This window comes from Antechinus flavipes, chromosome 4, assembly GCF_016432865.1.
Source record: "Antechinus flavipes isolate AdamAnt ecotype Samford, QLD, Australia chromosome 4, AdamAnt_v2, whole genome shotgun sequence".
NCBI classification, from domain to species: domain Eukaryota; kingdom Metazoa; phylum Chordata; class Mammalia; order Dasyuromorphia; family Dasyuridae; genus Antechinus; species Antechinus flavipes.
The window spans coordinates 430,941,562-431,013,650 of record NC_067401.1 but is presented as its reverse complement, the minus strand read 5'-3'; the positions used below and the strand labels follow the sequence as shown (position 1 = coordinate 431,013,650).

Sequence of the window (72,089 nt, the reverse complement as noted above, 5' to 3'; positions counted from 1 at the left end):
TTCCCCCAATATATTCCCCAATAAGGGTCATGCCTTACACAAACACTTCCAATGAAGAGAGACTCATTCTTCCTCCAAAAGGCAATAATCACTAAAAGACAATCTTCCTTCCTTCCTTCCTCCCTTCCTTCCCTCCTTTCTTCTTCCTTTCTTCCTTCCTTCTTTCCTTCCTTCCTTCCTTCTTTCCTTCCTTCCTTCTTTCCTTCCTTCCTTCCTTCCTTCCTTCCTTCCTTCCTTCCTTCCTTCTTTCCTTCCTTCTTTTTTGATCTAGATATTTTGTTATGCAAATGCAGCAGAGAAAGATTTTGGGGAGAAGAGAAAGATAGACAAAGGCAGAGACAGAGAGAACCAAAGTCAGAGAAAAACAGAGATAAAGAGACTAAAAGAGGAGAGAGAATGAGAATGATAAAGGAAGAGTCGGGAAAGGGGGAAAGGGAAAGAGAGAGGAAAAAAGGAGAAAAGGGATATACATCACAGCTATGATTATCTATCTATCTATCTATCTATCTATTTATCTATCTATTTATCATTGCAATTTTCCCAGATGGGAACTCAAGTTGAACAAAGGGAATTATTGATGCATTTTTCATAATCTATCAGAGGAGGTTAAAAAAAAATTAGACTGTGATTTTCTGAGGAAATGAGTTAACATAAATCTTGTCTGGAGAAGACTGTGACAAACTGAGTTCTGGTATAAAATGTGGCACTTTGACCATACTTCTCATTGCCTTTTTTCAGCTGATTTGAAAGGAAAACTGTTCCTTCAGATGAGAGAGCTGAGGAATTGACCAGAGAAAAAGTCATGCCCAAAGGGTGAAGCTAGAAAGGAATAATGCCATCCATGAGAATGGGGGGGGAGGGTTGGAGCTGTCACTGGGGCATAATAACACATGCCAACCTAACTGCCAGATGAGCATAACAGTAGTTTAACCACAGCAGAAATGAGAGAACTAGACTAAATGACTAGACATCCTTTTCAGTATAACATTCTATGGTTCTCCAATTTAATAAGAATTGCTAGGACTATGTGATCAAGTGGAAGGCATACTGGTCTGGTAATCAGAGGAGCTGGGGAACATTCTTGACTCCATAAAAACTATGGACTTGGAATCAAAAAGGCCAGGGTGCAAATTAGTTCCATGAACACGTAGCTCGAATTCTTTTAGGCTCAGCTTCCTAAATTATAAAACAAGAATAAAAAGAATATTTTTACTATCCAGCTCAAGGGGATAGGATCAGATTGAGGACATTGGGCAAATCACTTATCCCCTGTCTCACATGATTATTGTGAAAAAAAAAATCTATTGCAAAATGTAAAGTATGACTAAGTATGATGGTATATACACAGGAAAACCAATTAAGCAGCCTTGGCATTTCAGGGAGTGAGAAGGCAGAAGAAGAAAAACTGGTTTTAGGTGGAGACTTTCTATTTGTTCACAATTAATAAAAAAGGGGCCTCTCTAAAATGTTTGCTTAAGGAAGAAGAATTTCAGTTTTCAACACTGACTTATAATGGAGCCATAATTTCTTAGAAAGAATGTCCCAGGGGCAGCTAGATGATAGAGGACTGGTCTTGAAGTCTGGAAGATCTGAGTTCAAATCTAGCCTTAGATACTTAACATTTCCTAGCTGTGTGACTTTGGGCAATTCACTTAACCCCAACTGTAAAGGAAGGAAGGAAGGAAGGAAGGAAAGAAGGAAGGAAGGAAGGAAGGAAGGAAGGAAGGAAGGAAGGAAGGAAGGAAGGAAGGAAGGAAGGAAGGAAGGAAGGAAAGAGGGAAAATTGTCTCTTAGTGATACTTGCCTCTTGGAGGAAGAGTGAATCTCTCTTCATTGTAAGTATTTGTGTAGAGAAGGCATGACCCTTATTGAGGAACATATAGGGGCCATGATTGGGCAATTATGAATAGATAAGATTCGTATTTTGGGCAGAGGTTAATCCCTCTGGTCCCTGCTAATGCTGCAAGTCCAATTCTGAGAGCTTCCTTGATTAATAAACAAAATTCCCCAAACCCAGAGAAATGAAGTTATTTATTTAAGAAGGCAAAATTTAGGGACAGACAGTAGAGGAGTGTCTGGATATTCTGATTCCAAGTATAATGTGCTTCCCATTCACTGTACTAAGCTCAATAGGTCTTCAGAATCCCAATTCAGTAGGCTTTTGATTAGGCTGAGTAATAGATCATCAGTCCATTGTTGTGATAGATTTGTGAATTGAGCCAGGGAAGTAGATTTCACTTTTTAAGAAGTCAGAGAAATTTAGTTATATCTGAGTTCTGGGGATTAGTGCTGCTATCTATCAGGAGGTCTTTAAATTGCTTTGAGGATTGACATAATAGGACTTTGTATTATTCTGCAATCCTCTGGGTGTTTTTCCAACTTTATTGTGCTTCAATAAATCCTTCCAATATCTGCTGAAATAGTCAGAGGGCAAGTTTTATTATCTCTGTTTTATTGAAGGAGATGATAAGATTTGTCATTAAATGATGTGCCTTAAATTACTCACTGAGGCTTCTTTGGAACCAGCACAACAAAGAACCTTGCTTTCTGTACTGACAAGCTCGTGGTTTATCAGCTATATCTTGCTGGTAATGTGCTTAAGGTAAATGCTCTCAGACATGGAGAACTGCCAAAAAATATAATAATAATAATCTTTTAATTCCAGCCAGCAATCATGGTCAATTTGGTACATGCATGCCTCAGTGATTGTGTATGTATTTGTGTACATATGAACATATGTGTATGTATTATAGGGTTGAACCTGGGGGTTATAGAAAAGTTGTCTAATGTCCTGCAGGCTGAGGACTACGGCAGAGAGAATTTCTGGGTTATGATAAGGTGCCCCTGAATCTATACAAACACCAAATATTGCCATTATACTATTGATTTAGCTCTTCCTCCTTCATGAAAAAATAAATCAAAGCTTCATTCCTCTGTAAATGAAACATGTCACACAAATATATATATATATATATAATTATTTTTTCAAATATATATGTATTTGCACTATTGTCATGAATAAAATATAAATTCATTTTTTAAATTACTGAAATTCTTCTATTTGTCATAATGTGTTTTCTTACCAAAAGTATTTCCCACGGTCTTGAAAGATGTCCAACACAAAAGAAAGAAGAATTTTCTAATAAGTTCTAGAATTCTCTAGATGCTCCTTTTTTGTGGATAGCATTGTGCTGATTGCATCCAACACTAGAACGATGCAGAATCTCCTAAATGAGATCTATAATTGCTAAAATAAGTTGGACTATATATATATGTATATATATATATATACACACACATATGTGTGTGTGTGTATATATGTATACATATGTGTATACATATGTATATGTGTGTATATATATATATATATATATATATATATATATAGAACCGAGTAAAGACTGATTATTACCAGAATGTGATATATAATTTAATGGACACCCATAGAGCTCATTCATTGGTATACATGGCTATGAAAAACCCTGGGCTGGGCCCCAGAACTGAACAGGAGGAAGCCAGACTAAGCTTTTGGAAAATTGCAGAATTCTTTTAATGGCCTCAAATCCCATTTGCTTCCATTTAAAACAAACACTTAATCTTTAACAGAAATATTCTTCTAGTAAAATTGTATAGCTTCAAATCACGAACTACCACAAACATCAAGGAACTGAAGTTGAGAATCACCAGAAGGACAAAGATGGTGCAGTGTGTAGAGAGTGAGCCTAAACGCCAAGTTCAGATCTGACCTCAGACACTTATTAGCTGTGTGTCTCTGGACAAGTCGCTTTATCTTGTCTGCCTCAATTTGCTCATCTGTACAACAGGCTGATGAAAGAAATGGCAAACCATTTTAATATTTTTGCCAAGAAAACCTCCAACAGGGTCATGAAGAGTCAAATGTGATTACAAAAACAACCAAACTAAATCTATACAATATCAAGAGATTAGGAAGGCCCCAAGCATGTGGGGTAGTCCAGCTTTGACCCCATAGATTATGTAATAGGCTTGGGACAAGAGTCATATAGCATGGATAGACATGAGCTGGCTGTAATCTGTATTACAGATTACACAAGCGAGTACTACATTAATAAGGATTGGAGGGTCATTTGAGTATCACTATACTAGAGTATTATCTTAATTAACTGCTTCTGCTAATAATAATAATAACTACATTATCTGTGAGACCAAAAAGTGTTGGTGTTCTAAAGATGCTCAAAGAGATTGGGAACCACTTATATAAATGAAACAAACACTCCCGGTGTTGGCTGAGAAGCAGTTATGATGCAACTCTTAAGAGTTGAAGAGGATGAATTTGAAGGTCAGAATATTTGAGGGGGAAATCAATATTGGATAAGGATGAGATACTGAGTGGGGGAGAGGGGGGGAAACTGTTAAGCCAGCATTGAACTGACTGAAAAGGAAAGTGACCTGAAAGCTAGTGGATAAAATTATCATAAGATAAGATGGGTGAAGTGAACCTTAATGGAAGAAAAGTTAATGAGCGATGGTGGCAGGGCAATAGGAATTGGAAAGTGGTGGTGAGCACCTATTTCTCTGGGTCTAGTATGTCAGGAGGCATGAGTGAGAGGGCATCCAAGACTGGAGAGGATAGGTATTCATTCAAGGTTACATTGTCTTCAGAGACTAACTATATTTAGTTTCTGTGAACACCATAAAATGGAAGGATTATGAGAGCTGAAAGGTTATAAGATTAGGGAAAGTTTAATTATAGAATTGGGGTTCCAGAGAACACAATAGGAGAGGGTTGAATTCAGGGCTATATTGGTAAATGTTTAACAACATTTCTTTGGTGGAAAAAATTGAGCTCAAGGTACAGTTTTAATTTAATATGTATTATTAACATTTTCTCCATGGTTTTCTTAAATATAGACAATCAACAATAAATCAAACCCTTGTTTGTAGTATCTGTCAGTATCTGAAGTGTAAACTATTTTAAAAAATTTAATAACTGTCTCTGAGTCCATTTCAGCTGGCTCCAGCATACCTCTGACTCAACTGAGAAGGGTACCTGAGAAGAGTAGGACTCAGGTAGATAGGGTTTAAAAGAGAGACAGAGAGACAGAGAGAGAGAGAGACAGAGAGAGAGACAGAGAGAAAGAGAGAGAGAGAGAGAGAGAGAGAGAGAGAGAGAGAGAGAGAGAGAGAGAGAGAGAGAGAGAGAGAAGAGAGAGAGAGAGAGAGAGAGAGAGAGAGAGAGAGAGAGAGAGAGAGAGAGAGAGAGAGAGAGATTAGCAACAAGGGGAACAGATGATTATTCTCATAATCAACCATCTATTCTGCATCACTGGAACGTGGAAGAAAGGAGGAAGAAGTTCAGTGGCCATAAGACCATTGATTCTTATCACCTTACTTGACTGATAAACAACTATAGTTCAGCTATAAAATTCTAGTTACAAGTTGGGTTCACGCAGCTAAAAGCCTGGTGTCTGGGCAATCAGTGGTTATAAAACCACAAAAATTTGTTTATTCACAGCATAAAATGGATTAAGATATGGAGGTTAGACTAAGTTCAGCATATAGTACACACTCAATAATGTTGACTGCCTGAAAGCCATAAAGATAACATCAATGATCCAGCTAGATAGTGTATGGAGTCCTGGTCTGGAATCAAGAAGACCTGAGTTCAAATTTGATCTCAGACATTTATTAGTTGGCTGTTTGATCCTGGGCAAGACATTAAACTGCTATGTGCTTCAGTTTTCTTAACTGTGGATAGTGATAGCATTTATCTTTCTGGCTTGATTTGAGAATCAGATCAGATATTTGTAAACATTTATATAATATTTATATTAATTCTATTATCATTATTTTAATTTATTATTTTTAAAGATCAATTATTGGATCCACTAAGTGATCCTTTCTAATGAATACCAAATAGATGGATTTTCTTTTTTTTATCTACATAGTATTTTATTTTTATAATTTTATATAAGTATATATTTCATATACATAATTTTATAATTATTTTTCAAAACACATGTAAAGCATAATTGTGGAAAAATGTATAGAAGAATTGCACATGTTTAACATATATTGAATTACTTGCTGTCTTGGAGAGGGGATGGGGAAAGGGAGGGAGAAAAAATTTGGAACACAAGGTTTTGCAAGGGTGAATGTTGAAAACTATCTTTGCTTATATTTTGAAAAAAAAAGCTATTTTAAAAAATAATAGTTTTTTGTTTTCAAAATATAGGCAAAAATAGTTTTCAACATTCACCCTTGCAAAACCTTGTGTTCCAAATTTTTCTCCCTTTCTTCCCACCTGCCCCCTCCCCTAGACAGCAAGTAATGCACTATAGATTAAACGTGTAATTCTTCTATATGTATTTCCATATTTATCATATTGTACAAGAAAGATCAGACCAAAAGAGGGGGGAAATTGAGAAAGGAAAAAACAAACAACAATTTTTTTTAAAGTGAAAATATTATGCTTTTGATCCACATTCAGTGTTCATAGTTCTCTCTCTAGAGGTGAATGCACTTTCCATCACAAGTTTATCATCAGGATTACCTTGAATTACCGCATTCTTGAAAAGAGCCAAGTCCATCATCATATAATCTTGCTGCTGTGTACAATGATCTCCTAGTTGTACTCACTTCACTTAGCATTAGTTCACATAAGTCTCTCAGGCCTTTCTGAAATCAGCCTACTGATCATTTCTTATAGAACAATAATCAAATAGATGATTTTCTTAATGTTCTGTTTTGGCATCCCATGATATGTGCAAAGCCACATTTAGCTTGAGAAATGTCCTTTGTTCTTTATTGGAGATTTTGGTGATTCTATAACTCATTCTGCCCTCTCATGCTCTTAACTTTAAGACATAAAATTTCTATAGAATAGAAACCATGTGACAATCTGTCACTTAAATCAATCAGGTTTCATGTTGATTTCAATCTTTTGATAGTACCCATTTTCAGATGTGTTGATGATTATTTAGCTAATGATAGGAATAATTATGATTATAATTTTCTTGATTGAAAAAAATTTCTGGCTCCTCTGGGAGAGGAGATGGTGAGGGAAGGACCATTACATATACCAAATCTTTACTGAAATATTGAAATCAAATAAAAATAATGAAATTGAGTTCAGAAAATCCTGGAAAGACTGACAGGAACTCATGCTGAGTGAAGTGAGCAGAAGCAGGAGCACATTGCAAACGAGTAACAGTGACATTGTGTGGATCATCCACTGATGTAGAGGGCTGGAACTCTGAAAAGGTATACTTAAATCTAGGTCAGCAAGGTACTTATAGCTAAGCATATACTTAGTACTTAGTACAGTGATGTAACCGTACTGAGATATTTAAGGGAGTCTCAGAGACAGAACTCCCTCTCAGCCACAGACACAAGAAAAGACACCAGATTCCAGACTCCCTCTTTGACCAGCCATGTGGCTCTCTTGCCTCCTTCATTCCCCCACTAAGACCAAGTACTGGGGCTGATCCTAGGTCTTCCAGAGTCCTAGTCTGGACTTTACAAACGTTGATAAACTTTGCTCTTCTCATCAATATAATTATATAAAGCATTTCTAAAAGTTTTATGATGGAAAATAATATCCACATCCAGAGAAAGAACTATGGAGTTTGAATGCAGATTGAAACATACTATTTTCACTTTTTTTTTGTTTCTTTTTTATTGTGCTTTTTCTTTTTGTTCTGATTCTTCTTTCACAGCATGACTAATATGGAAATATATTTAATATGATTGTACATGTATGATCTGTATAAGATTGCCATCTTAGGGAGGGATAAGGAAGAGCAAAAAAAAATGGAAATCAAAATCTTATGAAAGTAAATGTAAAAAAAACTAATAGACACATTAAAAAAAGTAAGGAGAGACTTGAATCAGATAGACCCTTTGTTGCAATAGTCTAGATGTGAGGTGATGAGGGCCTGCACCAGGATGGCAACAGTGACAGAGAAGAGAATGAGGGCATTTATGAGAGATGTTAAGAATGTAGAAATAACAAGATTTGTCTACTGATTGATTATGGGATGTAAGAGAGAGTAAGCAGTTGAGCAGGACCATTAGTTTGTAAACATAGTAAATGAGAGGTTCTTAATTAGTGACATTATGTCATGTATCTTTTGATATATGAGATTAAATTCTTCTGTAAATTTGTAGTGTTTAGCCACACAAATTGAGTTTATGATGTCTACATGACATCCAATATTAGCTATTTAAAAGGCAGTTGAAAATATGAGACTAGAGTAGGGCTGGAGAAGTAGATTTAGGAGTATCTGAGTAGAGATATAATTAAATCCATGGGAGCTGATGAGATGATCAAATGAAATATTTGATACAGGAAGGAGAAAAGACAGAATCTTAGGGAAACCCTACTGCTAGCAGACAGAAAATAGTTAAAATTTAGCAAAGTGGACAAAAAAAGGAGTGGGTAAACAGGTAGGAGGAGAACCAGGACACAGCAGGATCATAAAAACCTAGAAAGAAGAATATCAAGGAAAAGACGATGATCAACAGTGTTAAAGACTGCAGAGAGTTCAAGATGGATGAGGACTTAGAAAAGATCATTGGATTTGGCAATTAAGAGATCATTAGTAACTTTAAAGAGAGCAGTTTTAATTGAATGATGAAGTTAGAAAACAAACTGCAAAGTATTAAGAAGAGAGTGAAAAGAAAGGTACTGAAAGTATTTATTGTAGATAGCCTCCTCAAGTAGGGTAGCTAGATGTCACCATAGTGGATAGTGTTACGCTTGAAGTCAGGAAGACTTGTCCTCCTGAGTTCAAATCTGACTTCAGACTTTTCCTAGCTGTGTGACCCTGGGCAAGTCCCTTAACCCTATTTGCATCCATTTCCTCATCTATAAATTGAGTTGGGGGAAGGAAATAACAAACTATAGTGTCTTTGCCAAGAAAACTCCAAATGGGGTCCTGAAGAGTCATACATGTCTGAAAAATAACTGATCAACAACTTTTCAAGTTTAGCCATAAAAGAGAGAGACAATCTTTTGTCTGGAAGAGACACTTTCTAATGAGGGTTTTTAAAGGACGGGAGATATGGATATGGTTGTTCTATAATGAAAAATAGCTACATATAATAAAGACTTTCAGTTTCATGTATAATCCTCTTTTCTTTGTTCTATTATGTATACAAATGCCCATTCTTTTGGGGCATTTAAGTTTTAAGTTTATTAGTTCATTAAGTTTAAAGTAAAAGTTAAAGTTAATTTAGAAATAAGAAGAAGTTACCCCCTACTGGGCACTGAACTGAAGTTGCTTATTCAGGGATCTTTAAAAAAGGAATAAATCTGATCTCTATTTCTTTTTCCCCTTTACAACTTCACATCATATAGGAACTATTCAAAGTTCTACTGTGAGGTATGAGGAGAGAGGACATCTTTCATCCCATTCCAACCAAATAGCAGCTAAAGCACATGTACTGCTGGGATGAGAATGAGACTGGATCTGAATCCTATTTGCCTCTTTTATTTTTATTTTTAGAGATGACCGAGCAACAATCCTAAAATGGAATTTCTAGTCTTGAAAGTCCTCTGGTGAGTTCAAGAATTTGAAAAGTCCTAGATTTCTTGGTTAGGGCTCAGTGTTAGCCAGCAGAGTATCCATATTAGGGAGGATACCATCCATGGATAAGGAATGCCCTCCCTGCCTGGGCCTTCCAGAAGACTTGGATCTTGAAGGAGTTGTTTGGATAGTGCAGAATCTAGGTAAAGCTGGAAATGCTAATTTAGAATTTCTGCAAAATGCTTTCTGTTTTGGTTCTAAACCTCAAGATCCTACAAACATAGTTGGTTTTCTGTCAATAATCATTTGTGCATCTTCTATGTATTAGACATTTCTTTTGGGTAGAGAAAACAAGTAGCTGAGTACTTTGGGGAGATCCTAACCAAACCTAGGGAGTAAATAATTTTTCTCAGAGCACAGGAGAAGAGACAAAGGGAATGAAGGCATGGGGCAAAATATAAAGAGAAAAAGAATATGAGAAAAGGAATAAAACTCACATTAGAAGCAAGGTACCTTATCAAAGAGATGGCAATCAGAATGGGCAAATCAAACCATGACCACCATTTTGACTATCATCTCGTCTCAGATTCTGAGAGGGGAAAGCCTAGGAATCTGAACCCAAGAATCTTGGGAATAACAATGCCCCCCAAATCGGCATACCTACTTCTAGCTTAGCCCTTATAGCCATCATTGAAGGGAAAAATCATTGAGAGAGGGTTAATTTCCTCATTAGTATAAGCAACAATTTCTCACCAACTGCTACCAACAGACAAATGGACAGAGGAAGCAACAGAACACTTGCTTCTAGTCCAATGCTTATAGCCATCATCTGGGAAACAACTCCTGTGGAGAATGGCCAGTCTCCCCACCAATGTTAACCAATTGCCACACACAGAGTTGCTGAAGCAGCAAGGCACCTGGAGATTGGAGGAAGTATATACTAGTCAAGCTTTTCTAATGAAAATAACAGTAAATAAGACGCATTAACATCTGCTTTGCCACTGACTTTTCCATCTGACTTGCATATATGTTGTCTCTAACACTAAAATATGAGCTCATTGAGAAGAGGGAGTGATGGATAGGCTAAAAATGCATAAAAATACATATTTTTTGGGCATGGTCATTATGAGAAATGTATCTTGCTTGACTATGTTTATTTGTTACAATAGTTTTATTGTTTATTTTATTTTAGTTGGTGAAAGTTGGAAAGAGAAAATAAATGTTCATTAATTTAAAAAAAGAAATTCAGTGTCAGCGACTACTTTGGGACATCTGATATCAAGAATCCCTTAATGGTGGGCATAAATGCAATGCTAAAAGACATAAAGAATAGTTGCTAGAGGATTTGGTAGAAGGGCATAGACAAGAGTCACATGAGAAGGAAAGTTATAAATTTGCTATAAATCACATTATTAGAAGAGGATGATTATTAATGAAATCATGACCCAGTAAGCTGTTTAAGAATGGATGAAGTGAAAGGACATGAATGGGTTATGAACTGCACTGAAGTGAGAAGTAGCCATATCAATAAAGTTTTGATCCCTTCAATTTCAAAATAACAGGAAACACAATTTCTTTGTTGCTTTGTTGTTTCCTTCTTTCCTCTCTCTTCCTTCTTTTTTCTTTCTTTCTTTGTTTCTTTTCTTTCTCTCTCTTTCCCTTGTTCCTTCCTTCTCTTTAATTTCTTCCCTTTCTTTAATCATTTATCTATTGGGGAATAGCTACTAGTTTATATATGTTTATTAGATGTTTGTATCTTTTGAACATCAAATTCTTATCAGAGAAATTTGATACAAAGATTTTTTTTTTCATTCAATCACTTCCCTTCTTATCCTGCATGCATTAGTGTTATCTGTGCAGAAGCTTTTCAGTTTCAAGTAATCAACATTATTAATTTTATCTTTTGTAATTTCCTTTATCTCTTGTCTAACCTAAAAATACATCTCCTACCATTAGATATGAGAGTTAGATGATCTATTTCTTTTCTAAAATTTTTTTATAATGGTAGTTGTGTATCCATTTAGAACATATCATGGATGTGATGTAAGCTGTTAGCCTGAACTTTATTTTTGCTGTACTGCTTTCCAGTTTACTCGGTAGTTTTACCAAATAAGGAGATTTTTAATGGGTAATTTATATTTTCCATCTTATCAAATACTGGCATATTGAATTCTATTGTTTCTAAATCTTCATTATTTAATCTATTCCATTAATTAATTACTCTATCCTTTAACCAATACCAGATATTTTTGCTCTATAATATAGTTTGCAGTCTGGAAGTGCTATTCCCTCTTCATCTATATTTCTTTTCATCATTTTCCTCAATATTCCAAATGAATTTTATTATTTTATCAAGTCTTGTGAAATATTCCCTTGGTTATTTGATTGGCACACCATTAAAAGTATAAATTAACTTATAAATTAAAAGTATAAAATGAGGTTCAAGTATAATAATCCCTCCTTTTTGTGTAGATACTATTGTGCTATAAGAAATGACAAAAGACATGGTTTCAGAAAAAAAACTTAGGAAGATGTGAGCTGATTCCAAGGGGAGTGAGCGGGAACCAGGATACAAAAATGATTGTAATGATAATTGACTTAAAAACAGTGAATAGCTGATCAATATGATTGATGAGATCTTCCATTGTTAGGTGTGGTTAGCAGAGGAATTGATAAAAATTAATCTCTGAGGCAGGCAGGGAGAAGGCACTGACAGAGATCAGTTTAGCTACAGGGTCCCACCCTCTGGGAAGGTCAAACAGTCTGAAACCCAAATTACGTCAAACCTCTGGGACCCATCCTCTGTCACAGATCTTGAGCCTTCTCACTTTGCCATGTCCTATCAGAAATCCCAGCCATGTCCCTGAGGACATTTCCCTATAATATCTACTCATAAGCCATTCCATGGCTGCTGTCCTCCTTTGGGTCAGTCTACTATGGCACTCTGCCTCATGGTGTCTTTTCCCTTCCCCCATGCCTTGTAGTATCTTCCCTAATTCCACTCAGCTTCCCAACCCCACTTCTCCTCCTTAGAGCTAACTAGTTCTTTTAGGATGCTAAGTTCCTTTCAGGATTTAGCCTGCCAATTAAGGACATCTCTCAACCCTTTCTACTGGGTAATTGGGAGTTCCATTGAGGAATTGTCTTTCAAATGCTTTCCCACTTTATTTCATATTTACCATTCCCAGTATATATTGTATCCCTTCATTTTGTCTATAATCTATTCCCTAAATAAATCTACCTTTTACCAAAAAGAATGACCATTGTGAATTCTTCACTTAACCAAAACCCAACTGTTGGGACCTACCATCATCTGTTGTCTACATCACCCACATCATTTTGGTCCTCAAACCACATCATCATGATTCATCACAACCCCAACTCATGATGAAAAATGCTATTAATTTTCAAAGAGAGAGAACTGATGAATTATGAGTGCAAATTGAAGTTTATTTTTTCCACTTCTGTTATACTAATGTTATATGATTTTTAAGAGAAGTTCAAATCTGCTTTTATAAATGACGCTCTCAGGCTCAGTTAAAGTAAAGGTAAAATTTAATTATACAATGCACGAGATAGAATGCTTGCAATAACAACACATACAGCAAATAATACACAAGAGGCAAAGAATAATAAGGATTATGATTAGAATAGCAGAGAAAGAGAGAGAATACATTACTCAGTACGATCGAGGGAGCTTCAACTCTAATTGGACGGCTGGGAAGGCCCTGATATTTCAGCCTGTGAGTCTCGATCGGGAAAGTCCTAGGCAGATCGTCATCTCCATAGGTGAGGCTTCAAAGTGGAGAATGCTTTGCCCACTCTTTATAGGGGTCCAAACAAAGAAGGCTTTGGGCCAAATGAAGACCTCATCTAAGACAAGGACGCACCAACTAGGGCTCCAGGTGGTTATAATCAAATGTTGCATTGATAAGGGGCCAGTTCTTATCAACAGCAACAGTTCCAAGGAGTGGCGAGTTCCTGGAATCATATAATTGGAGCTAAAACACCGGTGGTACATGCCTGTCTTATAGATTAAAAAGGAAAGAGTTGAAATATATGTTCTTATGGGTCAAGGAATGGTCAGGTTTTCATAGGAGAAGGAGTTAAAATATATGCTCTTGGGGTGAGAGAGTAGTCAAGTCCTCACAGGGGGAGTCATGTCCTTCCTCGATTGGGTTCTCATGGTTTACATGGCAATTAGGTTCATATGGGGAAAGTCACGTCCTTACAATGATTTGAAATGAACTTACTACTAATAAGGAGATTTCTTATTCAACTTCTTTTCTTACCTTTTTTTTTTTGCAACATAATTAATATGTAAAAATGTTTTCATGACTTCATATATATAATGGATGTTATATTTCTTGTTTTTTCAGTGGGTAGCAGAGGGGATTGAAAAGAGAGAATTTAGAACTAAATATATTTTTTAATGAGGAAAAGAAAAAAATAGGGCCTCAAGTCACTCCCAGAGTTTACTCTTTATGTATCAATACCTAAACTGCCTGCAAAACCCAGAGATAAAATATTGGAGATTTTGCTTTCAAAACACCCAAGGTAGAGATCTCCAAACCTTTCACCTAGAATGGAAAAAGAATAAATACTGAAATCAATAATCAAGCCCTATTTCATGGGGTTGTGAGAAAAAAATGATTTATTGTACTGTTTAGGAAAAATTATTATACTATTTAAATCAACCTTTATGTGATTAAAGGTTGTTCACAATTAGAATGTCTTTTGATCCCAGTAACTCCCTAAGAAGGCTGGAGATGGCAACAAGGAATTTTGGGTTCCCTTAGTTTCTAGAAACACCTAGATCATTCTTACTTTGGTTCCCACTTCAAATCTTATTTTGGGGTCACTCAAACTTATTTTGGGGTCAAACTCAAATTTGAGGTTTTCTTGTGTTTTGGCTTCACCCACATTTTATTGAATGTTTAGTTACTCATATCTATGTCAATTTAGCTTGCTTTCAAGTTGCCTTCTTGGCAACTTTACTTAATGGTATACTTACAGTTTGTGTGTGAGCACTCTTGTCTAAACCCTACATAATACAAAGTTTCCAGAGCCTTTTTGACTCACTCATCTACCAAAGGAGCTAATACATTTCTTTCTGAAATATATTTCAGATTTATGGATTTGTGTATGAATAATATGCATTATTTCCCTCTGAAATCCACCTAAAGCTAGTTTACTAGCTTCCCTGTTTCTATAGTAGAAGCCAGCATCCTTCCAATCACCCAGGTTCACAACTTCATGGTCATTCTTGATTTCCTTCTACAACATCCATTTGGTTGCCAAATTTGTTTAATTCTATATCCACAACTCTCATGTCCATCATCTTCTCTCTCTTCATACAATTACCACCCTATTCCAGGACTTCATCATCTCTGATCTGACTGTTGCCAATAGCTTCCTTATTGGTCTTTCTGGTCCCAGTATCTCTCCTTTCCAATCCATCTTTATCACAGATACCAAAGAGATATTCCTAAAGCACAGAGATGACCATTACTTGGCTGCTCAATAAAGGACAGTGACTTCTTATTGTCTCTAGAATCAAAAATAAACTTCTCTGTTTGACATTTAAATGTGAATGTAATAGAAGGTCATCTATGGAGTATCCTAGAAATCTGGCCTTGATACTATGTCATATAATAGTTTTGTCAGTAACATGAGTAAAGGCATAAATGGCCTTTTCATTGAATCTGAAAGGATTGTGCTCTTTTTCCACCTGGCTCTAATCTATCTCTGCAGACCGATTTTACATTACTTCCCCTCATATGTTCCATCTTCCAATGAAAATGGCCCGTTGTAATATTCTCTCTCCTTGCCTCTGCTTCTTGGGATCTCTAATTCAACTCAAGGCTCAACTCAAGGCGGCCTCTTACATACCTTGATCTTTGCTCACCTCCTAGCTGCCTCTCTCACCAGATTGCCTGCAATATTAATAAATAGTGCTTTTGACTAAGACAAAAATTCCTGCAGAAATTTGCATCATGCTTTTCAGTTTTACAAAGCAATAAATATAATCTTGTTTTATCCTTCACTATAACTTTGAGAGATAGGTGCTATCATTACCACCCCCATTTTGCAATTGAGGCAGAATTTAAGTGATTGTCCAAGGTCATACAGTTAATTAAGTACTTCATATCACACTTAAACTGGATTCTTTTCTAATGTATTGTGGTGCCACTTAGAAGTAAATATCTATAAAAAAAATTATTTCCTTTCCGTAAACTACTTCAGGTCAGAAACTATCATTTTTGTATCACATCCAGAACAGTGCCCTATGAACACAGAAAATTCCTAATAGAGGAGTTTTTAAAATTTGAATTGAATGACAAGCTGGTATAACAGAAAGATCTCCGGACTAACAGACTCTGATCCTGGATCAATCTTTACATCTGTCTAAATCTCATTTTCTTTGTATAAAATACTGGAATAACTATTTATCTACTTCATGAGCTAATATGGGAAAAGCTCTTTCTAAAACTTGTTGTTATAAAAACAGTGAATAATTATTATTCTCTTTCAGCATATTAATTAGCCCTGAGGCAAATCCTGTATTTCATGTCTAAGATACTGTTTTAATTGCTATTTCTAGCTTTTTTTGTCCCATCAGAATGCAAGGAATGTATATTTTAAATTAGGTGGTACCAGAAGCTATTTTTACTATCTAATGATTAAGTGAGGGAATGACATCAGTTCTGCTCTTCTAAACATCACTAGAAAGTTTCTGAATATTAATAGGTCTTATAGGAACTATGGATGGGAAAATCTTTTTAATTTGCTCTATATAAAGAAATCCCTTGTTATCCTGTGAAAACTATCACACCTGTGAAAATTCCATCTGTAACTATGGAATTAAGCTTCCCAATCCTTTTAGTCTATCATATTATGACAAATATTTTGTTTCCACCTACAGTTTCCTGATCTCTCAGTATCATCTTCCTGTGCTCTTGGTTGGCATTTCCCAAACTGCTGGAGATTTACATAATGCCAGACTAGATAATGACTTGACAAAATCTTCTTTGAAACCTGTAATAAAGTAGAAAAGCATTAGATTGAGTCAGAGGATCTAGCTTTACAAATTACTAGCATTGTTATTACCTTTTCTGAACCTCTGTCCTCTCCTCTACAAAAATGAATGAAAATGATTTTTTTTCACACACTCTGGAGCTTACTTTCCAAGTTCTACTCCAATTACCAAGCAGGGTCCTCAGAATTGGGCTTACTTCTTCTTCCCTGCATGTTCTAGGTTAAGTCTGAGGGATGGAGAGATTGTTTTCTATGAGCCCCCACTAGAATGCTTTCTTCTTTAATGGCATATTGACATCCGTCAGATTTAATTAGCTTTTAGGAAGGATTATTTAATAAGGTGGTGCAGCAAGAAGAGTTAGTCTATAAGTCTATAACACACTGTCCTACAAATGTATACAGAGGCTAGAAGAAGTTTAGAGTGCTCCTGCTATGAAGCGGCAAGTCATAGATCCTGGTTAATAAAAGTACTTTTCTTTCTTCCTGCTACTTATGTCATCTCCCCTAGAAATGGTGCAAATTCCGCAGGAATCTGTCTTCTTTAAACTCTTTCCTCAGTGCATCTAGTTTGTCCTGGGCTCCAATATAGAAAATGACTTTATTGTCCCAGGGTGCTGCTATAATGCCAATGAAGCTAAAAGTTTCACAAGATCATTCTCTAGGCAAGAGAGGGAAAAGATTGAGGCTCTCTTTTCTCTACCATCCATGCCCAAGCAATCCAGTCCAGTCGATTGGACTGCTGCCTCCTCTAACTTGCCATTGTCAAATGCTAGACAATGAACCAGCTCTTCTATAGATGACCCACAGGGTGTGAGCAAGTTTCTTCAGCTAATCCCAACATACTTTCTCTCCAAAATACCAAAGTATTTTGCCTGATTGACTTATTCAGTAAAGAAGTCAAAGGCCTTTATCATATCTGGTTCATAACTACATCAACTGATTCAAGAAATCTGATTTCTTCATACATTTGTTAAGTGTTTCCTGTGTGCCTGGCCTGTGCAAAATATTGAGGACATAAATATAAAATGACAGACACCTTGAGTTTATGCCCTCAAAGTGTTTGCAATCCAAAAGGCGTATGTGTATATCTATATATGTATATTTATATTATATATGTGTGTATATACATTATATATGTGTATATATATTATATGTGTATATAATAACACACACACACACACACACACACACACATATATATATATATATATATATATATATATATATATATATACAGAGAGAGAGAGAGAACTGATATTCCAGAAGCAAAGATTTTGATTTTATCACTGGCCTGAAAAGAAAAGGTAGAAAGTAGTGCTGATGGGGAGAAAGTGTGCATGTGAGAGCAAGCACGTGATAAGATGGCATACCTGTGAAGAATGATATGAGGTTTAGGGCCAGATAGATATGGTAGATTAAGTGTTATAGTTTGTACTCAATAACCAATGTCTTAAGGGAAAACTAGGCCCCAGAATAGCAGTTTAAAAAAAAAATCAATATATTAGCTTTCCTAGTTCTTTGCAACTGAAGAAAGAGTTGCAACACATATTTTTATACATATAAGATCTTTTCTCCTTTTCTTCTTTTTTGGATCTCCTTAGTGCATAAGACCTTAAAATAGTATTGCTGTAACAAAAAGAATGTATAATTTAGAGACATATTAGGCTTACTTCCAATTTGCTTTCCAGAATTAATGCACCACCAGCAGTGCATAAATATGCCAACTTTTCTGTATTCTCTAACTTATGTTATTTTCCTTAATTGTCAGTTTTGGTAATCAGATGGCAGAGATATAACTTCAGAGTTGCTTCAATTTTCATTTCTCTAGTTATTATTAATTTGGGACATCTTTTCATATGGCTGTTGATAGCTTGGGTTTCTTCCTTAGGGATTTCCTATTCCTATCCTTTGACCATTTACCAATTGGGGAATATCTCTTATTCTTACGCGTTTCAATCAGCTTCTTATATGGCTTGAGAAATGAGACCTTTATTAGAGATACTTTCTGCAAAGATTTTTTCCCCTAGTTAACTGTTTTTCTTTTAATCATAGCTACATCAGACATATTTGTGAAAAATCTATTTAATTTTATGTCTGGTCTGCTCTACTACTAGGATTTTTAACCTCTCCATAAATTTGAAAAGTAATTTTTTCTTTGGTCTTCTGATTTGCTTAAGATGTGTCTTTTGCCTCATTTCTAAAATATATAGAGAATTGAATCAAATTTATAAGAATACAAGTCATTCCCAAATTGATAAATGGTCAAAGTATGTGAACAGACAACTTTTAGATGAAGAAATTAAAACCTATAGTGATATGAAAAAATGCACCAAATTACTATTGATTAGAGAAATGCAAATTAAAACAATTCTGAAGTATTCCTTCATACCTAAAAGATTGGTCAACATGATAGGAAAAGATAATGATAAATCTTGGAGGGGATGTGGGAAAACTGGGACACTAATGCATTGTTGGTAAAGTCTTGAACTGATACAGTCATTCTGGAAAGTAATTTGGAACCATCCCCAAAGAACTATAAAACTGTGTATACTCTTTAATTCAGCAGGCTGGTGCTGAGCCTATATCTCAAAGAGATCATAAAAGACAAAAAAAGGACCCATATGCAAAAAAAAAAAAAATGTTTGTAGCAGCTCTTTCTTTTTTGTAGTGCAAAGAATTAGAAACTGAAGGGCTGCCCATCAATTGGTGAATGTTTGAATAAGTCATGATATATAAATGTGATGGAATACTATTGCTCTAAAAGAAATTATGAGCAGGCTGATTTCAGAAAAACCTGGAAAGACATGAACTGATACTGAGTGAAGTAAGTATGACTAGGAGAACATTATACACAGTAATACCAAGATTTTATGATCAAATTACACTTAGCTCTTTTCAGCAATACAGTAATCCAAGACAATTCCAATAGACTTTGATTGGAAAATAAAGTCCAGAGAAAAGAAAAGAACTATAGAGAATAAAGGTGGATAGACACATACTGTTTTTGCCTCTTTTGTTTTGTTTTTTCTCCCTTTTTCATGATTTTTCCCTTTTGTTCTAATTTTTATTTCCCAACATGCCTCATAAAGAAATGTTAAAAAATTGATTGTACACATATACCCTATATCAAATTGCTTACTGTCTTGGGGAGGGGAAAGGTAAGGGAAGAGGGGAGAAAAAAAATTGGAATGCAAAATTTTTCTTTTCTTTTTTTTTTTTAAATTTTAATTTAATTTTATTTAATAATAACTTTGTATTGACAGAATCCATGCCAGGGTAATTTTTTGCAACATTATCCCTTGCACTCGCTTATGTTTCGATTTTTCCCCTCCCTCCCTCCCCCCCCCCCCCCCCCAAGATGGCAAGCAGTCCTATATATGTTAAATATGTTGGAATGCAAAATTTTTCAAAAATGAATTTTGAAAACTATCTTTACTTGTAATTGGAAAATAATATATCATGAAAATAAAATAAAAGACTAAGCACTTTTTAAAAGATATCTTTTTATGTCTCAGTTGTGTATTTGTTTGGAATTTATCTTAGTACATAGTGAGAGCTGTTCGTATAAATCTAATTTCTGCCAGAGTGTTGTCCACAGAAAGTTTTATCAAATAATGAATTGTTATCCCAGTAGTTAGGATTTTGGGTTTATCTGATCCTGGACTACTTCATTTGCTTCTATTTGCTATATACCTAATCTGCTCCTCTTATCAACTTTTCTATTTTTTTAGCCAATATCAAATTGTTTTCATGATTTATAATATAGATTGAGATTTGATATTGATATCTCTTCCTATAGGCACCCTCACAAATTCTGTGGATAGATTTTAGAGTGTCTGAATTTGAATGGGAAAAAAATTGCATTTTAACTTATAGTTGTGCTTTTAAAAATAATTCTATGTATTTTATATACTTAAAAACATTATTCTGAGAAAGAATCCATGGACTTCACAAGACCAGAATAATCAAGTTGGATTAATATTTTCTAAATTTTTAATGTGTATTTTAGATAACAACATGAAAGCAAAACAATTAAAAGAAAACAAAAAAGCTCTCCTTATCCTTCCCTTCATCTTTTTCTTGCTTTGTTTAGTAAGAACTGAGGATGGCAAGAAGTATATATTTTTAAAAAGCATTAAAAAGAATCTTTTCCCCCCAGACGACAGAAAAGAGGGCAGAAAGGAATTATTTTTGTGTTGAGGGGGGAAGGAAGAAGGAAAGGGGGGAAGGGCAGAAAATAGAAAGGGAAAAAGAGGGAAAGGGAGGAAGAGGGAAAGGGAGGAAACTGGGACAAGATACATGTGTGGCTTTCCACTAAGCCTAAAAAAAGAGCCCAGGATAAAGCTGGAGTCACTTTGATGCAAAGACTGAGACTGGTAACCTTGCTCAGAGTTGGGAGAAATTGAGATAACTTTGAAACCCAGCCCCCAGGGAAGGGAGGATAATTAGAAAGTAAACAATAAGGGGAAAAACAAAATTGCCAAAGATCACAGAAGGAAAAAAACTCAATTTAAAACCTTAAGCAGAAGTAGATAATACAACAATGAAGATATTAATAACAGAAGGGAAAATGGCCTGTAGGTCTAGAAATTTATGAAAAAATATTGAAAGACAAAGGAAAATTAATCAATATTTGATGAAGTAAAGGACCTTATGAAATACTGAGAGGTTAGAACTATAGCAGAAACAGGAGAATAAGTGATTGAGAATGCAAATACAAATTTCAAAAGAGAAGCAAAACAATAAAATTAAAAGAAAAAGTGATCCCTAAAAAAGAAAACATTCATCTCAAAGACAGAATGTAAAGAAACAATTTAAGGATTACTGAACTTTCATAAAAACATGACAATTCAAAAAATCTATATACCATATTGTGAGAATGAAGTGTTTAAAGCTTCTGAACAAAGAAATTAAAAGAATAAATTGAAAAAATTCACTTTCCAGGAAGAAAAATATATAAATGATGCTTTATGCTGCAGATATTTGCTGGTTAAATTGATTGATTTCACTGACAATCAATAAGTCCTTGAGCAATTAGGAGAAAGCTCTCTAAATATTAAAAAAAAATCCATTGACAATAAATCTGTCAAGCAATTAGGAAAAAAATCTTTAAATATAAGGGAAATTTCATTGACAATAAATAAATCCTTCAAGCAATTAGAAGACCTACCTTTAAATATAAAGGAAAAAAAATTTAAAGGACATAAAATTACTCTGCACCCACCAGAAACTGCAGGAGAGAATAGAAGAAAGGTGCTCTGAAGAGCAAAGAAGCTCAAGATTCAAATCCAGAATATTTCAAATACCTTGAAAGAAAAGCAATTCTGAGGAAAGTATTTGCTTCTCAAACACCCTAGGCAACAGAAATATAAAAGTAAGCAAATGCCAAAAATCAAGGGGAAAGAGAGAAAGAAAAAAATAGGGAATGGGGAAAGAAGAGAGAGAAAGGAAGGAAAGAAAACACTCCTTCAAATAAGCCTTTTTCACTTGAGAAGGCCTCTTAACAGTGCAAGAGGTTGATTGCATAAAGCTCTCTAGCTGGCTCTAATAGCTTCTTCCTCCCTACAAACTCCTTACTAATGATCTCTTGAATTGATTTTTGAAAAGTCCAGTCACACAAGTCAGGAGGTATCCAATAAGATCTAAAAAATAGCCTCTGTTTTCAAACTTAAAAAAAAAAAAAATCAATGTGAATTTTAAAATAATTAGGCAATATAATTTAATTAATCTGTAAATATGACTGAAAACAGACATAAAATGTTTAGTTTCAAGTTTAGACTTGAAGTCATGAAACCTTGGTTCAAATTCTGACTCTACTTACTAGATGTGCAAGCTCAAGAGAGAACCATGAATTCATTTTGGAAGACTTTAAAAATCATCTAATTCAATACTCATGTTGGGGAAATACTTGTTAGAACACTCCTGCATCAGATGTGCTTTGCATTTACACAAAATTAATCACCATGAAACCATTAACTAACACAAACATTTGCTAAAGGCAAATGCAATAATAATCACATTTACTCAATAGAAGGTAAAAGTGATGTGGGAATCTAGAAACTAATCTTTCCCGCTTTTGCATGCTCACAAGGCTGTTTACAAAAGCAGGAATAATCAAACAGCATAACTATTCAATAGAAGACAAAAAAGAATAATTAAACCATCCTACACTTCTCATGAACTCCTTAGGTCCCATGTTCTTCCAACTTTGCTGTCTTTTGATTTTTGTTTAATATGTTTTGCTTCAGCATTGAAATTTCTGGTTGTCTCTTTCATTCTACCCTTTGCTCTGAGATTGCTAATCAGTCTACACTACTATTACCTCTGTGGGGGAAAATGTGGGTCCTGTTCCAATCACAATCTTTGCGACTTCTTAAACTATAGTTCTCCACTCTGAATACTGCTACCACTATGTGTTATCTTCCTCATTGGAATGTAAGCTTCTAGTGGTCTGGGACTGTTTCCCTTTTGTATTTGTATCTTAGTTTGCCTACAATAGGACTTCATCTCTAGTAAGTTTTTAATAATTGCTTTTCATTCTTTTAATTCGTTCCTTTTTTTTTTTTTTTCCAGAGAAAAAAATGCTTTGCTAAATTTCTTTGCTTCTGTTTGAAGACATATATTCTCCTTTTGGGTTTTTCATTAAGAGTTCTGACATATGAAATGGTGCTCTAAATGACTATTGATCAGAGAAATGCAAATTAAGACAATTCTGAAGTTCCACTACATACCTCTCAGATTGGCTAAAATGACAGGAAAAGATAATGATGAATGTTGGAGGGGATGTGGGAAAACTGAGTTACTCCTACATTATTGGTGGAGTTGGGAACTGATTCAACCATTCTGAAGAGCAATTTGGAACTTTGCCCAAAGAGCTATCAAACTATGCATACCCTTTGATCCATCTGTATCTCTACTGGGTTTGTATCCTAAAGAGATCATAAAGGAGGGAAAGGAACCCACATGTGCAAAAATGTTTAAGTCAGCCCTTTTTATAGTGGCAAGGAACTGGAAACTGAGTGGATGCCCATTAGTTGGAGAATGGCTGAATAAATTATGGTATATGCATGCTTTGGAATATTATTGTTTTATAAGAAACGATCAGCAGGATGATTTCAGAGAAGCCTGGAGAAGCTTATATGAACTAAAGCTAAGTGAAGTAAGTAGAACCAGGAGATCATTGTATAGGCCAATAGCAAGATTATACAATGCTCAATTGTGATGGAGTGGCTCTTTTGAACAAGTTGATTTAGGCCAGTTCCAATGGTCTTGAGATGGAAAGAGCCATTTGCCCCAAAGAGAGGATTATAGGGATTGAGTGTGGATTACAACACAGTATTTTCACTTTTTGTTGTTGTTCGCATTTTCTTCTTTCTCAATTTTCTGTTTGATCTGATTTTTCTTGTGCAGCATGATAATTGTGGAAATATGTATAGAAGAATTGCACATGTTTAACAGATATTGAATTACTTACCATCTAGGAGAGCGGGTGGGGAGAAGGAAGGGAAAAAATGTAGAATACAAGGTTTTGCAAGGATGGATGTTGAAAAATATCTATGTATATGTTTTGAAAATAAAAAAAAAACTTTAATAATTTTTTAAAAAGTGTACTGATTTAACTTTTTTTTTTTCCTCCAATTATTTTTATAAGACTTTCCAACCATTCACAGGGTTCTTGTGGCTATTCCATTCTCTTTCCAAGGTTCTTATTTCAGATGTTACAAGAATATATGGTTTCTCGTGGGGTCTGCTCTTGAATTTTCTTACTACACAGTATTTCTGGATTAAATTGAGAGCTTCTCTTTTCCTTTTCATTTCTTCAGCCCCTCTATTGCTTTTTCTTCTTTTTTTTGTCTTGTGGGGATTTCTTTTTTCAATAGTAGGAGCAATAACCACTACATATAAAAAGACTGGAAATTCCCTGCCACATAGGCCAGTTTTCTTCCTAAAAGGATAATGAAACCATCATGGAGAATGTTAATTCAGGAGAATAAGCTTGAACCACTGACAATTTTCTGGTAGTCTAAGATATAAAAGTCCAAGACAAGACTAAATGACTTTATAGGCTTTACAGACTTCTCTTTACCAAGGGAATCAATTCATCCTTCAGACCTGCCATATCATTATGGCAAATGCAAGTGCTCAACTGAATCTATCTTGTATCTTTGCCTAAGATCCTTTCCATGCCACTGAATAAATGTCTTTTGTTAATTGTTATATGGTTCACTTCACCATTATCCAATTTCATTCAATTCCAAGCCTGAATCACTGGAGTAGTTTTAGTCAGTTTTGACCCAGCACACATTTTTAAAAAATGTTACCGATGCTTTGTTTTGAGACAAGGGAGGAAGTTGGTGCTGGTTTTATATATACATTTCCCTCAGCCACCTCATTAGAGGTTGCCCTTTCCTATCGAGAATTATAAAATAAAATGCTTGATTAAACTTGAGCAATTAGGTAATGCACAAGAGACAGTACTAGGCTTAGAAACACAAAGACTCATCTTCATGAGTTCAATTCTGGGCTAGTGAGTAACCCTAGACAAGTCACTTAACCCTGTTTGTCTGAGTTTCTTTATTTGTAACATAAGTTGGAGAAGGAAATGGCAAACCACTCCAGTATTTTTTGCCAAGAATATCTCAAATGAGCCCAGGGGGTCAGTGTTTCTCTCATTTATATGTTGGCAACTAGTTTCTCTTTGTTGTTCAAAGTCTAATCTAGAATAGCAGTTCCCTTCATGGTTTTCTCTGCTTTTTGAAGGTTGAATTTTCTAAGAGGGAGTGTTTGGGTGCGCTGGGTACTGAGATGGGGAAAAGGGAGTTTGGGATTAGACAATAAGGAAATGAGAAAGAATATAAGCCTGTGCCAGCTTCAGTTGAGAGAGTAGAGTGAAAGAAGATGGGGATGGAGGTGAATGGAGGTAGATGGATATTAGAATATGGGAAGTATGTCCAGAAAAGTTGAGAAGATTGAAGTAGAGAGGGTTTGAAGAACGAGAGCCTGACCTGTGTGAAAAGGAAAAGTCTGGGTTGGAGATAGGATGAAGTGAAAGGTTAACAAATTACAATATACTAGACTGGATGATGCTTTTAGAGTGAGATGATTATACCACATACCTCTCCTCCTCTCTTATGTTGTGTGTGGAGTTTGACATAATAATCAGTTCACAGAAATGCACGATTATCTTATTGTGTGATAAAATGGAAATTTAAAGCACTGGGAAGTGATGACATGACTGTTATATCACCAGCAGCCAGATAACTCTAGTCATAGGTTAGCCTGTCAATAAGCCAGCATTTACTAGTGCTAGGCATTGTGCTATATCTTAAGGATAAAATGTAAAAACACTGGCTTTGCCCTCAAAGAGTTCACATTCTAGTGGGGAAATAATATGGGAAATAAGTATGTGTGTACATGATACATACAGAGTAAAGGAAAATCAATCACAGAAGAAAGGTAAAAGTAGCTGGGGCTCAAAAGTCTAGAGGAGGCAGGGAGGGAGCAGGAAAGACCTCTAAAATGTGGCTTTTGAATTAATTCTTGAAGGAAGCTAGGAAAGTTAAGAGGCAGAGCAAAGGATGTGTAGTATTTCAGGCCCATGCCTGGAATAGTCAATGTCAAAGGCACAATACACCATATAAAGTCAGAAGAAAAGCAGATCATTTTCCTTCCATAACTATGAGCAGGAAATGAATTCTTAGATAACAAGGGATAGAGACAATTATTTTTTAAAAAAGGATAAATTTTTGACTGAAAAATATTTCAACAAACAAAACTAATCTAACTAGGATAAGAAGGTAAGTAGTTAACTAAAAACAAATACCTGATATCTTGGTATGCAAAATATTAGGCAAATAAAAGAATTATATGATTTCAAAAGCCATTCCACTCTAGATGAGTGGTCATTGTCAAAGGGATATTTTGAAGAAGTTGTCAAAAAAAATTACAGACTATTAACAATGGTATTTTAAAAATTAGACAAATCAGTAATTTTAAGAGAAAACAAATTTAAGGTTTTCAGCTCACATCCAGAAAATTGGCAAAGATGACAAAAGGTGAAACGAGTCGATAATGGAAAGGTTATAGATAGGCACATTATTGGTGAAACTATGAATTAACAAAACCATTTTGGAAAATCACTTGCAATTATTTTAAATAGTTAAAATGTTGACATCTTTGGGAAATCACTGACAAAAAGGTCTCCATATACATTAGAATATTTCTAGTTGCATTTTTTGTGTTAGCAAAGAATTGGAAACAACTATCAATTGTAGGAATGGCTGAACAAATTGTAGTACATGAACGTAATGAAATATTACTTTAAGAAATGATGAATGCAAAGAATAAACAGAGAAGTATGGAAAGACTTACATGAACTGTTGTTACACAGTAAAGTAAGCAAAGCCCAGAAAATAACAGATGACAACAAAAATGAAAAATGGGAAACACTACTATGAAACAAACAAACATGAATGTTGCAAAATTATGTAAGCTTGACTCCAAATAAAAGATATGACAAAAAGATATCTCCTCCTACTACTTTGTAGATGGTTGTGGGTGAAAAGGGAGAGCAAAAGTATGGGTGTCAATTTATACACACACATATATACTTTTACACATTTATATCATATATATATACATACAATTTTATGGAATTTTTCTTTTATTTCTTTTTCTTTTTAAAAATTATTATAAACGTTGGCTTTCTAGTGAGGAAAAAAGGAATGAATAGTGGGATATTTAAGTGATATAATGCATCAATGAAAATCATTCTAAAAAATATAAAAAAAGTTCAGAAGGAAACAAGGAAAAATAGGGCAAAGCCAAAACATGTTAAAGTTAATATTTACTTGAAAAAATATATGTAATAGTATTTAAAGATACCATAAATCTTCTTTTCCTATTCTTCATATAAGGAAGTTGACATTTATTAACTCCATAATAATGAGACATTTTAAAAAATCAATAAGTCAATCAGTAAATCACAAGCAATTATTACATTCCTACTATGAGCTAGGCACTGTACTAAGCATTGAAGGTTCAGAGATGGGCAAAATATACATCCTGCTCTCAAGGAGTTCACAATCTAAATGTAAAGACAAGATTTGTAAATGCAAACAACTATATGCAAATACAGTAAATGGGAGATAATTAACAGAAGGATCACAATAGCATTAAAGGGGATTTAGGAAAGGCTTTTTACCTAAGGTGGGATTTTAGCTGGGACTTGAAGCCAGGGAAGTTAGAAGAGTTCCAAAAATGGGATACAACCAGAGCTGATAGATGAAGTATCTTGTTCAAGGAATAGCAGAAAGTAGTGTCAATGAATTGCAAAGTATGTGAATGTGAACAAGATATAAAGAAAATTGAACAGGTAGGAGGAAGAAATGTCATTGTTAAGTTGTTATTCAATTGTGTTTGACTCATCATGACCCCATTTGGGGTTTTCTTGGCCAAGATGCCAGAGTAGTTTGGCATTTTCTTCTCCAGCTCCTATTATAGATGAGGAACTGAGGCACGCAGGGTTTAGTGACTTGTCCAAGCTCATACAGCTAAGTAAAATGTCTCAAGCTGGATTTGAATTCTGCAATTCTTTCTCCTCCAGATCCAGCATTCTATTCATTGTGCCACTTAACACACTTCTCTTAGAATAAGCTTACCATTTCTAAACTCATTCCCATGTTGCTAACTCATGCCTTGATGGATGCCATTCCCTCTAGTCTCCTCTCCCCTCTGAGTAAAAGACTGGAGGGCAGAATATCAAACTCTTCCCAATGCCTTCCTAGTAGAGGAAGAAATTAGGCTCCCTTTGTTTTGCAAATACTGCGCTGCCTGGTTTCACTTCCATGGAACAAGATGCATCCCTCTCTTCATCCTCAATGAGACCACCACAAAAAGTTAATATGATCTTGTGTTGTGAGAGCCACAGTTACCAAACATAGGGAGCTGACAGTTGCACTGTATTCAGTCCTTCTGTGGAATACAATGGCCAGTTCTGGGCACTATTGTTAAGGGTATTAATAAGCTGCAGTGAAGGGCACTCAGGATGGTGAAAACTTTTAAGTCCATGTCAGATGAAGACTGAACAAAGGGACAGGAGACACAGCATAGAGAAGACTCCAAGTATCCAACTATGATTGTAATATAGAGGAAGAATTCCACTGATGTTTGGCTCTCAAAGGATAGAACCAAAAGCAAAGGGTAAAGTTCCAGAAGGGCCAATTTAGACTTGATAGTATCAGGGAAACTTCCTAAAAAGACAGTTCAGTAGAAAGAGCTAGCACCAAGACCAGTGGTCTTTACTTGGAAGTCTTCTGTTACATCAGGGATTCCTTTCATGAGTTGGACTAGGTGGCTCCTGAAAGCCAAGAATAAGATGATTATTGTCTTCCTCATTCTGGACAGTGCAGCCTAAAGTGTTAAAACTTTATCTATCTCAATACACTTATTATTCAATTGAGTTCTAAAAATGAGAACTCCCAAGTTGCAAATCATTTTTACAAGAACACTTTCTGGATCCATGTCTATTCCAACCTGAACTTGATACAACTCATTTTTAAATCCAAGTACTAGATATTGATTCCAATTAAAACTCATTCTGTTAGCTTTGGCTTATTTTCCAAGTTATTAACATCTTAACTGCATAAACTTCTTCCAAGGGTGGTCAGTAAAGAACTTTATAAATTGCTATATATGTTATTGTGTTATATATATATAAAAGTACATATATATATAATGTTATTTTGGTAGCAATGTTTTAAACAAATAAAAAAAGATAACAATAAACGGACACTAAAAAGATAGATGCTTTTATGTTGGTTTTTTTTTAATATAAATAAGGCATCTACTATAGGACAAAAAAATAAGAAGAAAAAGAATAAAAATATAAATACTGAATGTTTAGAGAACAGAAATATTTTGTGACAATTTAGGGCTATCTTAAAAGTAAGACTATAGATTTACTTTTGGTTCTAAGAGTTAAAGAACTTTTCCTTATTTAAATATATTTTAAATACAAAAAAGTAACAAAGGGTAAGAGGTAAATTCAAGCACAACTATATTATTTAATACCAAAGATTACAGGGACTCTCCTAGAACTTGCAACTTGACAAAGAGATCACTTAAAATGTTTTTCACAAGATAAGTTTTGCATGATATATAACCAACCAAATAGTTCCAGGAAGGTCTATGAGATGTTGATGCAGAAGCCACCTTATCAGATTCAGGAGAGGAATGTCTTACTGGCAATAGAGAAATGTGACCTACATTCCTGGGTTCCTCCATGTCTACTACTCAGTCACACACTTAGAACTTACTCATCTTCCTATTTATGTCTTACAATACTAATGGACTTATTACTTCAAATTCTCAAAATTTAGCTCTTCCAATCTGCCCTGTTCATTGTTGCCAGTTTATGTAAAACATCATTCAACATGAATTAGGTTTCATAAGAAAGACTTTGTATTGGCCTGACTTCTCCTTACAAGGTTTACAAATTGTAAAATAAATTAAATCTTCAGTTAACATTTCAACATTCTTTATCCTTAATAAGTTCTTCTTTGTGAAGATGATAAAAGATATTTTTTCTGAGTTTTAAAATGTCCTAATCTGTCTGATGTTAATACTTTAAAACCAGTCTTCTCTGTAGTATACAGGAATACAATGTAACTACAATCGTAAGAATCAAAACTAACAAAAAAGAAAGAAAAAGCATACACATAATGCTACCAAATGAGAAAAATAGCCTTTGTGAAAATCCAGCAATTTGTAATTAGGTTTGAAGGTAAGTGTGGTATGCTTTAAAGTCTGTTAGATTATAAACTATTTGAACTGCTTGATCATTCTCATAAACTCCCACATTGTGCCTGCTCTGCAAAACATTCAAATAGAGGGGAGGAAAGTCAAAAAGGTTAGGACAAAACCAGTCAAACTGTTTTATTCTTTCTATACCAAGATTCCTACTATATGCAGTTAAAACTTTCATTATTAAAGATGACACACAGTCATAAACATGCCAAAACAAGGTGTTTTTATTAGACTATAAGATTATCTTATTATGAGGTGGCACAAATTAGGTTCTCCTTAAAGGTAGTAGTCACCTAAGATTTCAGCTATGGGGAAAAAAAAATTATCACAAATCAAATACTTTGAGTGTGCTTAGCTCTAACTGATTGTTTTCAGTTCATTTCCCTTTGTCTTTATACCTAGCCCATATTTCCATGGCATATGAACATACCACAACTATGAGATGGCCACACCAAAAATATTCTTAGAATATGACAAGCATAACACGGAAGATTCCTTGTTGCTCAACCACACAAATAGCACTTAAAACTTATCTAACCAACATAGACATATTTTAAAAATTTCAACTCTGACAGACAAATACAATCATTAATCTTGTCTGCTGAATGCTGTTCTCACTCCAATCAAGTAGAGGCTTGAGGCTAGCTCAGATAGTTGGGAAGTGGCCCTTGTTGCTAACAGTGCCCACTGCTCAGGACGAAATAGGAGCAGTTTGGTTTGAGTGTCTGAGTAAGTAGGAAAGAATGAAAAAGCTTTGGGTGTGGTCTCAGGAGAATTTTCCAGCTGGAGTTGGGGGACCCAGAAAGCCCCCTGCTTGCTTGGTAGCAGCTCGAGAAGGAGCAAGGCCAAGCATCTTCTGAATGTTCTGTGGAAACAAACAAAAAACCAAGAAATTATATTTCAAAATGATACCTATAGAAGGCTAAATATTTACTTCATACGTGATTTTTAGATGTAGTCAAAAAAGATTCTTTGCAGCCAATACAAATGTATCCAATGTTAAGCAAAAGTATGTTTAGCATATCCACTATGATGTTTCAGCAATTGACCTTAACTCCCCCCACTGCCTCAGCCCCGGAGAAATTTGGTACTTCCTAAGGTGGAAAAATGATTTATAAAAGGAAACCATGGTTCTCTAGAGTTAAACACCACCCACTTATCTCCACCCCCACCCTTTCACAGAAGGGGAAGCAGAAGCCCAGGAAGCTAAGTGAGTGATCAAAGTTACACAGAAGTAAATGTTACACAGAACTGGAATCAGAACCAGGGCCTCTGGCTCCTAATCCTTTTTTTCTCACTACACTAATCTATACATCTATGCTTGCAACGAGTACAAACAACTGTTTGGATAGGAAATATTTTCTGAGGTGCCAGTTTAAATACTACATAAAGTGAGTTGCCTATTTCATACATACATACACTTAGAGAAATAACAATGTTTTTCATTTTACTTTGTGGGATCTATCACAATACAGCTTCCTTTCAGGTTTGGGCTGGCCCCTGGGTCCCCTGCAACTCTCTGATAACGTGATTGTTAAACTCCTAAGAAGAAATGTTAAGTGGAAGCCCAAGGGCAAAAGGAAACCAAGTTACCTATCTCTAAAAAAGGTGCAATAATCTAAACAAAAAAGACTAGAATGTATGCCTTTTACTAACTTTTCTGGGTAAACTGCCAACTCTCCCTAGTGTTTGCTTGGTACCTGGCACATACAAGGAAATTACAAGGCATGATCCCTTGTTCTCAGAGCTTACAGTTTAATTAAGAAATGTTCACTTTGGAATAAAGCAATTATTCTAAGATATTAAGAAAACACAGTAATACCATCTAGAGTTAAAGCACACAAGTTACTGTTTAAGCACAGGACACAATGAAATGCAGCCTCTAATTCCATAGATAAGGTATTAGAACAAAACAATTGCTCTCTAAACACAGCTCTGCTACTCTCTAAATTATGGAGTCAATGGATTTAAGGAAGAGGATGGGGAGGGAAAGGGATAAAGGAAAAAACATTTTCAAGACTCAGGACTGCAATAGGAAGTAACTGACCATTAAAATTGAAGAAAAGTGGCAGATGACAGGGACAGCAGACCTCCCAAGTAAGTATTACTCTATATGCTGGTAGGACTCAAATAACTGGAATGTCTCCAGTAATTGTATTTCAAGCTGCAACTGACTTTCATATTGCAATCTTATTCTTTAGAACAAAGCTGTCTTGAATTTCTCACAAGGTAGCCCGATAAAAATCCAGGCCTCTGCTGAAGCCATTATGCTCATGCCTTTGTTAAGAGCAAAGACTTTAATGACCAACAGGATGATTTCAGAAAGGCCTGGAGAGACTTACAAGAACTGATGCTGAGTGAAACGACCAGGACTAGGAGATCATTGTATACTTCGACAACAATACAATATGATGATCAATTCTGATGGACCTGGCCATCTTCAGCAATGAGATGAACCAAATCAGTTCCAATGGAGCAGTAATGAACTGAACCAGCTATATCTAGCGAAAGAATTCTGGGAGAAGACTATGAACCATTACATTGAATTCCCAATCCCTATATTTTTGCCTGCCTGCATTTTGGATTTCCTTCACAGGCTAATTGCACAATATTTCAGGGGATGATTCTTTTTGTATAGCAAAATAACTATTTGGTCATGTATACTTATTTAATTTATACTTTAATATATTTAACATCTATTGGTCATCCTGCCATCTAGGGGAGAGGGTAGGAGGAAGGAGGGGAAAAATTGGAACAAAAGGTTTGGCAAATTGTCAATGCTGCAAAATGCTGTAAAATTACCCAAGCATATAACTTGTAAATAAAAAGCTATTATTAAAAAAAAAAAAAAAAAAAAAGCAAACTCTTTCACACTCAGTAGTCATTAGTGAAGTTGTTCTCTCATGCAGAGACTTAGAGGATATCATGCCCCACTTTATGGTAGTAGCCACATCTCTTATCGAGAAACATCTTGCAGGGAGCACAGTACAAGCTGCATTCCAACCTGAATGAGCTTGCCCAAATTCAATTCAACAAGGCCAGTGGCCTGACACTACAGTCAGGAAAGGAAAGAGCTCAGAATTAGAATATGTGGGCAATGTTAGTGATTTTTCTCTTTTAAATCACCCATTCTGATCTGACTGTTGTGTTAGTTCTTTAAAATACTTTCTGAGATGAATTTTTCAGTTTTCTGAATTGGTAGATGTAGGTTAATCCAAAAAGACAAATGGAAGAAATCAGTATTACTGATCTCAAACTTATAGAAATTAGCTTTCTTTCTCACTCCAGGAAAGTGATAAGATAGAGAACTTAAACCAATTAATTAAAAGACAGGTGAAAAATGATAAGATAAAATTGTTAGGGCTCTAAAATTTAGCTAAGGAGAGGTTTACATACATAACACATTATTTTGAATTATAAAAAGACCCATGTCTATTTCTGGATTTTCAGACAGGCTATATGTAATACATTCACTAGCAAATGAAGCTTTTTTAATCAGGAAAAAACAAAGGGAAAAAACTTCCCGATAATCATCCCTTCCCCTAAACGGGAAATCCAGAAGCACTACTCTACAGGATTTACGTTCCTTCCTCTTTTGTGAAGGGTGAGAACAAGTTATCAAGAAAAGGAAGTTATTAGTTGCAAACTAGATATTTTGGGAAGACACTGTAACTCAGGTCATGGGCAATAAATCCATTTCATTCTTTTATTCTTTAGTCATTTAGATAATGTTCATCTTTCATAACTTTCAGTTCTATTTTTTAATGCAAAGCTCTCCGTCAATGTGCTCTTCTCTAGCATTCTAGCTTTCATGTAACAGTTTTGCAACCTTTCTTTTCTTTTTTAAATATATGTGCTTCTTCTAAACACATTTCCTTATTTGTAAAATGTGTGAGATATATGAGAAAAATTAGATCAAAAGGGAAAAAACAAACAAACCCCCCCAAAAGGAGGGTTTGATTCATAATTCAGTCTCCATAGTTCTCTCTCTGGATGTGAATGGCATTTTGCATCTCAAGCCTATTAGAATTGTCTTTAATCACCATATTATTGAAAAGAGCCAAGTCCACCACAGTTGATCGTCACATTAACTTGTTACCATGTACATAATTCTCTTGGTTCTGTTCACTTCACTCAGTATCAGTACATGTAATTTTTTGACAGTCTTTTTTTCTATCTCATACTCACTTTTCACCTACAGTTCTCTATGTATCATATTATTAACCATATTTTCCACAAACTTCCAGCGGAATAAAATATCTTGGAATGTCAACTCAGTTGGACTCTTCTTATTGAAATACATTTTATAAGCTACTACTATTAGGAATTATAAGATATTGGCTTGGGGACAAAATATTCAGTCATTCGCAATCAATTCAATATACCTAATAAGATAGATTTCAATACCTTTTAGTTCTCTAAGAAAGAGAAAAGAGTTCAGTATAGAGAATGAATATGCTGATCTGCACTTCTTATATACTCTTAGAGTATATACAAGGTAACTACCACTTCCAGTTATACTCCTACTAAATAATAAAGGCCTCTAAGCTGTAACTAGGATCATTCAACCAAAGTATCTGCTTTAATATTATATGATACTTGAGATCATCTTCCAATGGTAGTCTACATGTTGAATAAAACCCAGAAAATAGGAACTCAAACATTCAATTCAGTTGGATGGAATAACTAACATAGACAAGAGGGGCAAATCCATCATTATTATTATCACTTCAAAAATGATTATTGGACTCTAGCTATCTGTCTCCTAAATAGGCACTAAAATTTCAAACCTGAATGCTTTCTTTACCTGCTGAATTCTTTCAAATCTTTTAAAATCTAACCCAAATTCCACTTTCTCCAGGAAGCCTTCCTTGATCTCTTCAGGCAATGCAGTGAATAGAAATGAACTTAAGAGTCCTGATATATTCAATCTCTTTACCAATATTGGGAAAAGGAAAGCAAGAATAAGAGAGCTTCTTCTTAAACTCCACAGTGCACTTTGTCTCATACCTCTCTAATGTAGTTGTCCATGCTGGACAACTGGAATATAAACTCCTTGAGGACAGAAAAAATATATCTTTTAAGCTGAGAATATTCAAGTAGCTAGCACAATACTCTCTACACAGAAGGCATTTAATATTTGTTGTATTCAGAAAGTCTGTATCTATGATCTAAAAAATAATTATATTCAAATGAAAATTTGAATAGTTTAAATTTTTTGAAATTATATTTTTCTACCTAGGCAGACACATATACGCATGTGTGTGTGTGCGCGCACACACACACACACACACACACACACTGTTGTAACTGACTCAATCTGAAACTGATGATTTAGAATTTAAAACTTGAACTAAAAGGATACCTAATTTTCAGAAGCAGGCATATGGTTCCTCTATCATTATTACCCTGCTAAGTGAAAGAGGTGATATTTTCAAGAGTAGAGACTTCTTTTTATATAGTGATTTATGAATATGTTCTATTAAAAATCAGCCTAATCTCAAAGAATGTAAATTAGCTTATGCCTAGGAAAAAAAACTGTTAAAAGATACTTCATCAAAAAACAAAAACAAACAAAAAAATAATCAAAATGATACTACCACAACAGATTTAATGCTGTCACTGAAATGCCAAGAGTACTTTTATAGATCTAGACAAAAAAAAATCCAAAAATTAAATTCATTTGAGATAATAAAAGATTTTTTTCCATTATTTTCTGGAAAAAATTTTTTTTAAAAAATCATGAGAAAGTAGCACTTCTAGACTTCAAATTATACTATAAATGGTAATGTCTGATATTTCTGTAAGATTTTTATATATCATCTCAGCAAAATTATCTGAAACTAGTTAGAAAAACAGATCAGGCATAAAATGGAATAAGCCCCACATGTAAAAAATGTTTATAACTGCTCTCTTTGTAGAGGTAAAGAACTGGAAATTGAGGATATGCTCATCAATTGGGGAATGGCTGAACAAATGTAATGGAATACTATTGTGCTGTAAAAAATGATGAGCAGGCAGATTTCAGAAACACTTGGAAAGACTTACATATAATACTGAGTAAAGTGAACACAACTAGAAGAACATTATGTACAGTAACAACATTGTGTAAATGATCAATTTTGATAGATTTTACTCTTTTCAGCAATACAATGCTTAACAACAATTCTAAAAAACTCATGATGGACAATGCTATCCACATCTAGAGAAAGAACAGCAGATTGAAGCATATTATTTTCATTTTTTTTCTTCTGGGTTTTCCCTTTTGTTCTGATTCTTCTTTTACACCATGACTAATGTGGAAATATATTTAGCTTATTTAAAAGAGGCAAAATTTTACTTGGAAAAGAACTCCCTTTTTGACAACAAATGATGGGAACATTGGAAAAAGATTTGAAAGAAATTAGATTTAAGATGATTACCCTACACTATTTGCCCCAATAAAATCAAAATGGGTACATGACCTAAATACTAAAGATTCTACCATTAAAAAAAAAAAAAAAACAAACCCTACAGATATTTTTCATTGGCATGACTAGAAGGAAATTCTCAAATAAATAAGAGACATAAAGATAAACTAGAATTTTAATTATGTGAAAATCATTCCCAATGAACAAGTGGTGAAAGGACACAAGCAATTTCAAGAGAACTATAAATGCTTAACAATCGCATGAAAATTGCTCTAAATCACTAGTAAGAAGAGATGCAAACTGAAATAATTCTGAAGTTTTATGACAAAGCTGGCTAACTGGAAAAAATGACAAAAAATGATAATATTTAATATTGGAGGGGCTGTGAAAAAACGGGTATATTGTTGATGAACCAATATTTTCTAACAGTGGTCCAACCATTTTGGAAAGTAATTTGGAACTGTTTTGAGAAATGACTAAAATACCCTTTGACTCAGAGATGCCACTACTAGATATATACTCTAACGAGGACAAAGACAGAAAGAAAGGCCCTAGAGACACTAAAATATTCCCAGAAACATAGTTAGGGATAGCAAATTACTGGAAATTAAGTAGATAACCAATGAATGTAGAATGGCTAACAAAATTATGCTATTTATTTTAAGAGATAATTACTGTGCTATAATAATGACTATGAAGAACAAGAGAAATTTTGTTCTTCAAAAGATATGAAGAAGATATGATTAAAAAGTGATATAAAGAAAACCAAGATAATAACAAAACACAATGGGTACATTAAAAGGAGTAAAAATAAAAAATGAAAATAAATACTGTGTAATTGGCAGTTAAGTGGCATAGTGGATAGACTCTGGGCCTATAGCAAGAAAACTTGAATTTGTGACCCTGGAGAATAACTGAAACTCTGTAAGTCTTCGTATCCTCAATTATAAAAGGATAATAATAGTACCTGCATCATTGGGTTGTAAACTCTCAATGCAGTGATTTGTTTTGTGATCAGATATTACAAGTCTATTACAATAATTTCCAATAATGGATGGCTATTAATCCCATTTAAACTAAAATAAAATCACAGCCAAAAAAAAAAAAAAAGCCTCAATTCAAAAGTCTTCTTCTTGAGAAGATTTGTTTAATTCTGCAGTTTTAACTGCCCTGAGACTGACTTAACACCTCTGGTGGAAATTGGCACAGCTGCCACATCCCTTGAGAGGTCTCTTAAAATTCACAAAAGGAAAACAGTTGTTATCTGAAGGTCAAGGCAAGTTAATCACTAAACTTTAAGGAAGTAAACAAAAGCCAAAGAAAAAATAAACTAAGAAAAGGTAATTAGGTTTATTTTTATATATTACATTCTCTTCAAAATATAAGAATACCTTCCTGTTCTGTACTCAGCCAAAACAAAACTAGTTATCTCTTTAAGTAGCACCCTTTGTTCTTCTCAGTGTCTATATTATTTGTCAAAATAGAGGTAAAGAAAGGGAGAAACAGAAGAAAAGAGAAAGACAAGAGGGGGGGAGAGGAGAGAGAGGGAAGGAGAGAAGGAGGAGGGAGGGGGAGAGAGAGAGAATATGAGAGAATCATCAGCAATTCTAGATTAAAATTGCTGTTTCTTACAGGTTTTAGTCACTTAAAAGAATCTAGATGGAATTTTCTCTACTTAAAAATAAAAAGAAATAGTGGCTTTGGGGGAAAAGGGAGGATTTTTTTCCCCCTTTTTTCAGTGTGAAACTCCAGTCTTTTGTTTTGGAGCTTTAGTTCACTTGACTCCTTCTGTTAATAAATACGATTAAAATAAAAAAAAAAAAGCTTTGAATATCTTAAGTCTCTAAATTTGCTGTTTTTAAAAAAGTAATTGTATGAGAAAAGGTAAGAATAAGATAAGATAAGAATTCATTATTTGATAAAAACTGCTGGGAAAATTAGGCATGGACCCACACTTAACACTGTACACCAAGATAAGATCAAAATGGGTCCATGATTTAGGCATAAAGAATGAGATTATAAATTAGAGGAACATAGGATAGTTTACCCCTCAGACTTGTGGAGGAGGAAGAAATTTGTGACCAAAGATGAACTAGAGATCATTATTGGTCATAGAATAGAAAATTTTGATTATATCAAATTAAAAAGCCTTTGTACAAACAAAACTAATGCAAACAAGATTAGAAGGGAATTAACAAACTGGGAAAACATTTTCACAATTAAAGGTTCTGATAAAGGCCTCATTTTCAAAATATATAGAGAATTGACTCTAATTTATAAGAAATCAAGCCATTCTTCAATTGATAAATGGTCAAAGGATATGAACAGATAATTTTCAGATGATGAAATTGAAACTATTTCCACTCATATGAAAGAGTGTTCCAAATCACTATTGGAATATTATTGTTCGGTAAGAAATGACCAACAGGATGAATACAAAGAGGCTTGGAAAGACTTACATGAACTGATGCTAAGTGAAATGAGCAGAACCAGGAGATCATTATACACTTCAACAACGATGCTGTATAAGGATGTATTATGATGGAAGTGGATTTCTTCGACAAAGAGAAGATCTAACTCAGCCCCAATTGAGCAATGATGGACAGAAGCAGCTACACCCAAAGAAAGAACACTGGGAAATGAATGTAAACTGTTTGCATTTTTGTTTTTCTTCCCAGGTTATTTTTACCTTCTGAATCCAACTCTTCCTGTACAACAAGAGAACTGTTCCGTTCTGCATACATATATTGTATCTAGGATATACTGTGACGTATTTAACATGTATAGGACTGCTTGCCATCTGGGGGAAGGGGTGGAGGGAGGGAGGGGAAAAGCTGGAACAGAAATGAATAGAAGGGATAATGTTGTAAAAAATTACCCAGGCATATGTTCTGTCAATAAAAAGTTATAATTATTTATAAAAAAAAACCCAAAAAAACAAAAAAACTGTATATGTCCCAAACTCTAAAAAAAAATTATTGGATTATAAATCACATTGCTCAATATCTTTTAATATATAGCTCATTCCTCTCTCACTGTGTTAACTAATCTGAGCTGATTGCCATCCCATGGGGACATCTATTCTCTGAAGAGCATATAAATTGAGTTTATCACCACTATAAGATGGCCAGATGACTACTCTTATAAAAAGCATTGGTCTTATTAATAAAATGATTAAACTGCACAGAAAAAAAAAGTTAAGTTACTATTTCAGTATTTGCTTTAAGATCTGTATCTAGAATCAACAGAGATCTAGAGAGACCTCAAATGACACTGAGACCAAGTCTATCATTTAGCAAAAGCTAATAATAATGGTATTCTGTTGCACATCAATGTTTACAGAGCTTTCCATGTCAACTCATCTAATCTTTACAAACCAAGGAGGTAAGTACTATTATTCCCATTTTATAAAATAAAGAAGCTAATACATACAAAACTTCAATGAGTTGCTCAGGATTACATAGGTAATAAAGCTCTAAGGTTATATTTAAACTCCTATGTCCAAATCTAATGGTTTAAGTACTGGATTACCTGAAAGTGAGACCCAGGAAGGCTGGGTACACATTAGCATGAAGGAAGGATTTGAATGCAGAACTCAACTCTAGAGCCAGTGCTCTTTCCATTGTATATCACTGTCTTCTAGTAGCACTAAATTTTTGAAGCTAAGTGTAAGACTATATCTATTCCTAATTAAATTTCATCTTATTAGATTCAGTCTTTTAGCCTGTCAAAATTTCTCTGGATCCTGGTTTTGTCATTCATGGTCTAGATTATTCCCTTTACACTTTTTCTCAACTTCTAACAATGTCTTCACTCAAATTATGAATAAAATATTGAACTAAACTAGATTCAGGCCAGAAATCCCTAGTAACTCTTAGAAATCTGTTCATAATGGCATCAACCTACTGTTATAAACTGGTACTAACTGTATTATTGATATTAACCTATGTAATGGACCTAGTAATTCAATTAGTTCAATATCCATTTATTGGAATTATCATCTGCAACAACACCATGATGGACTTCAAATGTCTCAATGAAACTTAGTTACACTATATTTTTTCAATCCATCAATTTGGCTAAAAGAAGTGAGATTGGTTCATGGGATCCCGAAATTTCTGAGCTGGAAGGATCCTCAGCAGCCATTTAATTCAACCTGTGCTATAATGGAATCTCTATTATCAGAGAGCTAGACAAGTGACCATATGACCTCTGTCTGAAGACATCTAAGGAGTAAAAATGAACCATATACCAATGCAATTCCACTCCACTCTTGGACAATTCTAAATTATTAGGAAGTTTTTCTGGAAATAGAGCCTCAATTTCTTTCTTTGAGACATTTCCTCATTGCTCCTGGTTCTGCCTTCTAGATTTAAACTGAATTTAAAACCAATCTTTCTTTCACAATGCTCTTTCAAATACTTGGAAACAGAAATTACATTGCCACTCCCTTCAATTATTTTCTTAAGCAGGCTAAAAATGTCATCTTCTTCAAAATGATTCTGAATCGCAGTCTGTCATCATTCTAGTTATCCTCCTATGCTTTTGCCCTTCTTAAATTGTAGTATCCAGACAAGAAGAGGACTGTGACTTCACTGGTATAAGAAGTTGTCAGATGAGGACACTTTCACTATACTAAACCAGATTGGCCACTTCTCTACACCTGCAGTCCTGTAGAGTTGCCCAGATCATTGAGAATCTGTGACTTTTCGGGTACCATATAATAACCAGCATGTGACAAAAGCAGGACATAAAAGGTTTTGTGACTTCACAGCCCAACTCTACAGTGACAAGCTACCTCCATAGACTGCGTTACTAGAACAGAATACCATTCTCCAAATATTGTTAAACCAGGGCAGAAGTCAGAGGACCAGAATTGGCTTTTTTTGGCTGCCAGTTCATAATGACTCCTACCTCTTTTCTTTTTTTGGGTACTTTTACTATTCAAAGAACAGTCTAGCTGGGGTAGACTCTGAGAACCACATCATGTTTATCAGTATATAGTTTGTAGAATCTACTGTACTCCTCCATAAAAACTGGGAAACTATTTTTATGTCTCCAGGATTCCTCAAAGATAAATTGCCCAAGCTCCTTTATCACCATGGGACGTAACAATTGTGTAAAGCTAATTAGATCTAGCATCAGGAGAGAATGGAGCTCAAATTTCACCTCTGACACTAATGATCTGTGTAACTGTGGGTAAATTATTTAAATTTTATGCCCATGTATAAAGAGGACCAGCCTCATAAAATTGTTGGAAAGATCAAATGTGACTGTGTTGTGTGTATGTGTGTGTGTGTGTGTGTGTGTGTGTGTGAGAGAGAGAGAGAGAGAGAGAGAGAGAGAGAGAGAGAGAGAGAGAAAGAACTCGGTAAACTTCAAAGTGCTACATAAAGGTAGAAACAATAAATACAGATTAATTAAGCTTTGTTAAGTACTTATTATATAGAAGGCACCATATCTAAGGAACTAAGGACAAGCGTTCATTCACTTATTTTGTTCATTCATTCATAGGTTGGGATCATAAGGTCATAATTCATTCTACTAGGAACAATGGATATTAAGTGACCAGTTCAAGGTCACAAAGGTAGTAAAAATCAAGCCACAGAACATAAAGGTAGGTCAAGATTGTAAATACTCACCTGTCTGATAGACATAGTACAGAGTATATAGAGGAAGATGAAGGAACAGTCTGTATAATCTTCCCCCAACAGATTTCGATGAGATAAACCTTGGATGTAGGAAAGAGGAGTGAAGGGAAGCTTTGCCACCACCCTGCCATCAAATCTAGGAAGAAAAAAACAAATGAATGTTATTTTTGGATGACAGAGGAGATTCCAAGTTCAGATGAACTCTTGGGACAGAGACTACATTTAGGTTCTTTGATTTCTGAAATACAAAGAAATGGTGATCAGATGTAAGACCTAAATTAAAGTACAAGGATAAAAGGAAGAGTTTGGATTATTTCCATGACCCTTTCCTAAACCATGAAATGAAGGGATTGATAAAAATCTATTTCTTCAGGGACTTATCCAGCAAAAAATATATTTTCCAAGTCCTCCAGATCAATGTTAAAAATGTATTTCCAAATTGAGAGGAATATTAGTCCTAAGAATAGATATTTCAGGTGCTGCATGTTTTCTGAGACAAACAGTACATAAATGACAGTGGTTATCAGGCAGGGTGAAGAAGTAAAAAAACAAACAAACAAAAAACAACAAAACCACTGGAAAGTTGCTGCTCATGAATTAGACATTTTTGCTAGCAGAAAATAGCTGCAAAAAAACACACATTGCATCCTAAAACTAGAGGGAACTTAATTAAAATTTTTTTAATTTTGATAATGAAGATGAGACATAGAGCTATTCAAGTTGAAAGTGTCCTTTGGAGAAACCAACTCAGAATTTTAAAGCTAGAAAGGATTGTAGATATCATTTAGTCAACCTACTTCATCATTTGACAGATGAAAAAATTGGGGTTCAAACATTTCATACATGGCCACATAGACAGCAGCAGGGACTAGCCTAGATCCTAGGTCTCTTATCCCCAGTTCAGTGTTACAATAGAGTATAATTAAATTAGGTAAAGAGATAACACTTTCCAAGATAATTAAAAAACTTACTAAGGAAAAACTTACTAAAATTCAAAAATTCTAGGTTAGGCTCTAAGCTTATTATCATATTGAGTAAGCTATTTTAGATCTCTAAGCCTCATTTTGTTTCCATGTATATAGATCATTCTTCTACTCTATTTCCTAGACATAAAGAGAGAATTAATATACAGATAATATATTTTGAACCTTCACTCCACACTTTTTGTTTTGCTAAATGTTGCAGTAAACATAGCAGAAGATTTAGAGATGCGTAGGGCAATTAAAAAACAAACAACAAAAAATCAGCTAGTCCAATCCCTCACCCAGTGAATACGGGATAAAAGAGTTGAAGCAACCTGTCACACAAATAGGAAAGTGTAGAAAATAGAAAGTGTAGAAAGGGGAACATTCCAAAAATACAGGCTTACAACCAAGAATAAATTACCTTGAAAAACTAAGTATAATCCTACAGGGAAAAATTTAATGGAATAGAACTCTTTCGAGGTATTTCTAATGGAAAGATTTGACCTGAGAATGAACTTTGACATAAAAACACAAGAGTCCAAAAAAACCTCAGAAAGGTAAATTTCAGAAAATTGAAAGAGACTGTATGATTGACATTTTCATAAGAGGATAATACCAAGCAACTGTCCTTTCCTAACCATAATGTCTTAAAGGATACTTAGAAATTAAGAAAAGCAGATCTGAGAGTACATTGATTGTTTTGAAAATTTTTAATGAGAAAAGAAAAAGGATGGGTAAAGAGGAAGTTGGGAAATTTAGAATCAGAATTACCTTATCTCTGACCTGGAAGAAGGGGTCAGCATACATACCTAGAGTCTGATATAAAAAGGGATGAAATTCAGCAGGAAAAGAGGTGGGGAAAGAGAAGGAAGGTGATTCGAGAGAGAGACTATTAAAAAGGAGGGAGAGTGCCAATAAATATACTTCCAAATTGGAACAGAAAAAAGAATTGGAAACTAAAAGAGATTATCAATGCCCATCAACTAGAAGAATGACCAAACAAATTATAATATGAATGTAATAGGATATTATTGCACTGTATGAAATGAGATGATTTCAGAGAAAAGTTTTTTCTTTTGCTTCTGAGATGGAAGAGTATTAATGGTTATGAAAAAAAAAAAAGAAAGAAAAAGAGCTACTGAAATCTTTTTTAGGTGCACAGAGAGGAGAAATTCAGAAGGAAGCATAGACAGACAATTCTGAAAGTAACATATTGGATTTATTATATTCTTTACAAGGCAAGCAGTATAGAAAAGAAATTCAAGATTTTATATATACAATCCTGTCTTTGTCTCCTGGCTTGTATATATAGAAATGCTCATTTTGTGATTAAGTTCAAAACAAAAAAGCATTTTTTAAAAAAAGTTTATATTCACCTCTTTATTACTGTTTGTTTCTTTAGAATTAAAATGAAAAAGTTAAAAAAAAAAAAAAAAGGAAATGAGTTAAGTAGTTAAGCAGAAACATTTAAAGAAGGATTACTTACATGGAGTTAAACATTCCCATCAGGGCAGTAAAACAAAAGCCAATAGCAAACATAGATTTCATTCGAACCTGCAATGAGAAGAGTCACAGTTACTGTATGTTGTTGGCAATCACCAAGAAAAAAAGACTACAATTGCAATAAACACAAATTTTAGTTTGACCAAGTTTTCAACTGTCCATTATATAATGGATTTCTCTCATTTAATATAACATGAATTTCAAGCAAAAGGAGATGAAGAGAGTTGGTGAAGATTCTTCAGCAAGTTAATGAGAGCTGGCATCACAACTCAGAATTTCTCTCTTGAAGTTCTATTAAAAACTAGATTAGAAAATCAAACTATACAACAGAACTATTTAAAGGCCATTATGTTCATCCTATAAAGAAAGGCTTAAACATAGTTCTCCTTTAAAAAGGACAGATAGATAATGAAATCTTCCTTCTTATCCTGAAAATGTTAGAACAAAAAAAATTATCAATGAAAACAAAAATACCTATTACTAAGGCACTAGCAAACACAGAAACTATAATATTCTCCAATTTTCATACCAACAGGACATGATGCTCAGGGGGTCATGTTAGATAAAAGTGTTTCACTATTTTAATAATACAAAAAGTCTATTGGAAAAGAAGCAAAAATTGTGCAAGGAAGACAACTAATGAACTGTGAGTTAGTCTAAAAGGATTAATAAATTTAATAAAATAAATTTTTATAAATAATAATATATGTTCCATTTAAAACTAAATGACAAAAAATATGGCATATGACAAGAATTCCATTGTTAAAATATAAATAAATAAGGTAACTATGGGATGCTGGATGAAAGGCATAAAAGGGGAATCTATATTGTGGCATGCTGCTTTTAAGTCTAAGGCTCTTACCATTGACAGATCCCTGTTGTTATTCTTCAGTTTTTCCTCCTGCCTCTCTAAAAAGAATCAAAGCTAGAGTTAAAACAAATATATACTAAGTTTTCAAATACTTTAATCAGAAACATAGTTGTAGCTTGTCTGGCTTCCAAAATCAACAGAAACAAAGGCGAATTCCTTTTTTTTTTTTTAATACAATTGAACTGCTGATGACATTTTTCTTCTTGATACTCACTCCTCTTAGGCTTTCATGATACTACTCTTTCTAAGTTTTCTTTCTACAGGTATCTGACCACTTCTCAATTTCCTTTGCTGGATCTTCACCCAGCTCTCATCCACTAATGTTGGTGGCCCACAGAGCTCTCTTCTCTTCTCCCTCTATAATTTCATTAAATGATTTCCTCAGTTTCCATAAATTAAATTTCATTAAATGATTTCCTCAGTTTCCATAAATTAAATTATCATCTCTAAGCAGATAACTAGTAGTATGTACTTAACCAGCCTTGACCTCTTTTCTAACCTCTACTATCCCATCTCCAAATGCCTATTGGACACCCTGAATTTGATGTCATCTTAAATTTAACATGACCAAAACTGTATTCATTTTCTCTCCCCACAAACCCTCTCCTTGACTTAACTCCTCTGTTACTGTCAAAGGCACTACCATCCATTCGCTCACGCAGGTTCAAAACCTAAATGTCATGCTTGACTCTTTATTCTCTCTCACCAACAATATTCAATATGTTGCCAAGGAAAGTTGATTTTTACTTTCAAAACAATGCTTGAATATGATCCCTTCTCTTCTCTGATACTACCATTACCCTAGGGCAAGGTATCATCTCACACTTGGACTAAAGTAATGGCCTGCTGTTTCATCTCCTCGACTAAAATCTCTATTTATTACAGTCCACCCTTCATTTAGCTGCCAAAGCCAGCTTTTTAAAGTGCAGGTCTAACCATGTCATTTCCTTATTCAATAAATCCTAGTAACTCCCTATCATTTTTAGAATCAAACATAAAATCTTGTTTGGCATTCAAAGCGCTTCCTAATCTGGCCCTCTCTATCTTTCCAGTCTTCTTATACCTCAAACCCTCCAACATATGCTACAAAACAATGATAATAGTCTCTTTCCTGTTAATCACACACCTCTCTCTCTCTTTTTTAATTTTTGGTTTCAAATGCTCTCCCTCCTTCCAACCTTTATCTCACCATTAAAACTGCAAGAAATACAAAGCCCATTATAACTGTGAAGTGACAAAATACTTTTTCAAGTTATGGGAAGGGCAAAAAAATATCCTTCAATTTGTACTAAGAATCTATTAGTTTTCTATTCCAGGCACTTTCACAAGTTGTCTCTCATATGTGGAATTCTCTCCATGTTCATCTGTTTCTTTCAAATCCTAGATAAAATCCTACATTCTACAAAAACCTTTTCCTAATCCCCCTTAATTCTAGTGTCCTTTTTTGACCCCATTCTTCCTTGGTTCTCTTTAATGTGTGATCGCTCATTCTCAGTCCCTTTCCTTTGTCATCATCATCCATGCTAGCCTCTAATGAGGGGAAGGAAGAGAAGAGGAGAAGAGAGATGACTCTAGAATCTGAATAAAATCTTTTTCTCTTCTTGGTAACTTCATCAGGTCCCAAGTATTTAAGTTATTATCATCACCACATCCTGGTTTTTCTGGGTGCCTTCCGAGCTAAAAATCTTATCTTATAAAAGAAATCTTTCCCAATCCCCCTTAACTCTAATGCCTCATCTCTACTTATTATCCCCAATCATCCTGTCTATTGCTTGCTTGTACTATTATAATAGTTTGCAATCTGTAGATCCCAGGAGACTCTGAGAATAAGGAGTGTCTTTTGCCATGCTTTGATTCCCCAATGCTTACTGAATAGGTTCTTAATACTTGTTGATTGATTTGAGTTTATTTTCTTGAAATAGAAAAGCTTAGGGATAATCCAAATTAGAAATACTTGAGTGGGATTCCCTCCAATGACCCAGGTCAAAAACCTTCTACCTCTTACTGGTGATCTTTATGAATCACATAACCAATAAAGCATAAAATCATCACTTGGCAATGAAGCCTTTCAGAACTTAACAAGACTGATAATAGAATAAAAGATAGGTCTGTACCTGAAATCCTTTTCTTCATAGACCTACCAGAACCTGGACTCATGACTGACTGCCACTGAATCCAATGTTGAATGGCCCTTTGCTACATATAGTATACAATCCACCATTAAATTATATGGTTTTATTCAAGAAAGGCAACAAAGATAAAACAGACAAAACAGTAAGAGTAGATCTGGGTTCAAATCTTAGCTGAGAAGGTTTTTAAATTATCCTAAGTAGAGCATTAGAACCTTTTTTCATTTGGCCTAAGAGCTTCAAAGTTATCACTTATTATCTGCTGTCTTAAAATACTGATTAGCTGATAAATCATTCTTTATAGTTGTTTACAATACCACACACCTTAAACCTTTGACTCTTAAAACAAGTCAATAGACTATCAAGAGTCACTCACCAATTTCAGTTTTATCAACTATATCTCCAAGTTCTCCACTCTAGCCAGTGAAAGCTATGGCTGAATTGAAGAAGATTTATCAATGAGACTGCAAAACTACTTAACAGCGCAAGATGAAATCTCTAGGAGGGTTTAATCCTACTAATTAAGAGTTATAAAGAACACACATTAGTATTTCAGCAAAACCAAATGAGAATTAACTACAAATCCACAATCTCAAAGATAAATAAAATATACTAGAAGCAATCCTACAAAGAACCTTCAATTATATGCAAAAACCAAAACTAATATCTTATCTTTATCAATTCTGTTCATATATCTTCCCTCCACTTTTATCTTTGAAGCATTTAATTTATTGTGCAGAGACCATATTCTAATCTTACCTATTTTCTTCTTTTGCTGACGGCCAGCTGACTCTGTTATTGTTTCCTTCTTCTTTTCCACTGAAAACAACAAAGCAAAAGTAGTTAAGAGAAACAAAGGATCACTTATGATAAAGTAAACTATTAACTCTTTATAATCATAATGATGGACAAAATGGACAAAGCAGCACCAATGTCCAGATCATCTTTTGATGGCTTCAACTATATGAGAAAGTAAGAATCCACAAGCAAAAGTGCTAGAAATAATTATCTTCAGAAAAGTGACATATATAATTAGAGCCCAAATTTTGTGATAGTTTTCAGACTATTAACTATCTAGTTAATAAGAGGAACTGTGACCTACTGGGAAGAGCAATCAGTTTGGAGTCAGGTCAGAGTTCCAATTAGAGTTCTACCTTCTACTTGTCAAATAACATGGGTCTTAAAACAAATATGACCTTCACCTTCTATCCCCATTCCACCCTAAAATATCAATGACTCTATGAGTTAAGATACAAATTCCTTGTGCTTCAAGGCCCTAAACAATGTGATTCAAACTTACAATTCCAGCCTACTCCCTTTCATACACATTATGTTCTCAGCCTAACTGGTCTACTAGCCACCCTCCAATCTGGTTCTACCTTCTCCAACCGCCATACGTTTATACAGATAGCCAATCTAACTCAACATACCAGTCCCATATTACCAATTACCTACTAAACATCTCTATCTATATGCTCTGCAATCAACTTAAACTTAACATGTCTAAAATAAAACTTATCTTTTCTTCCAAACCCTCCCCTCTTCCTAGCTTCTCTATTTTTGTTCATGAGATCATTATCCTTCAAGTCACTCAAGTTTATAAACTGTGACATCATCTTTGAATCTTTCTTTTCTCTTATATCCCACATTTAGTCAGTTTTCTTTTCACAACTTACAGACATCCATCCCCTCCCTTATCTCCATTCACACAGCTACCACCCTAGATAAGGTATTCTTCACCTCTTGCCTTGCAATAATTTTCTAATTAGCCTTATTGTCACAAGGCTCTTCTCTTTCCAACTCAACTTCAGCCTGTCGACCAAATTGATATTTTAAAATCAAATTTTTTAATCATTAAGTTCTAGAGGAGGCATTAGCGTCTCAGAAAAGATACAAACTCTTGTTTTTTTTAAAAATCCTTTACTCTGGCTCCAATCTCCCTTTCCAAATTGATTGCATTATCACTTATAGTTAACTGGCTTTCTCTCTATACATATTAATCAACCTGTCTCCAAGTCTGCACAATTCCTGGAATAAATTCTCTCCTCATCTCTACCTGGTAAAACTCTAGAGCTTCCTTCAAAACTCAAGTTTTAGTGACACCTTCTAAATGCATATGTCAATAAAAGAGAGAATGAGATTAATTGGCATGAAACTAAAAAGCACAAAAACAACAAAAAACTAGAAAAAGAATATTTAAAATCTAATAAGCACAAAAAAGATTAATAAAGTTGAAAGTAAGAAAATCATTGAACTACAAATAAATCCAAGAGCTGGTTTTATGGGGAGAAGGGGAGAACAAGGTAATAGATAAAGCACTGATTAATTTGATTTTAAAAAGAAAACCAGATCACTAATATCAAAAGTGAAAAGGATGAATGAACCACCAATGAAGATGAAATTAAAGCAACTACTAGGATTTATTTTGTCCAATTACATGCCAATAAAATTGATAATCTAAGTGAAATGAACACATACAAAAATATAAATTGCAGATTAATGGGAGAAGAAATACAATATTTTAAAAACTCTATCTTAGAAAAAAGATATTGAGTTCCCTTAGAAAAAATCTCCAGGACCAGATGTATTAACAAGAGATCCAGTGAATACAATATAAACTATTTGAAAAAATAGGCAAAGAAATTGTGATACAAATATGGTATTGATAAAGTAGGCAGAATAAAAACAGAGAAAGAAAATTACATATAGTTTCCTTAATGTATATTAATGCAAAAATATTAAATTAATGCTAATAAGGAGATTAGGTAATATAACACCAGGATCACACACTATGACCAGGTAGAATTTATACCAGAAATGCAAGACTAGTTCAATATTAGGAAAACTATCATCATAATAGATTGTGTCAATAGCAAAACCAACAAAAATCATATAATTATATAAATAAATGCAGAAAAAGCTTTTGAAAAAAAACAATATCCACTCCTGTTTAAAAAAACTAGAAAGCATAGGAATCAACATAGCCTTTCTGAAAAAGATAAGTAGTAACCATCTAAAATCAAGAGAAAGCATTATCTGGAATAGAGATAAACTTAAATGTTCCCAGTAAGATCAGGAATTTTAAAAAGCTGTCCATTAACACCCCTAATATTCAACATTGTACTAAAATTGCTAGCTATAGCAATAAGACAAGAAAAAGAAATTAAAGGAATAAAAATAGGCAATGAAAAACAAAACTAACATCCTCTGTAAATGACATAATAGTATATACTTAGAGAACCCTTGAAGAATGAATTGAAAAATTAGTTTAAAAAGTTAAACTTCAGGAAAACTGCAGAATACAAACCCACATAAATTATCAGTACTTTGAAATACTACCAACAAAACCAATTAGCAAGAGATAGAAAGAGAAATTCCATTTAAAGTTAACTGCAAACAACATAAAATACTTGAGAGGCCTTCTGCCAAGACTAAGTCAGAGATTATATGAACACAATTACAAAATTTTCTCCCACAAAATAGAGATCTAAACAACTGGAGAAATATTAATTACTCATGGATAGACTGAGTCAAAACAATAAGTGACAATTCTAATTTAATTTACTTATTCAGTGACATACCAATGTACCAAAGAATTATTTTATAGAGTTGAAAAAATAGTAACAAAATTCATTTAGAAGAACAAAAAATCAAAAAGTTTATTCAAGGCAAACAATGAAAAAAAAAATTAACGAGTAGCCTAGAAGTTCCAGATTTCAAGTCATATTGTTATTGTATATAGTAATGAATAATTATAGTAATCTAGTGTTTGATAAGCCCCAAGATTCAAGATCTGGGGGTGAGAATTCATTTGACAAAAATTGCTGGGAAAACTGGAAAGCAGTTTGGAAGGAACTAGGTATTTACCAATATCTCATACCACATAGCAAGATAAGGTCAAAATGGATAAATGATTTAGACATAAATGGTGATTTCATAAGTAATTCTGGGGAGCAAGAAAAAAAGTGACATCAATAAATATAAACATAATTAAAACTTTCAAAGTTTTGTTCATCATAATTGTTATTTTTGAGAGAAAAACAAGATACAATTACCCAGAATTTATCTTGGCTGCCTAAAAAGAGAAGAGTGAAACAGGAGGTTGAGGAAGGTTTAAAAAATATAACATAAACAGAAATTAAATCTTTTGGCAAACCAAGATCTTGAGATTTTGGAGTTCAATTAGCCAGTTGACTTTCAAATTCTGTGATAATGCTATCCTTCTAATTTGGTGTTTCTATGTTCGAATCCCAAACCTAAAGGCAGTATCCAGACCCATACATTCTTTCACATAAGTGATAAAATATTTCTTGGAATTTTAAGATTACAGAGAATAATTTGAAAAGTAGTCTAACAACATTACCCTGGCTCACTATAGTAAGGAAAGTATGTATAGCACTTCCTCATTTGACAAAACAAGCTACTCTAGAAGTTGTCTTAAAAGAATTTGGAAGCTCCAATTTCTTGGATATCACAGTATTCAACGAGGAGTGATAAGCAGCAGAAAAAGAAAGCTAAGTGCGGTTTCATGCCCAATACCTGTTTTTTTTTTTTTTTTTTTTTTTACTAGATTCAAAACCCTTTGTAATAAAGAGATTAAAATGCGATAAACAGATCTGCTGAATGGAGCTACATATCTAGATAAAAGACATCTGTTTAAAAGGATTGGTAATTTACATTATGTTGGTTCAACATGTATCTTCCTTATGTTAGATTTGTCTATTAATTCACATATATTTCCTAAAGGCCAAAGAATTTTGTCTGCTCAATTTTCTTTAAACTTTTTTTTTTAAAGCACCTAGCTATATTCATTAAATTTAAGTAACCAGACTTAGATAACCTGCATCCCAGTAGACTGAAAGAGCTTGTGGATATAATCACTCAGAGCAGCTAGAAGAGTTATAGAACCAGGACAAGACCTGAAAAAATGTGACCCTCATTTCAAAGAAGGGGAGGTGGATTCATCATTTCCTCTATATTGGTGGGGGGGAAGGAGGGAGGGCTATACTTCAATTCCCATACACTATTCATTTTAATACTCATTATTAAAGAGCTGATTTATGAGAACCTACAAAGAAAAGCTGTAATTGTGACAGCCAGCACAAATTTGATAACAAGATAAGCTTTGTTTTACACAAATAATGGATGTTACTGTGCCATAAGAAGACAAATACGAATTCAGAGAAACATAGAAGACTTAAATGTACTAACATGGAATGAAGTAATAAGCAGAATTAAAAACTAGGACAGCAAAATACATAATTACAACAATGTAAATAGAACAAAAGCAAAAATCCTAAATGATATATAATAATAATGACCAGGCTTTCAGAGAAAATAATAGCTAACATTTATAATAGTGTTTACTCTGGTAAGCAGGTGTTATTATTATCCCCATTTTATAGATGAAGACATTGAAGCAAACTGCAGATAAGTGAGTTTTCCGGTGTCACACAACTATTAAGCATCTGAGGCCAGATATGAAATAACTCTAGGGTCAGAGCTTAATCCACTGAAGGCTACCTAGCTGCCTCAGAAGAGCTGATAAAATGCCAATTCACTCCCTTCACTATAGCAAAGAGACACAAGCATGGAATATGATTATATAGTCAGAGAGAGATAACAGTTTCAGTTGGCTGGTTTGCCTAACTGTTATCCCTCTTCTACTTTTACTCTTCATTACAAAGACTGTCTTACCAGAGTGGGCAGGGTAAAGGATATGACTGGAACGAAATGTGTAAAAAAGCAATTGGCATCCAAAAAAAAAAAAAAAAATTAATTAAACAACAACAAAAAAAGAACAAGGCAGACTCATTTCACTTTGCAGGTTTTTTAAACTGATAGGGGAGGAGAAAACCACAGATGTGATCTAATTTGATTTCTATAAGGCATTTGCCAAAGTCTTTCCCAATATCCTCATGATAAACTAGAGGTTTAGATAATAGTGAATTGGATTCTGGACAAAGTGAGTGACAAAACCCAAAGAATTATAAATGGAATAACATCACCCTGCAGGAAAATTTCTAGTGAAATAGGAGGTTATGGTCCTGACCTTGTTCTGCTCAACACTTTAATCAATGAGTTACAGGTATAAATAGCATGCTAATTAAATTTTTGGTTGGTACTATGCTGACAGTTATAACTAATACATTAGACGAAAGAGTAAAAATCCAATAATATGGGGACAAAGTAAAACCATAAGCTGAAGCAAATAAGAAGCAATTTAATGAGAAATATTTTAAAACCTACTCTTGAGTTCAAAACAAATCAATTATCCAAGTGAAGCCCATGGTAGGCAATAGTTCTTGTGAAAAAGATATGGGACTCTGAATGGACTACATGCTCTTATGATCAGGAATATCCTCTGACAGAGGATCATTATGTAATAATAATTAGAACAAGAGCTGCCACATACCACTTTAAGACTTACAAAACACTTCAACTACACAATTTCATTTGAGTCTCATCCTAGTAATACCAAAGATTTTTTCACTGTTTTACAGAAGAGGAAATGAAGAATGAGAGGGGAAGTATTCTGCCATTAAAAAGAAAAAAAGAAAATTTAACTTACCCTTTGTCACAAAGTAGCAGAGCTGAGCTCTGGTCCTGAGCCATATTCTCCCTACTACATCTGTAGTCTGAATTTTGTTTGGGTGGACATTCCTCCACAAACACAGATTGCAACTTGGTAAAAAGCCTTCAGAAGTACTTAAGTCAAAAATCCATTAGTTGTCCACTCCCCCAGATGTCAGATATCTTGCCAGAAGCAAGAAAGCAAAGAATCTCAGGCAAAGGTCTAGTATTACACCAGGACTCTCTTGAGGGAAGTATTAATAATGACATGGTTGGACCATGGCCTTAAGACATCAGGCTAGGAACATGTTCCACTTATGTCTTACTTTCTATCATCCTGGAAATGCAACTCCTGGATTGGTAGGTACCACACTCACTTGAGACCATGGGAAACCAGATCTCTTGTATGAATACCTTGCAACCACTCTTGTTAGCTCCCTAGCATTTGGAGAGGGAAGAGCACACCAAAACCTTTATTACAGGATTCTAGAAGGCTTATCTTCTGCTTCCCAGTCCACATTAAAGCCCTCTTCTACATCTACGTCTTTGCCCATTCCACTCAATTTTAACCTTTCCTCAGGCCTTTTCTTCCTTTGCCCCCACTCCACTATGCCATCTAGAACCTTCACCCTATAACAGACTTTTTAGGAAATGATTATCTTCTGCTTCCCAGTCCACATTAAAGCCCTCTTCTACGTCTACGTCTTTGCCCATTCCACTCAATTTTAACCTTTCCTCAGTCTTTTTCTTCCTTTGCCCCCACTCCACTATGCCATCTAGAACCTTCACCCTATAACAGACTTCCTTGATGAATTTCCTGTATACTTTCACTGGTTGCTTCAGGTAATCTCTGTTGTTTCTTTTCATTCAGACTTTTGTCTTTAAGAATTTAATTCTTGATAGTTTCCTATCCAACTTGGGTTGATTTCTCCTGTAGCACATTAGCAATGAAATCCTAACTCTTTTTCTTCTGATCAACAGGATAAATACTATTTCTCTCCTATAACACAAAGTCAAAGAACAAGCATTACTTCTTCCAAAAGTATCATCAATTCTGCCTTGGCAACCAATTTCTCCCAAGTATAATCATATCAAATATCTAATTTCCCCTTTGTTAGTTCCTCTACTTTTTGAAGGATCAAATTATCATTAAGTCAAATCAAAAAATTATTGGCTATTCTGTTTTGCCAGAGAAGGAGCTTCAGCAGGTATATGGATAACTGAAGTATTCTATTACTATTATCATATCATGTTTTTGTGCCAAGCTTATAACTTTTTTCCCCAAATTCATCTATTTCTGCTTTCCATCCAGGTGGTTTATACTATACTCTAATGACATATGCAATTCTTTTTCCACTGATCTTCACTCAAATGTTCTCTAGCACGTTCCTCCCCACTGGCTTCCATATTTTCATTAAATTTCTCTTAAAATACAATGTAACCCTACTATAAAACCTACTCTTTTTCATCTATTCTGTTTCTTCTGAATAAAATACCCTTCACCCAGATCCTTCCTGGCTCCAAAGCAAGACCCTAATACATCCACACCTGGAGTGATCTCAAGAAGAACTTGTATATGTGACATGCTAGGAAAGCTAAAGGACCTATGTAGCCTAAGGGATTTACTTGTCTTTTCTTAGTTGAATCCACTGAACAATGAAGATTAGACTTTTAAAAAATACCTAATGAAAAAAGAAAGAAAAAAGCCAAAGGTCCATTTTTTTTTTTTTACATCAGTACTCTTTTACTGATCTTTTGTTACTACCTACAAAGGAACATCAAATGTCTGATGAATATTTAAGAACTAAATAATGAAGCAATACACAGTGGGTGTGAAAAGATTCTAACCATTACCAAAGAGGCAATGCTGCAAGAGTGGTATGAAGGATTTCAGCAGAAAAATGTCTGGCCTGGCAGATGGTCATAGAAGAGAGAAACAACTGAGAATCTGTGACTCCATTGGCATCCCTACATTGTAATCAATGTTAATATTTCAGTACCCCTGAATTTCTTCTTTGAGATAAATACAAACCTGTTCTGAGACTCTTCCAGAGACTATAAGGTACCCTAATCTGGATCTTGGAATGAAGCTAGTTAGCACTAGATTCTAAGTGAGCTTATGCTAACATGCCACCTTTCCCCCAGTTTTCTCTTTATCCTAAGATTAAAAAAAAAATTTGATACATTTTAACTGAAATCAAATAAGTCATGATACTCACATTTTTTGCTCTGCTTTTCCACTTCAGCTTTTAATCTCTTATATTTGTCCGTCCTGTAAACCAGTACCCAAGTAATACCTGAAAGCATCAAAAATAATACATTAAATCAATCATCTTTTCAATCAAGACAACTTAACAGAATATATTGATAGCATAAGTATTCATTTAGTTCCAACCTGGTGGGAGAAAATCATAGCAATACAAAGAGAAATCAAATAATTTTGAGTTGAGAACTTGTATTTCATAGGACACATATTCTTCCTATTTAGTAAAACTCTGTTCTAGGCTTCTCCTATGAGAAAAAAGGGAAAGCATTTAGAGAAGAATAATTCAGATCATAACAAGGGACTAAACCATGGGACACGGTATCAGCAGTTTGATTAAAAAGAAAATAAGGGAAAATTCCACCTATCATGTTTGCAATCAGACACCAGAATTATCATAGAAAAGGAGAGAAATTGTTAGAAGACCCTTCTCAATCAATGCCAAATCCCATTCTCTCCCTTTACAAAAATAAAAAATTATATGGTGGAAAGAGGACTGAAATTGGATACAGGGCTTAGTTCTGGGCCTAAGCCCATTTATGAGGTACATGATTCTAATACAAGTCATTTCCCACTCTACCAGGTTTTACACAGTGCCTTTTTTTTTTTGGCCACCACCACAGAGAACTATTATAAATATTCTTGTACATAAAGGACCTTTTCCTCTTTGATTTCTTTTAAGAATATACCCAGCAATGATATAACCAAGTCAAATGGTAATGGACTAGTTTAGCAATTTTCAACGTATAGTTCAAGTCACTTCCAGAATAGTGGTAGCCACTCACAATCTACCAATATATATCAATGTATCTACTTTCCTCACAATTCTTCCATATTTTGTCAGTTTCATTTTTGGGGGTGATTTTTGCCACTGATGGTTGAGGTATAATCTGAGTTGCTTTAATTTACATTTCTCAAATTACTGTTGTTTTGGAATGTTTTTTTTTTTTTTTTTTTTTAATCTTAAGTGGCTCTGATTTGTTTATCATTTAGTAATGGAAAAATCTTATTTGTAGCAGTTCCCTTTATATTTTGGAAATTAAATCCTTATCAAGAGAAAAAATGCAAATTTTTTTGTTTTGAACTTTTAAAAAAAACTTTTAAACTTAAAATTGCTAAATGTTAATGTAAAAACTTTTCAATTTATGAAATCTTCTGTATTCTTCACGAATTCCTTGTTTGGTAATGAATTTTTCTCCCATCCATAGATTTGATAAGTTTTTCCATCTTTCTGTATTTTGTTTACTATGTCCTTTTATATTGAGAAGCTTTTATATCTTTGGAGCTTATTTTTGAATAAGGTGTGAGACAATGGTCTAAATCTAATTTCTTTTACACAGCTATTCAATATTCCCAGTTGTTTTTGCCATAAAATGAGTTGTTACACTAGTTAGGATCTTTACGCTTAAGGAGTACCAGAGCAGAGGTATTATACATGCCTCCTAAATGTGGCTGAAACCAAATTTAAAATGTAATTGGGAATTACTTAACAAAATAAACACACTGGAAGACAGATATCGTTAACAGTTTTCAAAATCAATATGAAGAGAGCAGGAAGCCTTATGTATTGGTTAGTGGCCTTAAGTTTGGTACCATTATAGTAGAATATTAGAAACATTTGTTTCCATAAGCCATATACTTAATCTGTTCATGTGTTTGATCTATTTTTTAACCAGTAACAAACTTTTAATAATAATTTCTGCTTTGTAGTAGTTTTTGCTTTCTGGTTGTAGTTTGTTGTATTTTTTTTTTTTTTTTTTTGGCAAAAAAAAAAAAGGAAACTAAAGGGATGCTCATCAATTGATGAATGGCTATATCAGTTATGTTATATGAATGTGAAGGAACACTATTGTGTTTTAAGAAATAAGGAAACAACAAGATGTGGAAAAACATATGAACCTAAGGTAAAGTAAGTAGAACAAGAACAATTTATATCAATTTGATAAAACTGAAAATTTTCGAGAATGTTTATAAATTGAAGAATTAAATTAGAAGAATCAGAATAATTTCTACAATACTATCAAAGCAAACACCTCTGGATATTGTAAAAACTATGGTCAAAACAATGACTATTCATGATTCCAGAAGAACTATGAAGAAAGAAGCTATCCCTTAGAGATGATGGATTTAAGGTACAAAATGATACACAGATATTTTTATGCAGCCACTAAAGGAATTTGCTTTGCTTAACTATGCCTATTTGTTACAAGAATTTTTTTTTCATTTTTTTCATCCAGTGGGAACTAGAGGACATGTATTTCACTTTTTTTTTTTTAAATTAGAAAGTGGTGTGAGGAGTCAGTTGCTACAGAGATGAAAGGTTCCATTTATTTTCAAATGAGGCCACTGAATGATCAATTTTAATCTTTCTACTTTTGTCACAAGAAACCTCTCAAAGTGAATGTAATCTCTAAATGTAATATAACAACAAAACATATAAATAGACCATCAGAAAGAAAAAATATTTAGCAATTAACAAATCCCTAGGTGAATTATAGATACAAATTAGATTTCTCCTTTTATATTCCCCTTGGCATATCCCTAGTTCCATCTAACGTAGACTACTCTACTTGAAATTTCATTTTCAAGCTCAAAAGTTTCTCCAAATCTAAGAGTTCATTATTATGGGTCATCCAATTGAAGACGTCCTATTGGAAATCAGAAGTACCAATTTAATGCATAAGAGGTTAGAGCTAAAGATCATCTGTGTGTTGATATTACATGGCTACACAAAAGCAGAAACTCTACCTTTCGGAATCCTTATCTTTCTTCCAAGCTCAATTAGGACCTTCTCCACAAACATCTTTCCTGATCGTCTCCCCTCCCCCAACTTCCTCTAGTTGTAAGAGTTCCCTCTTCCAATTTTTCTAGAGCACTTCAGTCTTGGCCACAACCACTTCCTTCCTGCATACATGCAGGGATCTGCCAGTGACTAATCAGACATTAGTCAGTGGCCTTCTATGTACTATATTAATAAATGGTATTAATTTGACGCTTTAAGATTTGCACGGCACTTTATTCCGTAAACTCCCTGGGAGCAGGCACTACAAGCTCTATGATTTTTATATGTAGCTATGAGAAATTGAGACTCTAGTTAAGTGACTTGCCCACGATCACGCAGCTATTCAACGTGGGAGCCAGAAGTCAAGCCCAAATGTCTGATGTCCGACCCTTGTTCCCCATTTTATACATACTGTGCAGGTAAATTGTGCGAGGGAAGCTAAGTGTTGTGCACATAATAAGCGCTTATTAAACCGTTTGTTAAAATGAACCGAATCAGTCAGGACCCCCAGCTCCTCTAATCTGGGCGAGGGACTCCCAAGAGAGCGGAATGCGGCCCCCGCCCCGCCGCGGTCCCGCCCTCACCCTCGGCCAGCAGCGCCGTGCACACGGAGATGAAAACGATGAGAAGGGTGTCCGCGAACATGGTGCTCATCCTGCGCCGCGGTTCCCGCTCTCCAAGCCCCCCCGGAGGGGGCGGGGAAACACCTGCGGCGGCTCAGGAAAGGGTGTAGACGAAGCGAGATCTTCAGGTGACGGCGACCACCCGCGCGAATACGGCGACACCCCGAGAGTCTAGAAGACTCACTTCCGCTTCCGGCTCATGGAGCCGGATCCACGAGGAAAGACGGAAGAAGAGGAGACCGAGGGAGAGGAAAGGGAGAAAAGAGAAAGGAGGGGGAGAGGTTGGGCGAGAAAGGCAGCCAACCAGAGAGCGCTTCGTGGGGTAAAGCAGTCCGGAGAGATCTCGCGAGATCTCAGAGAGCGTCCGCTTCAGAAGGTTTAGGTAGCTTCCGGTGCCTGTTCTGTGCTCTAGCTTGCCTTCGCCCTCCTCGTGACTCCTCCCCTCACTCAGTTTCTCGTGCGCGTCCCTCCTTCCCTTTCTCCAGCAGGGTTCCTAATCATATCCCTTAAAGACCATGGAGTCCTCTCCTCTCACTTTACAGGTGAGAAAACCAAGGCCCATTGAGGTGAAGTAACGCCGGAAATTAATGACAAACCACGACTAGAAACTGGGGCCGCCGGACCCTCATACGGGGCTCTCTCTTCTTTGGTTGTGAAGCGCTTAGCACAGTGCGCACTAGTAGGCGTTTGACAAATGTTGCTTCTCTCCCTTCCTTCCTCCTCCCATTTTAAACCGGATGGTCTTCATCTGTGTCCTAGACCCCTTGGGCAGCCAACTGATGAAACTTTTTTAGAATAATATTTTTTTGCATTTTATTTTGCATAATTATGCATTAAATGCATAAAATTAAATTTAAATTAAATTTAAAAATAAATAAAATTAAAAGAAAAAACCAGGCTCCGAGGAAACCAATTATATTGAAATAGCCACACGTGGATATATGTATATTGTGTTTATATGCGCGTGCATGTGTATACATATGTATAGCTACATGTCTAAACATCTATATATAGTCACATACGGGTATGTGTGCATACATATAGACAGATGAAGTTCACTAACTCCAGTTTAACAACTCTAGATTGTCGATGAATAATCATTCAAGGTTTGGCTACATTTGTTTGGCAGCATTTATGACATTGTAGATCTTGGAATTAAGAAGACCACCTAGGGTATTATTTTACTTCATTGAGGTATGAAGTTGTGAAAACATACTATATCAGATTGTTAGTGGAAGAATACGGAAGAAAGAAAAAGATCTCCGTAAAAGTAGATTTAGAAGACAAAGTGGAGGGAACTGGAAAAAGAAGGAAGAGGAATAGTGACACCATTTCTAGAAAGTCAATAGCTGGGAAATGTAGTTGGTTTGGGAGGAGAATGGGAAGAGAAATAAAGTGTTTGCTATATGTTTGAGGTGATAGTGGGTCATCCCGGTTCCGTTGCAAATTGGCAATAAATGACTATGACATAAAGAGTTTAGAGTTGGGAGACTTTTTTTTTTTTTTTTTTTTTGGATATTTGTACCCAATATTAACTGCTTACAGAGATGCAGAAAGTATGAGTAGCTTAACACAAAAGCAAATTTGATCTTGTAGATATCACTGACACTTGGTGAGACCCATGATTGAAATATAGTTCTTAGATTTTATATCTTATTCAAAAGAAGAAGAATAAGGTTTAAGGGGGGAGGGGAGAATGGTAGAAATAAATATTGAACAGATAAAGCTACATATATACCTATAAGAATCATTTTGGTGAAAATCAAGTGGAAGGGAAACAAAAATGATATTGTTGAAATATATATTATAGATTACCTGAACAAAAGATTTAGGAAACATTTTATAAACCTGTCATGAAAATGACCTAACATTGAGAAGAGATTTCAGTTTTACACAAACTGCAGAAATTTTCTCTGTGGTAAGAGTGGAGTAGCTAGTAATTTCTTGACTTGCTTAAATAATAGCTGCCTCATCTTTCAAAAAGATGAAAAAACAAGAACATGGTGTCTGGATTGTAAATGATGCAAAATTTAGGAAGAGATGACCATTCCATCTATGAATTTATTCACAAAGAGGATGAAAATTATAATTTGCTTGTTTATCCTAAGTTTTAGTGAAAACAAATATTAAAGATTTGTATCATCATTGCTTGTTTATTATAGTAGTTCTACATAGTGGGTACATAATGCTTTTTATTTTTAATTGATTTATGAAAAAAGATAGGTTCTCTTGGCTACCATTTGGATGTTTGGGGTGAAGAAGAATGCACCTAAGGAGAAGTTAGCTCCTTTTCAACTGTCTCATTCCTTCTGCTGGATCCAAGTTGAAAAGACTGTCCAATAACACTAGGACCCAAATCTTTTAGTTTGGAGTCTAGTACTTGATTGTAAGAATGTTATTTGAAAGTGCCATGTAATATAGCTCATCCTGATAGCAGGATCTTCTGCCATATTTTTCTCCAACCCATCTCTGGCTAGACATCCTCTTCCACTCAACTTTGTCATCTCAGTTCCCTCTGATATCCCTTCCTGTTGCTCCTTGCAGTTACCATTTTGATCTCAAACCATAAAATCTTATAGTAGAAAAAGACTTCAGCTATTACCCAATCCAACTCTTACCTGAATTCCTTTTCAATATCCTTTGTAATTGGCCAACTATTAAAGTTCTCCAGGGGTTGATAATAGTCTCATTCTGCTTTTCAGATAGATCAGTGTTGAAAAGACAAAAGTCATTAATTTTATGTTTTAGACATTTTCAGAAAATTTTAGGTTTCAGAAATATAGTTTTAAAATTTTTAACCAAAATATTTCTTATAATAAGTTTAATTTCCTTTTTATGGAACAATACTTCAAGCCGAAAATGAAAATTGTACTGTCTTTTCTTTTCCAGGCTAAACATCCCCAGATCCTAAACGGCAGCATAACTAGTAATGAGTGGTCATCTATAGTTACCTAATTGGGAGGCTCACACAGTAAAACTAATCAATCAGAAATTTCTTGAAGAGCTTAGAATCAGAAAGGGAAAGGGGAAAAGGAAATTGTGTGTTGCCCAAAAGAGTTTTAGATCAAGCTATTATAGCATGGTTTTGTCATTCTTTTCTATAATTAAGATTTATTGAAAGTTCATTTTATGTAGGGTATTGTCATAGACTTTAAGGTAATATGGAATTAGAAACTGTAGACTCTTATTCCAGCTGTCATTTGCTTCTCTGACCTTGAAGAAATCATTTAATGCTTTGGACCCATTTTCTCAGTTGTAGAAGAAGGGGTTTAAATTAAATTAATTCTTAGATCTTTTGCAATTCAAAATACCTGATTGACAACTATAGATAGTCACTGCTAAGACAAGATAGTCAGTTACTAAGATATTAAGCATCTTCTCTTTTAGTCAGTACTATAGAAACTATGCCATTTTTATCCTCCATTTTTCATCCAGCCTCCCTTTTCAACTCTTTTTTCACTGCACAGCAGAAAATCTTATCATTATATCATTTATTTCATATGTTTTGATATAATAATACTATGTCTAATTTTACATTAATTTACATTTAAATTAATGTCTCCTTGATTTTTTTTATAGATCTCAAAATTAGAAAGGCCTTCAAGGGTCATCTAATCCATCCAAACCTGAATAGGAATTCCTGTTTCAATATAGCTAACAAGTCATCATGCAGCCTCACTTTAGGATCTCAGGTAAGGGTGAAACCACTACTTCCAGAGGCAGTTAATTTCATTTTTGGCTAGCTCTAATTGTTAGGAACTTTCTTATGATGAGTCAAAAGTTTTCTCTGTAATTGCTATCCATAGCATAGCATAGCATAACTAGTTCTGGAAAATTAGGTTGGGCAGAATTCAAGTTTCTTTTTACATAACAACTCTTTAGCTACTTGTATTATCTTGGTAAAAGCTAAATATCCCCAATTTCTTCACCTGACCTTATGGGCTCTCTGATGGGATCTGGGAAAGCCCTTTTCTAAACATAAAAATAGATGAGATGATATGGCTACCTGCAAGGAGCCATACTTAATAAGTTAGTAGAGATGAGACATACAAATTAATACAAAACAGACTATTAATGGTATAAACATACTGTCATAAGACTTCAGAAGAAGCAGGAATCATTTCTAATTGATGTGACCAGGGGAATCTTTGTGGAGGAGATGGCATTTGAGTTTAAACTTGAAAGATGTACAGAATTTCTATTGTTGAAGATGGGGTAGTCATTCTAAGCATAGGGAATCAATAAAACAAATACTAAGCATTGTCTATATTCTTTTCAATGTGTAAGGGGAGTTGTTGGGGAGAATACAAATATAAAAATGTAACAATCCTTACCCACAAGGAGTATACATTTTCCTGGAGGCAATTGATATTGTCTACAAGTGCATAAATACAATATTATATACAAAATAATTTGACAGATTATTAAAATGAGGGAATCAAGAAAGGCCTCTTAAAGGAACTGCACTTGAGTTAGTCCTTAATTAATCTAAAGGGTTTAAAGAGGTGGAACTGAGGAGAGAGAACCTATTCCAGGTTCTGAGGACAGCCTTTGCAAAGACATGCAGGTGAGAGGTTATCTAACAAATGTGGATAGACATTAGTAAATAGGCCAGTTCGATTACTGTGTAGTAGATATTAATGACAGTAATGTGTACTTAGCCTGGAAAGATATGTTGGAACCAAGTTCACTTTTAATTTAGACATACTATGTTTCTGGAGGTAGAGTAGGACTTCCAAGTATATATGTCCATCAAAAAGTTGGCAGGGTAATAGAGCTGGTTTGAAAGAGAGATGAAGGCTGGAAAGACATGAGTTAGAGTCAGGTATAAATCATATTTTAAGGATATTTACTTCTTGGATGATATCCTAAGATCATTAAGTCCACCTACTTATATAGGTTCTTTTACTGTATGGATTACTTTTTTTTTTTTTTTTGTCAGTTCCCCATAATAGTAGCTTACACAGGACACTATAATTTATAAAATATTTTCTTCAGGTCAGTAGTAGTATTATTTTATTTTATAAATGAAAAAACTGAGGCTTACAGAGATTATGGCCTACCCACAGTCACAAACATAATACTTTTAATGAATCTGGGACACATATGTAGTCTTCTAACTTCAGGCAATTCAGAACCTTAAAATTCCATTAATACTTTGCTACTATTTCACTACCTCTCTACTCATTTATCATACCATAATAATAATTAGACAGTACAAGGGAGTTCATCAGTATAGGGATCAGAGAGTCAAGGTTGAACTTCTACAAAAATGTCAAGGTATTATGATTTTTAATGAATTTTCTGAACTGAGAGGGAAGGAATAGAACAATGCCCTCTTTTCCTCAAAAAATCCTGTGACCTGGTATTGTAGTTTGCTACATGACCAAATACTTGATATTCATTGAACCTACTTTAATCAGCCCTATTGCTCATATATGAGCAGGTAGTTTTGTATAAATGCTCTATCACTTCTACAACCACTCCTTGTGTTTTAATAATTTGCCAATTTAGAAGTAGTCTTTTCGATTAAGACAAAATCTCAGAATGAACTGAGAAAATAAATCACATACTTTTGATTCCAAAATAAGTGATAACTTTTATTGATTAAAGTTTCAGCAAGGCTGCCTTCAATCCATATGGGTGGAATTTTGTCTACTTTCCTGTAGTTTCACCCAGAAACCATTGTTACCAGTCATGCCTAATAACCAGGCCTTCAGAAAATATCTGGCCACTGTTCTTTACCAATCTTACCTAAATCAGAGGTCTTCAGAGACCTCTGCCTCACCTAGCAATGGTTCTCACATTTAACAGAGCACCAAGGACAGTTGCATGTGAGTTCAAGGTCTTTATTCCACATATTCACATCCTGCCCTAGCTGACCTCTTGCTCACTCCTAGTGAACTCCTAGTAAAACTCCACCTATTTCCTGATCCCCACAGCTTATATAGGGTCTGTGAGGTTACACACGCAGCCAATTAGAGAAGGAGAGAGAGGCCTCTGTTGTTGATGTGATCTCAGTGTGACCAGATCTTGTACTCACTAAGTGGTCCCTGCTGGTCACAGAAAACCACATCTGGAATCTCAGTCTTCAAGGCCTTTGTATGTTGGAATCCTTACAAAGTATTAAGTCATTAGAATTGATAGAGACAATAATTATCTAATTTATCATGGTTCAGTATGATTGATCTGATCCTACAAGGAGATGTTACAGGCCAGAACTTGAAACAAGGTACTAAGTGGAACCAAGGAGACAATGTTTAAATCTAGTTTAGAATTGATTTAATCCTACAACAAATAATGGTTTCCCAGTGATATAATGATTGGTGTGTACTCAGTGTACAGCATATAAGCAAGAAGTTCTCAGGGCCAAAGAGCACTCTGGGAGATTGAGAGCCAGGAGTGAGTGGAGGCATCAGTTGAGAAGATTCAGAGAGAGCTGGAGGAAGAAGCTGGCAGACAAGCTGCAAGAGCTCTTGGAACCAAGGAGGGAGATAGGACTCTAAATCCATGATCCTGTAATCTAAAAATATTCAGTAAATTAAATGTCAGGTAAATCTAATTTGGGATTACACAGCCATTGTATGACAAGAGCAGAACTTGAACCCTGTTTTTTCTTCCCCTCTTACATCTTTCTCTCTCCCCCCCCTTTTTTCCCTTCCTACTTCTACCTTTCCTCTATATTTTCTCTCCCTCCTCTACTCTTTTCTCTCATTTTTCTCATTTACTTTTTTTTTATAATGTACACTCTTATAAGAAATTAAATGCACATAAGCCCAAAGACATTTTTTTTGCTACAAATTTAAGTGGCCTGGGCATTAAAAATGAATAAAAGGGTAGAAAGATGCTGAATTTGTCAGAGTACTAAATACATTCCTGCATTGGTCATTTCCAAGAGTTGGAATGTGGAATCTTGGAAATGACCAATGCAGGAATGTATTTAACTTGATACATGTTTGTAACAAGGTTGTGGTTTTTTTCTTATTTCTCACCTAATGCTGAGTGGAGATAGCAGGGCAAAGAGAAAATGGATTTTTCTTGATTAAAAAAAAAATTGTGTTAAAAAAAATGAATAAAAAGCTGTTGTTATTTAAGAGACAGGTAAAGTTACATTAAGAGAAGCATATAGAAACTTCTGGGTCCTGTAACCAAAAAAATGGTTTGGACATTTTTCCAATCTTCATGATCTTGCAAAACTCCTAAAATAAGAATTATTCTGAAGAGGCAAAGAATTGCAGAGATCTGTTAAGACTAAAATACCAAGAACACTTATAATAAGTACCAACCAGCCTGATGAACTAATGGCAGAGAAAACTAATTTCTAATCTCTAACATTAGATCTTTAATCATTCACATCCCCTCTTCCACCAATACCCATACTCTTAGGGGGCACATAATGGGATCCTCAGTGTTTAATAATCCATTCAGAAAACAATTCCCTTGCTGATACTAGAATTTCTCCCCTTGTCCTCATCCCACCAATCTGTGACAATCAACAGAATTCAACTTTATCCCTTCCCTTTTTTGCCTTCCTTCCAATCCATAGGCATCTATTTTGTTTCTAATTCTCAGTCATCTCAAAAAGTGCTACTGTAAATATTTTGGAGAATGGGGACTTTTTTCTTATTGATGACTTCTAGAAGTATATACCCAAGGATGGAGTTTCTGATTCAAAGGATGTGGACATGTTAGTTACTTCATTTGCTTAGTTTCATTTTTACCACTTTGCAGGGTGGGAGGTGAAACATTAGTTAATTTGCATTTCTCTCAGTGATTTTTTTCATGTGCGTGTGAATACTTTGCAGTTCTTAATATCCTTTGGCTATTTATATTATTATTGTTTATATATCTTGTATACTAAACTCTCATCATGGAAATCAGATATGAGGATTTTTTCCTATTTGATCACTTCCCTTCCCATTCTAAATATGTAATATTGTCTGTGCAGAACCTTTTTGGTTTCAAGTAATCAAAATTATCTCTTATCTTTTGCAGTTGTTTCTTTGTCATTTGGTTAAGAATACTATCATTGTGTCTTAATATTTTCCTGGTTTTATCATTTGCTATCTCTTTGTGCCTTCCAGAGCTTGCGGAACCATCATTCATTGTTCATTGACTAAAGACAACTGGGCTTTGCCATCCACCCTATCACTAAATCCTTAGGATTTCTAGGCTTTTTCTGGTGGCTGACCTCTTTTCTCCTCCCTTCCAGCCTTACTTTCTTCTCCTCCAGCCCTTCAGGCCATCCTAGGATAGATATAGGGAAGCCCACTATAGGTGCTCTTTCTCTTTTGTCTTCCCTCTTTGCTTCTTTCCTTCTTTCCTTGGCTTTGGCCACCCAGAACCTATTTGGTGGCTTCTTGACTGCTCATATCACTTGGATAAGTTAGGAATCACTATCTCTATTCTATCGAATAAAATAGAGGACTATCAGGCCTTAGAAATTGCACTGCTTCTATAACCTACAGACCCCTGGCACATCTGTAGAACTCCTAGGCTTTGCCACTCTCTCTCTCTTTAATCTTTAAGGGTTCTGAGCCTTTCTATCTTCCCTGCAGCAGAACTTTCATTTTTATGTTGCCATCTCCTAATGGGATCAAGGATAAAAAAAGCTTTTGCTTTTTCTATCTCCAGTACATAGCATAAATGCTTGGCACAAAGTAAGCATTCAGCAAATGCTTTTTCATTCAGTCATGCACTCATTTGTCCCAGAAACCTATCTGACAGATCTGGTATATGACCTGCTTTGCCTTGTCATGAATGTGAATTTAGAACCAGAAAAAAAAGAAATCTAAGGAGGCAAAATCATTATTCTCCACCTTTATGAATTTATTATGTGGATTTGTCAGCAGCAAAATCTTGCAGCTTTGATATCTTATTTAGGATGACAAAAAAACCTCACTGGCTTCCTAGATTATTATGATTTTAGATTTATTAAATCAATTTTATTTGTTATTATGTAGAGAGAAGGAAAAGGATGATTACTCTAAACCACTTAATGCCAAATCAACAATGCAATTGTTAAGGTAAACTCAAATTGATTTGAACATCGAGAGTTTTGGGATCTAGTGGCTACTTTCCCAAGAAATAATAATGTAGTATAAGTAATAGAACTGGTAATTTGTTTTGCATAATATTTTTCTAGCTACATCTAAACAACTATTTTTAGTTTTTATATTGGGTATATTTAGTATTATAACTATATTTAGTATTTATATCTAATATATTTAGCATTTTTATCTATATCTCTATAATCATAGAAACTCTGTAGTTGGAATAGTTCTTAAAGAATCAGTGACTGGTAATTTAATTTCAAGAAAAGAAAGTACTTTTAATGAAGATTGGCAAGATATATTTTTTGTCAGATGGTGTGTATCATTTTTGGTTCAAAAAGATATAAAGATAAAGTCATCAAATCCCTAAATCCAGAGATAGCAGAGTATGATGGATGGAGAGCCAACCTTGGAGTCCGTAAGTCTTTGCTGGGTTCAAGTCCATATTCTATTAACATAGTCAAATTACTAAGATCTCTCAGCACCCCAAGTGATTCTCTAGGACCATAAGTTATAGACTAATTGCTGATTTGCAATGAAGGGAGTTTACAAAGAAAGAGTTTATCACACTAAAAAAATTGTAGGTCTGATGTTGGAATACACAGGAGACCTGTTGGAATACACGGGAGCCACCTGACAGTGGCTGCTGGAAATCCAACTCAGAATGCATCTCCTCTTGTGAGAGGATGATACAAGGAGACTGAGAAGCAATTGCTGTTCTCTGACCTCTCTGCCTGAGAGGCTGTTGCATTGTATGACCTTTCTCCTCTTCCTTCTGCCTGCAATTTATCTTATTCCCAGTCCACAACACCTCTCAGCAAAGGTTGCCCTACAACTCCTTCAGATGCTATGATCCACAGCTATGGAGCCTCTCGGAGAATTGACCTGTCTCTTAACAGTCTGAACCCCACTTCCCCATGAAAAGCTAATCTATAGATCAAAAAGCTTGTTTTTTAAAATGATTTAAATGAACCCTGATATATTTCTTCCAAATGTGAGAGGAAGGGATCAGTGATAGGAATAGATACATAGAACTCAATCTGTAGAAGACTTAAGGCTATGGAGTCAATCCCTTCCCATTTTAAAGATGAAGAAACTGAGGCATAGAGGGGTTGTGATATGCCTATAATCCCACAGCTAAACAATGAGGTAATATTTGAATAGAGATCTTCCTGATTCCAAACCTAATGTTCTAATCCTTTATACTATTTTATACTTCCTACATAGACCCAGTATATAGTGATGTCTTTACTTTTCAAAGTATTTTTGCATCTATTAACTCAACACTGGAATAAGTAGATAAATAGGTTTGATATTATAATCCTTATTTGACAGATAAGGAAGTAATTAGATGACTTTAATGGTCATCTAGCATAATTTCCTGATTTTACAGATGAGGAAGGTTTAGACCAGATAGTTTTAATGACTTTTGTCTTCATATAGGTAAATGAAAGAACCAAGATTCATCCAGGACACTTTCCATGGTACTGTGCTACCTTGTCTCTTTAATAATATTCATTACAGTACTTCTTGTGTAATTTTTCATTGATAATATGTTACAGCACACTTAACACTGTTTAATTCTTCAGAACCTATTATTCCATGAATCATAACCATAATGTACTATTAGAAGAACACTGTTGAAAAGATGGGCCATTGACATGTTATAGTGTTGATGGAACTATGAAATGGTACAGCCATTCTGGGAAGTAATTTGTATTTATGCCCCCAAATTCACTAAGGATTCACAAAGGATATTGTGTATCCTTTGACCCAAAAGTACCATTGTAAGACCTGCACCCTATAGATATCAAGGAAAATAAAAGCTTCTTTTGTACAAAAAAATTTTTTATTAAAGTGTTTTATTTTTCAAAACATATGCATGTTTAATTCTTCAACATTAACTCTCCCTCACCCCCACCCCCAGGCGATTGGGGTTAAGTGACTTGCCCACAGCCACACAACTAGGAAGTGTTAAGTATCTGAGGTTGGATTTGAATTCAGGTACTCTTGATTTCAGGGCTGGTGCTCTGCTGCGCCACCTAGTTGGAAGGAAGCAATGCAAATTTTTAAAAAGGTTTCATAGACACCTAATTTTTTTTTTTTAATATAACTTTTTATTGATAGAACCCATGCCAGGGTAATTTTTTTTTTTTTTTACAGCATTATCCCTTGCATTCACTTCTGTTCCGATTTTTCCCCTCCCTCCCTCCATCCCCTCCCCTAGATGGCAAGCAGTCCTTTACATGTTGAATAGGTTACAGTATATCCTAGATACAATATATGTGTGCAGAACTGAACAGTTTTCTTGTTGCACAGGGAGAATTGAATTCAGAAGGTAGAAATAACCCGGGAAGAAAAACAAAAATGCAAGCAGTTTATATTCATTTCCCAGTGTTCTTTCTTTGGGTGTAGCTGCTTCTGCATAGACACCTAATTTAAAGCATCATTCTTTGTGTTAGAAAAAAAAAACAAAAGCCAAATAGATATTCTTCAATTAGCATAGGTTCAGTTAGATCAATAAATATTTATTAAACTCCTACTACATGCCAGACACTGAACTAAGCATTGGAAATACAGAAGAAAGCAAGACAGTCCCCAGTGTGGGAGACAACACACTAACAAAAATGTACAAATAAATAAAAACAATACATAGGATACATAGGAAATAATGAACAGAGGGAAGGCACTAAAATTAAGAGAGACTGAAAAAGGTTTTGCAAAGATGGGGGATTTTTGCTGGCATTTGAAGGAAGGCACAAGATCATTTCAGGGATGGGAAACAGTAAATTCTTGAAGCTGAGAATGTTTTGTTTTAGGGAGATGGAAGAAACATAAGCATTTATCATATCTATTCTAGGCAGTGTGCTAAGTGTTTATTTATTTGTTTTAACAAATATTGTCTCATTTGAA

The 72,089-nt window shown here is 34.7% G+C and overlaps 1 protein-coding gene across 1 annotated transcript; it reads right to left on the bottom strand.

Moving 5' to 3' along the window:
- Positions 1–30,559: 30,559 nt before the first annotated feature.
- TMCO1 (transmembrane and coiled-coil domains 1) lies at positions 30,560–60,276 on the bottom strand. The gene is made up of 7 exons (XM_051999106.1): positions 60,085–60,276; positions 56,675–56,752; positions 48,642–48,701; positions 45,745–45,791; positions 44,866–44,933; positions 42,406–42,550; positions 30,560–31,218 (listed from the first exon to the last, which is right to left on the bottom strand). The coding sequence occupies exons 1-7, from the start codon at positions 60,152–60,154 to the stop codon at positions 31,120–31,122; spliced, it is 567 nt and encodes a 188-aa protein (XP_051855066.1). The 5' UTR covers positions 60,155–60,276; the 3' UTR covers positions 30,560–31,119.
- Positions 60,277–72,089: the final 11,813 nt, after the last annotated feature.

What these genes read in the sequence shown, in the direction of transcription:
- TMCO1 (XM_051999106.1), bottom strand. Translation starts at nt 60,154, where the DNA reads ATGAGCACCATGTTCGCGGACACCCTTCTCATCGTTTTCATCTCCGTG. An exon ending in TCAGCAAAAGAAGAAAATAG is followed by an intron (nt 45,792 to 48,641) that starts GTAAGATTAGAA and finishes GATTCTTTTTAG; the next exon opens with AGAGGCAGGAGGAAAAACTG. An exon ending in ATGGGAATGTTTAACTCCAT is followed by an intron (nt 42,551 to 44,865) that starts GTAAGTAATCCT and finishes TTTTCTTCCTAG; the next exon opens with ATTTGATGGCAGGGTGGTGG.